Source organism: Quercus suber, unplaced genomic scaffold (genome assembly GCF_002906115.3).
Source record: "Quercus suber isolate HL8 unplaced genomic scaffold, Cork oak 2.0 scaffold_880, whole genome shotgun sequence".
NCBI lineage: Eukaryota > Viridiplantae > Streptophyta > Magnoliopsida > Fagales > Fagaceae > Quercus > Quercus suber.
Window position 1 is genome coordinate 12,648 of NW_027070308.1, and position 57,191 is coordinate 69,838.

A 57,191-nucleotide genomic window follows, 5' to 3' on the forward strand; every position below is an offset into this window, starting at 1 on the left:
TTTTTTTTTTTTTTTTGGATCCGGGGGGTAGGGGGCCATCTAATCTACTTGAATAGGTTAATCTAGCCCGAATTCCTCCTATCATTACCGGAATATCAACTCAAACTTTCATAACTTAAGATTCAGGCTCTCAAAGTCTCAATCAACTCTATGTGCAAGTCCAAGTTGTGGCCTATTAGAAAGTTCAAGTCCTTTATCCCCTTTTATTCCCTCTCCTCAATTGTCAACAAAAAGTACAAAAACATTTCTTTTTCTTTTTTTCTTTTGTTGCTGGTTTGTATAAAAATTAATATTATTTTAATGAGATAGATAGCAAAGAATGGGGTGTAAAGTATGTTGATGGCCTAATTATGTAAAATTTCAAGGTGGAAATACTCTATATTTTCACTCTATTTTCATTTTAGTCTCTATTTTTTTTATTTATTGTTTTTAGTCTCTATTTTGAAAAACGTATCCTGTTTTAGTCCCAATCGTCATTGCAGTAACGGAAATATCTTGCGTGGTAAAGGGATTGCTGTGTTGGCACACTAAATAATGACATAGCCAATAAAATAATAATAAATTTTAATTAAGATTTAAATAAATCCATGTCAGCATTTAAAAATCATATATATACACCTTTTTTTTTTCTTTGAATACTTTGTTATGGTTTTTTTTTTTTTTTTTCTCTCTTTCTTTATAACTCAAGCTTCGAATCTCCATCTCACTCTCCGTCCCTTTCTTAATGACCATGTCTAGAACCGCTTGTTGCGATCTCAACCTCTCTTCCTTTTCTTCTTCTTCTTCTTAGAGTCTGTGTTGCTCTTGCATGCACTCTACCTCACCTGAACCCCACTTCTGAAACTGCCTGCAAAACATAACACTGGACTCGGTACTCTCACTCTCTATCACACAGCTCACAATGGCTAACAAACAAGCTGCTTTTTCGGACTCTCTAACTCGTTCTCAACTCACTGAGTCACTGTTCATTGCCTTGATCTTTACTTCTCTTCCTTTTGTTCTAGCCACCACTGACCCTTCTGACGGTACATTTCGTTTCTCTTTTCTTTTTGTACTTTTTGGTTCATTGTGATCAGTTTGCTTTTAGTTTGGTATTTGTTTATTGTGTTTGATCGGCTTGGTTGTTTTAGTTTTTGAAAGTATTAAATTTGGATTTAGATGTTAGGACTATCTGGGCACTAGATTTTTTTTTTTTTTTTTTTTTTTTTTTTTTTTTTTTTTTTTTTTTTTTTTGTTTTTTTTTTTTTTTTTTGTTTTTTTTTTTTTTTTTGTTTTTTTTTTTTTTTTTTTTTTTTTTTTTTTTTTTTTTTTTTTTTTTTTTAATGTTGGGATATGCACATTTAGTGTGCCAACACAGCAATTCAAAATAAGGACTAAGCGCGATAAAAATAAAAAGTAGAGACTAAAGTGAAAATGGAGTGAAAATAAAAAGATGAAAATAGTATTTTTGCCAAATTTTAATTCAAAAATGAAAATTATGTAACATTGGTAAAGTGACTTTTTTGTGATGCAAATGTTCCCTCTCCCGTCAAATGTGAATGCTCTAATGGAGTCTAAAAGACTTTCACAATCATCTTGCAGGGCACACGGCTAATTAGCTTATAAGCAAAAAATGATAGGAATGATTTAGGAGGGTTTTATTTATGGACAAAATTTTCCTCTAAACTAACTTGGACAATTCATAAAACTAATAAGTCATATGACTCATCAAATAAGTTATGTGACTAAGGGTCCATTTGGATACCGCTTATTTTGTTAAAAATTAAAAATTGAAAATACTTTAACAAAATAATTTTTAAATGTGTAAATAGTGTCATGGGACCCATTTTTAATACATTTTTTTCTAAATAAATTAGTTGTGGATCCCGTAAACAGTGCATGAACAGTACATAAACAGTGCATATATAATATCTCCTGAACAATGTAATCCGCATGCATTTAAAAAAAAAAAAAAACAAGGAAGGAAATGCCAAACGCAAACGTTGACTTTTCATCCGTATCCGAACGCCACCCAAAGTACATACAGTAAAAGGAATTTCGTCCAAAATTGTTTCGAAGAAAAATTCTTCCTTTATTAGCTTTTCTTTGCATGACATAATACTATATTTTTAGTGTTTGTAAAACCTTTTGCCATCATGTACACATAATAAGATGAAATCATTAATTTGTCTATTCAATGCGGCAATATGATCTTTTACTAATAGAGACTGTATTATGAAGTCTCATAAAATCTATATCTTTTTTATATATATATATAATAATTCAATTATATCTACAATTGAAGTCCAATTTTGAGTCATGTGTTTTAAATTATTTATTTTTAAAGAGAGTTTTATTTCTTAATTTTTTAATCAAGTGTGAGACCAAATCATAAATATCTATCTAAGTGTATCCATACATCTGCATGAGACTATAAACTAATTCAAAATAATGCTAAAACTACAATAAAATCCACAATTTGGCCATGTGTTGAGTTATGAGTTGTGGAGTTATGCACCCTTCACTTTTATTCTACTACTCACAACTTGTCATATAGGCAAGTTGCGGTAAATGTTATGGGTTTTGTTGTGATTGTGATACTAACATTATTTTTTTGAACTAGCAATCTAATAATCTACTTGAATTGGTTAATCTAGCACAAATTTTTTCTATCATTCCAGAATTTCAACTCAAACTTTCATAAACAATTAATCTGAAATTTACAAAATTTATCCGATTTTCATCAGTGGTGCGGCTACGGCCATTCATCAATCAACAATCTTCCATGAAAATGATGTAACATAAATTTTTGTTTAGATATTTCATTAGTAAGTAGCATTTCATTGTACCAATCTTATATTTTGTAATAAAATTGTTATTAATTTTCTACGGTAACTACTACACTTATTTTTAAAGAACTCTACCTATGAGTGTTGAATTATTTTAGCAATTTAATTGAAGTATAGAACTTTAGCAATTTATTAATCATAGCAACACTGTGTAGCTAAACTCAAGGGGAGGAAGAAGAATAAAACACCAAAATAGTGCAAATAAAACTTTGTTTTTCTTCGAGAAATGGCGTTGTTTAAAACTGTTTGAGCACTCTGTCTCACACACACCAAATTATTAAAGAAAAGAAATACAAGATTAAAAGCGAGAAAAAACCATTAACGTCCCTTGCACATTCATCTCAGTTCCTTGCACATTTTAATGATTGTAGCCCATTGATCAAGCCCATGAAGTTGGACTGAGATGATCCGCTACTCTCTACAGCCTTCCTAGCTGCATTTCCAAGCTCCTTTGCTCGGTTCTTCATCTCTGCAGCTTCTTCTCCACTTCCCATCAAAAACTTCACTGCCTTCTCTATATCGTCCCTCTTCACTACCTCCTTGGTCTCTTCAGCCCACATACTCCATTCTTTCTTACCCACAGCCACTCCAATTTTCAGTACCTCTGTCACCAATTTCTCAAGGTAAAATTGCTCCGCATATAGAGGCCATGCGATCATTGGCAAGCCAGCAGTCACACCTTCTAGCAATGAATTTGAGCCACAATGAGTCACTTGTCCACCAAAAGCTGGGTGTTCCAAAATCAGTATTTGTGGTGCCCAACCTCTTATTATCAAACCCCTATTGCTTTCTTTCATTCTCTTCTCAAAGTCCCCAAGCCAACCTTCACCTTGATCCCCGTCCTTCTGCCGAACTACCCAGATGAATTGGTGACCAGAAGCTTCAAGACCATGAGCCATTTCAGTAAGCTGAGCTGTTGGGAATTTGCTCGAGCTCCCAAAGCATATATAAAGAACAGAGTTGCATTCTTTGGCATTGAGCCAATTCAACAATTCATGTTCTTCAACAGCCGCCTTGTTACCTCTCTCTACCTTGTCTGCTACATCTTTGTTTACCCACAAAGAAACCGGTCCTACACTCCATGTCCTTATGCCCATGCTATTCTTATGAAGCTCCTCATAAGCACCTTCGAGCTCATAAAAGCTATTCGCTAATATTGATCCATAGCTTCGTCGCTCTGACTCTTTGATTTTATCCATCAATTGAGTGTATCCATTCGGAGTTCTAAGCCATTCTGGAAGTTGCAACCTTGTCATCTCAATCTTGTTTGGCAAACCAGGAAGTAAAAACAGGTCAGTATCAGAATTAACACTCTGATGAGGTTTATACTGTTGGACACAATTCTGGGCACATAATGAAAATTAGCATGTAACATATAATAAAAGCCTTGGGATACCGAGTTTAGCTGCAGAATCCACGGTCCAAGGATAGAACATGTCAGAGACAATGCAGTCCGGTTGCATATCCTGAAATAGTTGCTCGATTATGGTTGGAGCAGTGATAGTCCGTGAAAGAGTTTAGAGGTCATGTCAAGGGAAGTCAACAGTGTTGAAGTTTTCTATTTCTTGAGGGAGGCCAACTAGATCAGAAGGGAATTGAAGGACATCGGTTTTGATTTGGTGACCAGAATTAGCATCGCGGTCAATGGCTTTTTGGAAGAGAAGGGCTTTGGCTGGGGTGGTAATGATAGTAACGTTAACACCATGCATGGCAAATAGCCTGGCAGTGTCTACGATGGGAATCAGGTGACCTGGGGCCAAAAAGAATGGAAGGAAAATGACTTTTAGTTCATTCTCCATAATGTGTTTCTCTGCAGATGAGAAAAAATTGGTTCTCTAGCTAGTGAAGTAGGGATTCTAGGAACAAGTATACCGTTTATGAAATGTAATGTGCAATATCCTTTTAAATCAGGAAAGAGAATCTCATTTCACCTACGCCAGAGAATGTATGCTTGGGAATTCAAAAACAAAAATATTTTGTTGGAACTTGGAATTGGATTCGCTCATATATCAAGGGGTTCAAAGTTATCTGCATGGGATTTCAAAAAAAAAAAAAAAAATGTATTGTTGGAACTTGAAGCCGCTCAATATTTCTAGGAGTTAGCTCCAACTTTAATTTAATTTAATGTATGCTTATAAGGAGATGTGGATCCGAGTAGGAAAATAATACAGAAATGGTACTAAACAAAATTTAACATATCCATTTGTTCTCTCCCTGCCAAACATAAATAATATAACGAAATACATATCTATCAATAAGTATTTTGTTCTTAGATCCATAACTCACTTCTTAGCTATCCTCTTGCAAGCTGCAAGCTGGCAACCCACAACTAGTGAGTAACCCTAGGCTTTACTACAGCATAATGGAAAGTAACACTTAGGGCACTACGGCTGATTTTCAATCAATCCTTAAATGGGCATGGCTAACTCTAAGCCTCAGAAAAATACATCATGTTTTTGATGCACGAGTCTACCCTCGTGTGAGAGAGAGAACTTATATATCCAATAGGTGATATACACTTGTTGATGGTCATTTTTGGAAAAAAAAAATCCAACAGCTTTATGGAGGCACAACCCAACTCTTTTTAGGCTCGGATAACATTTATTTATTTTTGAACTGGATAACATTTATTTTTTTCATTCATGCCAGGCTCAAGCCCATACAATTTAAATGTGGATTTAAAATAAAGTGTGATTTGAACAGTAAATTTGGATTTATTTTGGTTTTTCATGGACTCAAAGCATAGATTTTGTTAGTTAGCTATGGCCACTTTCAAAATCTATAGATCCATGAGAAAAATTACGTGTTATTCATTTTCATGCAAATAAGATCTTGACTAGTTTCCCTATATGATTGTGTGTGAGTTATAGTAATTTTCTCATATCTCAAATCATTATAACATGTAGACATTTATGCAATCTTGTGATGTTTTTCACACACAACACACAATATTCTTTGCTACTCTTGATATATGTGCAGGTACAATGTGATTTGGCCATTACAATGAATACATGGGTTAATGTATACTCACTAAACTGTCTTGAATGGTTTTTGAAATATAAAATTGGTTAGATGTGTTTAGTGTGTGTGTGTGTGTGTGTGTGTGTGTGTGTTGTGTTTTGGATCTAAATGCTTGACATTTTTTTGTTGAGAGATGTTTTGAGAGCTTAAAATGTTGATTGGATCTTTGGTTGAGTAGCATTCTTGATTGCATTAATCTCTATGTTTTTCTCTTCTTTGAAAAACCTTTTTTTTTAGCATCTCGATAACTCTCGACAACAAGACTATCTATCGAGCCTCTTGATCTTCCTTTCTCAACAGCTGTTATCGCAATTTCGATCCATCGAAGTTTTTGAGAATTTGTCTCAATACCTTCTTGACAGCTTCTTTATCCATTGAGAAAGTTTCTGTTTGCTCAATAGATGCTTGATAGTTTCTCGATCCATCGAGGTCACTTTGCTGTGGACACCTCTCGATAGCACCTCAACAGTTCCATCTGTCGAGAATTAGTGCTTGACACCTTTCGATCCATCAAGAATCGTAATTTCTATATAAAGCCTCAACGCAATTTTTTTCTCACTTTCTCCGTTCTCTTTCGATAGTTTCTAACCTTTCACCTCCCCCAAACACTTTTCTCTCTCTCTAAACCTCTTCCCTACTCAATCTTTGGCCTTAAAAGTGTTTTCTTCCTCTAGCATGATCTTCCTTCTCACATTAATCATGCATTTCATTCATTTTTAACCTAACTTTTGGATTTTTGAAAAATTTGGGATTTTTGAAAATTTTGGGGCTTTTCAAAATTGATGAGGTTTTTGCAAAATTTTTGGACTGGGATTTGCTTAAATGATCATGTCAGCTCATGCATTGCATCATATTTGCATTTTAACAATGTTTCATGCATTTTAGATGTGTGTTTTCTCCATTGAAATCATGTGTGCTGGTAGGTTTGGATTGGGCTGAGCCCATGATGTATTTATTAAAAAAAAAAAAAAAAAAAAAACAGGTAAGGGGAACAATGACGTCGTCGTTCCCCTTACTTGAAATCAAAACCCACGCACTCGGCTACCTTAAATCAAATCAATCAATGAAAATCGATGCCGACTGAATCGTGTTCTTGTTGGAACATTTAATAATTACCTTTCCCACCAAAACACTGTCATCGTCATTGTCGATGACTCTCAATTCTAACAATATAATAAATCCTTAAAACCAACTCTCAACTCTCGTATCTCTCATAAGTACAACAACAAACGCAAAACACCACTTATTGCTACCTTTTTCTCTGTGCCTTGTTCTTCTTAATTAGATTGTTCTTTTTGTGGGTTTTGATTTCAATCCCCTAAATGTTTTTTTTTTTTTTTTAATATCATTTTTTTAAATTTTCTTTAAATTCCAAAATTTATTATTAAAAAAAAAAGAGCCAAAACGACGTCGTTTTGGCTCAATTAACAGCAGGACATAACTGGAGTTTAATGGAGTACCAAATTGACAACAATTGAAAAGTAGAGGACTGAAATGAAAAAACTGAAATTTATAGGACTAAAATGAAAAAGACTAAAAGTTAGAGGATCAGTTTTGCATTTTTGCCTAAAAATATTTAGCAATTTTTTGAAACATTATGCCAAACTAAATTATGCTCAGAATGGTGTGCTTCTCAAGGATTCAAAGTTGAGTATACTACTAAATTGATGAATTAATTATTATTTATTTATTAGTAAAGGGCCTTTTTTTGTTCTAAAAGGGGCCACTGGTCACAAATATCACATTATCTTTTTTTCTTCTTCTTCTTCATTTTTTTTTTTTTTTTTTTAGTCTTTAACTTGAGGAAGTAGTTTTCAATAATTTTTGGGAGGGGGTATATAAATTTTTTTAACCAAATTTTCTTATTTTATATTTCTATTTACTATTAAAAATAAATAAAATTTCATGAGGGCATGGCCCTCCTCATTTTCAGGAAGTTCCTTTTCTGTAATTAGGGCTCATTGTGATCTCATACATAATCAAGATTTACCTAGGACATGTTCAATAAGGGACTGGGGAGATGCTTGAACAACAAATTCATATAATCAAATCCGATATGATTCACACAATCATAGGTGTATGACACCATGGTGCCCAGATCCATTTGGGCCTTAAGTTTCGACACAACAACGCGGCCCATGGCCCCAATCTCTTTCTACCCAAAACCCCAGTCTAAACCCACAAAAACTACAGGCCTAAGCTTCATCACTTGATCCTTGCTCGGCGAACTATTACCGAACAATAAAGGAAGAATAACGTCCAAACGCACCATCATTAGCATTCCCGGTAGTGCCCAGGGAAGCACCGCTGCTGTGCATGCCTGCTAGAGTAGGAACCAAGTTCCAAGGCCACTTTTACCACATTCCACTGCCACCTAACCATTCATTTGCAGCTGATGATATTGGACCTCCAGTTGCACTAATTGTGACAGTAATCATGATCCCTCCACTGATTTAGAGCTATAAATATAAGAAGTTAAAGGAGGAGAGAGGGCTGCAAAAAAGGAGAGAAAACACATGGGAAGGGAGAGATAGCTTCATTGAGTCTCTGTGCCGAGAACAACCTAAAGTAGGAAATCCAAAACCTACTTTACAAGTAAGTTGTGAGCCCAAGGGAGGTTTGGCCCAATAGCCTCATTATTGGCGTGCACAATTGGCGCTGTCTGTGGGGATCTCGTACAACGCTATGGTTCTACTGAGGCTCAATCTCGAGAAGATGTCTGATAGAAGTTTAGAAAGCGACACCGCAAGTGGTTCTGTGAGGCATTCTTGGGAATCTTCTTGGCGAGAGAGGAGGCAAAAGAGATGTGAAGATAGGGACTGCGAATAAGAGGAGGACCGTTCCGGCCTCGGGGAGGGGTCATACCAAACACAACGGACAATATCGGGTGCCTCAGGGCATAAACAATTTAATGAGAGAGATGAAGAGCTTGAACAGCTACGCAGGTTGGTGAGAGATCTAGAGTTAGAAGTAGGGGGTAGACACCAGAGAAGGGACCGAGACAACTGAGATAAAAGATCTAGTACAGAGGGAGATCGCCATGGGATGAGGTCCAATCAATCTGGTTCTTGTCAACGTCGAGAATGTTCTCATTCATAGGATCCTGCCGTCGTCGGGACCACTCACGTTCACGAGAGTATGTAGACCGAGGTTCTGATTCCCTCGAAGAGCAGCGACCCCATAATGCCGCCATGGATGCATTGAGTCGTGCCTTACGCAGAGCTATTTGGTCATTGTTCTCAAATAACATTGAACGTGCCCCAATGCCGAGCAGATTTACACGCCCACCATTCAATATCTACAACGAAAAAAGGGACCCAATTGAACACGTCAGCCATTACATCCATATGATGTCTCTGCATTCTCACAATGATGCGTTGGTGTGTAAGGTGTTTCCCTCGAGCCTCGGCCCGATCGCTTTGAGATGATTTAATGGGTTGCGAAAGGGTTCTATCCACACTTTCATTGAGTTGATCCAAGAGTTCATTGTCCAGTTTGTAACTTGTAGCCAGGTGCCACAACCAGTAGATGTTTTACTGTCGATGAAGATGAGGGTTAGGGAGACCCTTCATAGTTACACTAGTCAGTATTGGGAGCTTTATAATGAAATAGGTGGGGGCAATGAGAAAATTACAGCAAGCACCTTAAGGATGGGATTGCCCAAGGATTCTGAACTACGAGAGTCGCTGACAAAGAAGCCTCCCGAGGACATGAGGTAGCTCATGAGGTGTATCGAGGAGTATAGCGCCTGAAGGATGATAGGTTGCAGAGTAAAGGTAAGGTCCCGTTGATAAATCGTCCTCAGTAGAGCGGCTTTCATCCAAGGCCTTGGAAGGATTTAAAGATACAGGAACCACAGTGGCAAGTGGGGGAGGTGAACGTAACATTTAAGGAACCAGTGTACAGGATTATAGACCGAATCAAGAATGAGCCGTACTTCAGGTGGCCGAACAAAATGGGGGGTGATCCCTCTCAGAGAAACCAGAATCTGTACTGCACCTATCACAAGGATAAGGGACATACCACCGAGCAGTGTCAGGTATTGAAAGACCATCTAGGGCAGTTAGTAAAAGCAAGACATTTGAAGGAGTTTGTAGTGAACCCTGGTGACCGGGGCACCGGGCAAGGTGCTCAGCAGAGAGGGAACCTTCCCCCGCCATCGTTGGGAGTGATTGAAGTGATCCATGCCGCCCCAAAGGGTACGGTTGTGACCAAAAGGGGGGTATTGACTGTTGTGCCCGTAAAAGATCCCCCGGACAAAAGACCCCCGGAAAAGAAAGCGAAGCATGCTCGGAAGACCCTTGCTTTTGATGAAGACAACTTAGAATGAACAATTCAATCGCACGATGACACGTTGGTAGTCATAGCCTGGGTAAGCAACTTCCTGGTAAAAAGGGTGATAATAGACTGGGGGAGCGGGGATGACGTGATGTATCCGGACCTATTCAAAGGGCTCAGTTTGAAGAATCAAGACTTGATGAGGTATGATACATTGCTGGTCTCGTTTGATGGAAGGGTGGTGATTCCCGAGGGACAAATTTCTCTTCCCGTAAACATGGGAGGTAAGGAGGTGATGGTAACTGTAAAGTTGTGATTTACAACTATGTTTTATATTGGCTTTATTCCATGACAAAATGTGTTGTAATTACTTTAATTCATTTCCTTGTATTTTGTGGGATTTAATTGTATTAGGTTTAGTATCAAGTTGGTGAAGACTCAAGCTTTATTGAAGATCAGTGGATCTCGCGGGTGTGTCGTTGGAAGCTAACCTGCGAAAGAGTCATGTGAGAAACACATGACTGGAAGTTGAAGAGTCGTGCCAGGCTATCGTTTTCGCGATTGTCTCGCGGGTAAGGCCCTCTCGCGAGACAGTCGCGAAACATTCTGCCTTGAGGTTTTTTAAAAGTGACTTTCTTACCCTTCACCTATACTATATATACTCTCATTACCCATAAATGTATTAGAGGCTATTCAGAGAGAAAAATCCTAAAGAGGTTTTCCAAAACACACACACCCATCTTTTGAGAGAGAGCTACTCATCCTTAATGAGAAATCAATGTAGTCTCTTCTCCATCCCTTTCCCATTATCATAGCTTGAGAGGAGATTTGTACCCAAACACAACACACACATATTTAGAGTGTAAAGAGTGTTTTGGAATTGCTGGGAAGTATTGGAAGAAGCCAAGGATGGCAGATGCAACTTGGAGCTTGTTGCGGGATCCGGAGAACAAAGACAAGACACGGTTCCGAGAAGCCTTGTTGGAGTAGGAGCTTGGAGGGCTTAGGTACATCGGGTAGATTAGGCTTGGAGGGTCTCTTGCTAACCCATGTATCCCAACTGATTGTCTAGTGGATCGATTTCTGCTTTGAGGGCGGCGGAGAGGTTTTTCACTGAGTTCTTCGGTTTCCTCTTCGAAAACACGTCTTGGTGTTTTCTATGTTTGCATCTCTCTTCCCGACTCTTTTATATTCCATTATACTACTGTGTTGCTTAGTTTATGGATTAGAGTAGCTTATTTGCTTATCCGCTCGCATTTACACTATTCCGCACTTTGTATTAAGTTACTGTAAAAACTATCGAGCCGTAACTTTAAATTGGGAGGGTCTAAATTGCTCTTGTGTTTTCAACACATTTTCGAACTTTCAATTGGTATCAGAGCGGGTACACTTGTTGTGGTTTAAATACCTAAGTGTGATCCTTGACCCCTTGTGTTTATTTGCCATGGATTGTGCTTTATACGCCTCTTTATATGATTTAGTTGGTGATAAATGTAACATACCACGTGTTTGTGAAAATGCCTCTATGAGTGATAATTCTCATGATTGTGATGCTATGTTACATGAATCTTTGGGTGTTGTTGATATTCCTAACACCAAACTCTTAAAGAAAAATGCTAAGAAGTTTCAAAAGAGTTTAAGCAAGTTATTTTGTGAAAAGGATGATTTGATTGCTAAGCTCAATGAATCCATCAAATTGGGTAAAAAATATAAGAAACTTACTGAAAATTCTTTTGAAAAGCTAAAAGAGTTTGAGTGTTTAAATATGGACTTGGATGCTAAACTTGTTTTGTCTAACAAACTTGTTGATGATCTTAAATCTGAAAATGAATCTCTTAAGATGCATGCCAAGTGTTTAATTGCTGAACCTATTGTTAAAAAGGATGAAAATATATGTTGCAATCATGTTGTGGTACCCGATTTTGTGCCTAATGTGTGTTTTGCCTCAAAGGACAAATTGGTGTACATTCCTCCAGACAAAAGAAACCAAAAAGTTGAGAGAAAGGCTCTTAAGCCTAAGCCTCTGTTTAGGTCCAATCATAGGGAATTGAGTGGATCTAAGTTTGTTCCCTTGTCACCATTGCGGTGTGATTGGTCATATAAGGCCTCAATGTTCTAAGTTGAAGAAAGAACAAAACCAAGTTGCTAGATCCATTCCCAAAAAGCCTAATGGACCTAAACACATTGTTTGTCACCATTGTGGTGCTTTTGGTCATCTAAGACCTCATTGTTGTAAGTTTCATGCTCTTAAAAGAATTAAAAGAAAAGAGAAACTTGAGCCTTTTGGAAGTTGTGCTTTGCATGATAAACCGGATTTGAGTAATAATAGCATGTTGTTAAAGAAAGTGTTTAATGCTCTTAACTCCTTAATTATGTGTATCTCCGGTTCTTATTCTTCCAACCCTCGTCTCGTTTCTCATGAGACACTCATTCCAAACAATTGTTCCGTTTGGATGAGGAAGGGTTCCTATGGTTGAGCTTTTGCTCTTTTGGTCCTTGATCTAATTTTTTCGATCTTTGTAGGACCTTTCATGCATTGAATATCATATCTTCATGCATTTGTGCATTTTGCATTTATTTGAATGCATTGCTTTTGTTTTGATTTTACTTTTTTTGTCTTTGTTTTGTGTGAGTAAAAAATCCAAAACCACATAAAAAGTGAAAAATTCAAAAAGTTTGATCGTATATGTTTGAGCACATATCTCATGTGAGTTTGGCCTAGTACCTTCGTACTAATGGCGTAGTGCATTTACGAGCTTAGCTTGTTTTGTATGCACCTATTTTTGTGTGGAAGAAATCTTGAAAACTATGTGTGATTGTTGTAAATAGATATTCAAACTTGTCATGAATGATTGGTCAATAGTCTTGTTGGTCTTGATACTTGCATAGACTTGTGTCTATATCTCTTCGCACTTTATTTTTATATTTTTGCAAAAAGAGCTCACCAAATGTAAATCTCCAAATGAAAAGAGATATTGAGCTGCAAAAGCCTGTCGCACACACTAGTATTCGACTAGGAAAAAGGGAAAGCGACTCTTTTAATGTAAATTGTATGGTGCTCAAAAAGCCAAAAGCTAATCCTCAATGCTGAAATATCAAAAATTTCAAGCATTGATCTCAAAATGAGATGTTTTGTCCAAAAATGGATCAATTATTATACTTTATGCAGAAGCCAAATGAAAAGCTTCTAAGTTGTGTATTCAATGTGTGGGAGGTCATATATACTTATTTCTATAATGAAGATAGTCCACTTGATTTCGTATCAGTTGTGTATGACTCAATTGAATTGATCATTGAAGGTTCACTCTAGTCTAAGGACTATTCCACACTTGATCCTCACACACAACACACAAGACTTTTGTTCAATGAATGGCTATTTCATTTGTGTGATTGTACATGTTCAAATGTGATGTGTGTGTACTCAACCATATGTGGTTCATACCAAAAAGAATTTTTGTTCTTTTTGTTTGCTTTTGGAAGTGATTTGTATCACCCATGTTTTTCAAAGTTTTTAAAGTGTTTTTGTGTGAAAAACATGTTTTCTGGGTGTTTTTGTGACCTATTTCATGTATAGGCTCAACTGGGAGTTAAATGGTCCAATTTTAAAACTTTTTCGGCTTTGGACAGAGAGTTTCGCGACTGTTTCGTGAGTAGCTCGCGAGTAAGGCTTACCCGTGAAAATTTCGCGAGTACTTTCGCGAGTCAGCTTCCCGCGAAAATTTCCAGATCAGCTTTTTAAAGGGCTTTTCGTGGGTCTTTTGTTTTAAACTTCTCCCATCTTCTCCCGAACCCCTGTTTTAAGGTTTCAACGTCAAAACCCAACTAAATTCTAGTGTTTCTATTTCATTTTGCTTGATCATGCTTTTATTGCTCCATATGCTTTTCAAGTTTTCTGCATACAATGATATTAGTTTGTTGTTGTGTTTCAGGAGTTACTTGTTCATATGTTTCAAAAGCTCATCACAGCTCCTATGATTCATGATAGGGGGAGTGATATGATAAGGGAAGTATTTTACATTTTGTATGGTTCATATGTACCCATGTTGCTTTTGTAAGCTTTAAGGGTTTGTTTCATTACATTTTGTAGGCTTTTATGGTTTGTACCATGCATATGCAGTACCTTGTTTATGCAGCCTTTATGCTTGTGTACTTGAAGTTTAATGTCGTACATTTTACTTCGGTACATCACTCTTGTGCCCTTATAGGATTTTTCCTAGATGCATATACGTTCTATGCATTGGTTGAGTGATGAACACTCTTGTGCCCTAGTAGGACTTTTCCTAGATGCAAATACTTCGTGTATTTTGCATTGGTTGAGTGTTGGATTTGCAAATGATACTCTTTAAATGAGCTTATCATCTTGCATGTCCGGATGTTCATTCCTTGTGTGAATAAGCATAGTGATCACTTTTGTATAGTGATTGCTCGTTTGATCTTGTCATGGTCTAATGTTTTATTCCATTTTGCTTGATCGCAGTTTACTTTTTGCATTATACTTGTCTTTTTATCACCTGATTTACCTTGAGGGTCTAATGTGTTTTGTGCAAGTGTTTCAGGTTACAGGTATACATGTTCCAAGTTCATCACAGCTTCTAGATTTAGGTGTGAGTGAGTTTTGCCATTGTTCCCAAACTCATGTTTAAGTCTAGAGTCTGTTATAGGGTATTTTGTCACGGAATAGCCAAAAGGGGGGATTGTAAAGTTGTGATTTACAACTATGTTTTATATTGGCTTTATTCCATGACAAAATGTGTTGTAATTACTTTAATTCATTTCCTTGTATTTTGTGGGATTTAATTGTATTGGGTTTAGTATCAAGTTGGTGAAGACTCAAGCTTTATTAAAGATCAGTGGATCTCACAGGTGTGTCGCTGGAAGCTAACCCGCGAAGAGCCATGTAAGAAGCACATGACTGGAAGCTGAAGAGTCGTGCCAAGCTGTCGTTTTCGCGATTGTCTCGCGGGTAAGGCCTTCCTGCGAGATAGTCGCGAAACATTCTGCCTTGAGGTTTTTTAAAAGTGACTTTCTTACCCTTCACCTATACTATATATACCCTTATTACCCATAAATGTATTAGAGGCTATTCAGAGAGAAAAACCCTAGAAAGGTTTTCCAAAACACACACACCCATCTTTTGAGAGAGACCTACTCATCCTTAGTGAGAAATCATTGTAGTCTCTTTTCCATCCCTCTCCCATTATTATAGCTTGAGAGGAGATTTGTACCCAAACACAATCCACACTTATTCAGAGTGTAAAGAGTGTTTTGGAGTTGCTGGGAAGCATTGGAAGAAGCTAAGGATGGCAGATGCAACTTGGAGCTTGTTGTGGGATCCGGAGAACTAAGACAAGACACGGTTCCGAGAAACCTTGTTGGAGTAGGAGCTTGGAGGGCTTAGGTAGATCGGGTAGATTAAGCTTGGAGGGTCTCTTGCTAACCCATGTATCCCAACTGATTGTCTAGTGGATCGATTTCCGCTTTGAGGGCGGCAGAGAGGTTTTTCGCCGAGTTCTTCGGTTTCCTCTTCGAAAACACGTCTTGGTGTTTTCTGTGTTTGCATCTCTCTTCCCTACTCTTTTATATTCCATTATACTACTGTGTTGCTTAGTTTATGGATTAGAGTAGCTTATTTGTTTATTCGCTCGCATTTACACTATTCCGCACTTTGTATTAAGTTAGTGTAAAAACTATCGAGCCATAACTTTAAATTGGGGGGGTCTAAATTGCTCTTGTGTTTTCAACACATTTCCGAGCTTTCAGTAACCTTTATAGTATTCAGTTTGTTGTCCCTTTACACGACGATCCTGGGAAGGCCATGGATTCACGCAATGGGGGCCGTTTTGTCCAACTTGCACATGAAGGTTAAATTTCCTACTGAACAGGGCATTGCCATAGTATAGGGAAGCCAGCAAATGGCTAGGCAATGCCTAGTTGCCGCGATTAGTTGGAAAGGCAAGCAGGCTGAACAGAAGGAAGCCGCCAAGGAGGCATCATTATAGCAATTGCAGGAGCCCTAAGAAGGAATGGGGGCTGGTTGTGCTGAGAAACTGATGAAGGTTAAAATATTGCCGGACACTGACAGGTATTTTTAAATAGGAACGAGCATGGAGAACTAGGATAGGGTAGAAATGTTATTGTTCCTTATGCAAAGCATGGATGTGTTTGCTTGGAGTCCGTACAAGGTGCCCGGGTGGACCCCGAGTTCATTGTCCATAAGCTTAACGTGGACCCATCATTCCCCCCAAAGAAGCAGAGGCTGAGGAGAGTGGCCAAGGAGCATGTTGAGGCAGTGAAGTCAGAAGTTTAAAAGGTGAAGGGGGCAGGTGTGATAAGGGAGATCTTCTTCCCAAGATGGCTAACAAATACCGTGGTAGTAGAGAAGAAGAATGGCAAGTGAAGAGTTTGTGTGGATTTCACAGATTTGAATCGAGCATGCTCAAAGGACCCATTCCCTATACTGAAGATCGACCAGTTGGTAGACGCCACATACGGACACTTGAAAATGAGCTTCTTAGACGACTTTCAGGGATATCATCAGATTGCCCTGGCACCCAAGAACCAAGAAAAGACAGCATTCATTTCCCCGGATACCAACTATCATTATAATGTGATGTCGTTTGGATTAAAAAAAATGTCGGTGCCACGTACCAATGGATGATGACGAGGATGTTCCAGGATAAAATAGGACGCATGGTTGAAGTATACATCGATGACATGATAGTGAAAAGTATACAGGAAGTACAACATGTGGAAGACCTTCGGGGAGTGTTCGAGGTGCTTCGGCAACACAAGTTGCGCCTGAATGCTGAGAAGTGCGCTTTTGGTGTAGGTGCTAGTAAGTTCCTGAGGTATCTGATTACTAATTGGGGAATAGAGGTTAACCCCGACCAAATCAAAGCCATGAACCGTCTCAAGCCGCCGAGCAATCCAAAAGAGGTGCAAGTGCTGACTGGGATGTTAACTGCACTTAACCGATTCATCTCCAAATTTGCTGATTGCTGCCGACCATTCTATCAACTTCTGAAGAAGTGGAAAGGATTTCAGTGGGATGAGGAATGTGACAGAGCCTTTCGAGATTTGAAGGATTATCTGATGCTTGCACCCATATTAGTAGCACCAGAGTCAGAGAAGATTTATTCATGTATCTCTCAGTATCCAATCATGCCATGAGCGCCATACTGCTAAGGGTCCGAGGAATACAACAACCAGTGTATTATATCAGCAAAACCTTGGTAGATGCCGAGACAAGGTACCTACCCTTGGAGAAGCTAGTATTGACCCTAGTGCACGTTATGAGGAAGCTGCCACATTACTTTCAAGCTCATACTATATTTGTCCTGATCGAATATCCTTTGCAATCGCTATTGAAGAGATCAGACTTCATGGGTCGAATAGCGAAATGGGGGACCTGGTTAGGTTCCTTTGACATATGGTACAAACCGCGAAACTTAATGAAGGGCCAGGTCCTTGCTGATTTTGCTATGGAGTTTTCTCCAAAAAATGACGAGAAGAGAGTCTGTCATGTAGAAAATCGCCCATGGAGAGTTTTTATGGATGGTGCTTCGGGTGCCACAAGGGTTGGAGCTGGAATTGTCATAATTAGTCCTGAGGGAATGCAGTTAGAGCATTCTTTCAGATTGGGGTTTAAAGCCTCTAATAATGAAGCCAAGTATAAGGCCTTTCTTGCCAGATTGAGGACCGTTTTAGACATGGGCGCCCGGGGTGTAGAAATTTACTCAGATTCTCGACTGGTTGTTAATCAAGTCCAGGGCAGCTTTAAGGCCCGGGATTCTCGGATGAAACGATACTTGCAGGCGGTAAAGTAAATCATGAACAAGTTCGGCACGGCAAAGGTGGCCCAAGTTGGCCGGGCGCAGAATAGACACGCCGACTCCCTAGCTACGTTGGCATCGTCAATGACAGAGGAGGTGCCTTAGCTAATCAAAGTGGAGCTTATAAGGGAGTCAAGTATTAGTGTGGCAAATAATGCTAGTACAGCCGGGGTTGACATTGCTGTGGTTTCAATAACCGAGCCATGTTGGATGGACCCGATCATTGACTTCTTGGCCGAAGATCGAGTCCCAAGCGACGAAAAAGAGGCTAACAAGATTTGTCAAGTGGCCGCTCAATATTGGTTGTCGGTAGAGCATAAGTTATACCAGAGGTCTTTTGGGGGACCGTACCTTTCATGCTTACACCTCGAGAAAGTAAATGAGCTTTTGGCCGAGTTACATGACAGAGTGTGTGGCAGTCATGTAGGGAGGCGCTCATTAGCTCACCGAGTAATGACTTAGGGATTTTGGTGGCCGCGGATGCAAAAGGATGTCGTCGAGTATGTGCGTAGATGTGAATGATGCTAGAAGCATGCTCCCCTGATCCATCAGCCAGCAGGATAGCTGAATCCTGTCAGCAGCCCCTGGCCATTCGCGCAATGGGGGCTAGATATTCTCGGTCCATTTCCCCGGACAACGAGAAATCACCGGTTCATGTTAATGGCAGTTGATTACTTCACAAAATGGGCAGAAGCCGAGGCTTTAGCTAATATCCGGGATGTAGACGTCATGAAGTTCGTGTGGAAAAACATAGTTACAAGATTTAGGGTGTCGAATTCGCTGATATCGGATAACAGACTACAATTCGATAATAAAGCTTTTCGCACTTTTTATGGTGATCTTGGCATCAAAAACAAATATTCCACTCCAGCGTATCTGCAGAGTAATGTCCAAGCTGAAGCTACCAACAAGACAATCGTCAACGAGTTGAAGAAAAGATTGGACAGTGCAAAAGGTAGATGGGCGAAAGATTACCTAACGTCTTGTAGGCTTACCGAACAACTCCCAGGAGGTCCACAGGGGAGACTCCATTCTCCTTAACGTACAGGGCAGAGGCCATAATACCGGTTAAGGTGAACTTATGCAGTGCACGAGTTGTAGAATTTGATCCCTCCTACAACAAAGAACTAATGGTAGGACTTTTGGATTGGTTGGAAGAGTGTCGAGAAGCGGCCTTTATACGACTGGTGGAATACCAACAAAAACTTGCTTGGTATTACAACCGAGATGTGAGGACTAGGGAATTTAGTGCTGGAGACTTAGTGCTAATGAAAGCCGTGGGAAATATGTGAGATACAAATGCCGAAAAGCTAGCCCAAGCTTAGGAGGGAGCATATAGAGTGATAGCAATCGCTGGCGTGGGAGCATACTATTTGGAAAACCTAGACGAGAGGCCACTTCCCCGGCCATGGAATGTCCATAATCTTAAGAAGTTTTATCACTAACTTGTCGTACGTGGGATTGTATATCCATTGTGTACATTTCATTAGCTAATATGATGGTGATGCTTCTCATTGCAGTTGTATTCAAGTTCATTATTATTCGTTCGGAAATACCGGCCAACAAATATGGAGGAAACTAAAAAGACTAAAGCTTATCTTAAGGATAGAAACTTACTGCCCGGTTTGATTATTATCACCGAGCAGATGGAAACCTTAATGCTAAAAAATATCCTAAGGACAGAAATCTACTGCCAAGTGGAAACCTTAATGCTAATAAATATCCTAAGGACAGAAACCTACTGCCCAGTTCGATTATTATCACTGAGCAGGTGGAAACCTTAATGCTAAAAAATATCCTAAAGACAGAAATCTACTACCCGATTCGATTATTATCACCGAGCAGGTGGAAACCTTAATGCTAATAAATATCCTAAGGACAGAAACTTGCTGCCCAGTTTGATTATTATTACCGAGCAGGTGGAAACCTTAATGCTAATAAATATCCTAAGGAAATAAACTTGCTACCCGGTTCGTTATCTATCACCGAGCAAGTGGAAACATTATGCAAAAAATATCCTAAGGACGGAAACCTGCTACCCAGTTTGATTAATATCATCAAGCAGGTGGAAACCTTATGCAAAAAATATCCTAAGGACAGAAACCTGCTGCCCTGCTTGGTTACTATCAACGAGCAGGTGGAAACCTTAAAATGAAAAGTATTCTAAGGACAAAAGCTAAAAATTTAAATCACCAAGCTAAAAATTGTCTAGGGGCAGGAACCTACATCTTGGTTTTCTATACCGCACATATTGCTGATCATTAGAAAAACATGTATGCGCGAAAAATAGGAAAATATAGCGAGGAAGACAACATGATATTAAGCCTTCATGAAAATGACTAAAGCAAGTTTTTGGCAAATAAACCTTGCTCAATTGAAATCAACGTGCAAAAACGAAACCAATGTCTTGCCACCAAAGCCCAGTGACCATGTAAAAGTTAAACCCGACAAGGAAATAATTGTTCAGTTACCACAACCCGGCGATGTAGGCAAATTAATTGAAAAACGTAATTAAGACATAAATAAAAAGAAAACGGTAGGGATCTTGTTCGGCAATTAAATTTCAGGGTCTGTAGGTTGTATCGGGGTGGCGGACTTGGTCGACTGCTAGCCAGCTATGGGCTGAATTATGTCCTCATTGCGTTGATCGGCAGGACGGTGGACATTGGTGACTTCTGTATCATCCAAATCTACATGAGCGTCTATCTGCTCCTTCAGCTCCCTCAAACTTGCCGTCTCTTCTTCGTCAATGGGCGTTGGGGTATTCTACGCAGCCAGAGCAGAACTTGGGAAGGGTATTTGGTCAGGATCCCTAAGAGGAGAATCTTCGGGAACCCCCATGGCCTACAAGGCAACTAACTAACCGGTTTCGAAACCCAACCTCCTAGCATGATTCACAACCGGCTCCGTAGAATTCTCTGCATCTGCAAACCCTTCATTATGCCATTTTTCTTCACAAGCCTCCAAAGCCACTCTCAGGTCGGCAAGTTCCTCAGCTTGAGTAGTATTCAAACTTTTTGCCTCGGCTAATTTTAGATCCATTTCATTCTGCTTTGCCAAAAGTTCCACAAACCTTTTTTCAGCCAATGCCCTAGCCTTCTCTACGGCAGTAGCTTTCTTCTCGGCAGTATTAGCAGCCTTTATCTTCTCCTTTGATGTCTTAGCGGCCGTCTCACTAGCAGCCTTCTCTCGGTCAGCATCCTTTGAAAGTTCCTTCAAATGCCCATCAAGGATGTGAGCCAGTTGAGCAGCCTAATGAAACCATAGGGATTAGTACAGCAAAATAAAATAAAATATAAATATAAATATAAATAAAAAATATAAATATAAATAAATAATAATAATAATCAGTAAGTAAAAGATTACCGCAATAGTAAACCACTGCAACCTTCTTCCCATAGTCTCCTCCATCCCCTGCTCATAAGCATGCATGTCCTCAGGCAGAAGAAGGTCGTGCGCCAAACTTTGGGCAACACGACCCCCTTCACCTTTCTCCCACACCCGTACACTAGCGTTCGCAGGAAGTGGCTTGTCGTCCAAATGAAACTTGGGTTGCCATGCTTGCATTGCTTGGGAAGAGGACGCTACGCCCACCCCGGCCTAAGTCTGTGGCTCCTATATAACAATACCCCTAGATGGTTAGGGGGGAATCCAGGTTACAACATCTCCCGGACCGGTAGAAGTCTACTCGATAACACGTTGCCTCTTTCGGGTTCGTTCGGTTTAGGGAGGAGGTGGGGGGGGAGGCGTCTGACCTCAGCCCTGTGATGATTGCTGCTGCGCGGTCTGCCTTGCACCGAGCACAAAGCGATCAATGGTCATGGTTTTCCAGGTCACCATGTCTTCACTACGATCAGATTTAGTATCAGAAAGGTTATTAATATCAACGGCTACTTGCTCAGTTACTAGCACGGGAGCCTCGAGATCACCGGACTCTTCGGGTTAGGCAGGTTTCTCTTGGGTGGGAGCCTCTTCCTTAACAGGCGCATGAGCAAGTTCTCGGAGACGTCAGGACACGCCCTCTGCCGATTCATCTTGCAATGGGGCAAGCTCGTCCGAATAAGTATATCGTCGACCTCATTCTCGAGCTTCTCCCACTGTAAATTTCGGTGGAAGAAAATTCATGTGCCAAACATCGATGTAGGATAGAAAGGGGCTGTCTACCAAAAACGCTTGCCTGAAAGGTTGCCAGGTAGAGTAGACCGACTCGACCCTAAGGATTAAATGGGACGCTCGAAACTGCCCGTCCCAGTGAACAAATATCTCAAACCTGAGTACAAAGTTCAGATCCTTAACATGGACTACCCTAATGTCTGGGGTAAACACTTTACTGTCTAAAATATATATATATATATATATATATAAATGAAACACTGCGTCAGTATTCAGGTAAATAAAACAACCATAAGTGGAAAGACAGTCAAATTAAAAGTCAATACGAACCCACTTCACGACATGAGAGGGGCAAGGGATTTCTCCGGCAAACCAATTGCCATGCATCCGAACGAACTCCCTGACTGAATTCCTATTAGAGTCAGGTAGGCATGATATCAGTTGTACCTGCATATCTCTAACCTTTAAATAATAGTTTGTATTCTTATTTCCACACAAACTGTACATGTGGTTTATATCATAATGGTTTAATTGCAAACCGAATGTATGGTTCAACCTACTGACATAACTAACTACCTGATAAAAATTGGGGGGAAGTTGGTCGGGGCACAGCTCGTAGTACCTAAATGTATGGAGTAAGTGAGGGTCCACGGGAAACTTAACCCCACCTTCTAGAATCGCCATTAAGGGAAAGAAAGCAGTTTGTTCCCCTTTGTGGAGGTCAAATTCGTTCTCATGGCAATATGTCACCTCCACATCATCATGAATATCAAACTTCTGCCTAAATATGGCTAAAGACGCCACAGTGTTCAGAAGAAAAGCATAACCCTTCTTAAAGTCTAAAATTGAAGGAAGAAATTTAAAGAAAGAAGTTGAAGTAAAAGGAAGAGGTAGGAAACTTACTTTGGGCTCTAGGGAAGAAAGGGGGGCTGACGAGTAAGCGCACATATGAATGCTCGACAGAGAGAAAATTCAGAGAGTAGAGAGTGAAAAAGTGAAAAGATGATTTGTGACGAGCTATTTATAAAGGCCGAGGGAAGAGCGGCGTCCAATCAACCATAATGTGGCTCAGTTAGCGAGGAAATTTCACAGATGCCAATACCAACTGACACACGCGCCTCGTTGGTTTGTGAACCGTCAGGTAATGATGATGGCTGAACCATACGGTCCGGAACAACACGTCTTTTGAGGGTGCATTAATGGGTTTTTGAAACCGCCCAAGTTTCCGCTTGTTAACCTTCTCAAATGAAAGTGCCTACCGGGTTCCTTGACTCTTCCCGTTAGCCGGGCATGAATCAAAAGGGGGCTAATGTACGGCACCATGGTGCCCAAATTCATTTGGGCCTTAAGTTCTGACACAACAGTGCGACCCATGGCCCCAATCTCTTTCTACCCAAAACCCTAGTCTAAACCCACACGAACTGCAAGCCCAAGTTTCATTACTTGATCCTTGCTCGGTGAACCATTACCGAACAATAAAGGAAGAATAACGTCTAAACACACCATCATTGGCATACTCGGCAGTGCCCAGGGAAGCACTGCTGCCGGGCATGCCTGCTAGAGTAAGAACCAAGTTCCAAGGCCACTTTCACCACATTCCACTCCCACCTAACAATCCACTTGCGGCTAATGATATTGGACCTCCAATTACACTAACTGTGACAGTAATCATGATCCCTCCACTGATTTAGAGCTATAAATATAAGAAGTTAAAGAATGAGAGGGGGCTGGAAAAAATGAGAGAAAACACATGGGAAGGGAGAGATAACTTCATTGAGTCTCTATGTCGAGAACAACCTAAAGTAGGAAATCCAAAACCCACTTTACAAGTAAGTTGTGAGCCCAAGAGAGGTTTGGCCCAATAGCCTCACTATTGGCGCGCACAGTAGGTATCCAAATCTATCATGTAAAAGTTCGATAAAAATTTTATATTATAATTCTAACACTCCCTCTTTTGTAAGGTCCAAAGTACAAAATTTTATAAAACTCTATATTCAAACACATACATAGTTACTTGTAATCATTACATACTCCATAAATAATGTTTCCCCTTCCCACATAATAGTGAACCCTATTGATTAATTTTATGGTGAAATCTACCATTATTTTGATAATATTAAAATTCCACGAGGAAGAGAAAGAGAAAGAGAGAAAGGAAAAAAAAAAAAACAGTGGGAATCAAAATTCTAGACCAATTTTTATAAGGTGAATTTACTTTGTGTCTTTAATTTTTGTTTTTTGTGAATATTAATTTTAACTTTCAAAGCATAAAAAATAACATCAAAAAATTGTAATATAGATAAATAATTATAATAATAATAACAAAAATTCTTTTTTTATTAGATGTGATAAATTTGAACCTAGTATTTGTTCTATGATTTATTAAATTCTTTAAATTTTGGACAAAATTCAATTCCAAACTTGTTTGGAGCTCTCTCTTCCAGTCTAGCCAACTACATGACGATTTATAAAACTATCAATGTGTATTATTAAACAATTCACATGACTCATTTTAAAAAATGACAAAATTTAGGTACAAAATTAGTTATAGCTTGAGATTACAATTTTACTCAATATCATTAACATTACTACATATTTCGAAAATCTAACTATTGAACTGTTCTTTACAATCTTAATATACATGTCAAATTTTGTGCCAATCGTATATTATTTACTATACAATCTATAAGATTATGTTTTATGCATAATTTTAAATTACAAAAACTTGCAATTCAAACAATTTATTAATGACATATCTATTGATCTTTATGGACAAAGTTTAGCTACAAAATTGGTTGTAACCTAAGGCTATAACCTTACTCAATAAAATAAAAATTACTACATATTTTGAAAATCTAACCGTTTAATTGCATATTATTTATGCTTTTAATACATGTGTCAAATTTTGTCAATCAAATATTATTTACTATATGATCTATAAGCTTATATTTTATGCATAATTTTAAACTCCAAAAACTTGCAATTTAAACAATTTATTGATGACATAGCTATTAATTTTTAATTTTCTAGAAATTTTGCAAGCATGGAGGATGTAAGAAGAAGATATAACCTAATGGTAAATTTGTCAAAATTCACCTCTAATAAAAAGATATTAAGTAAGGTTGTAGCCTAAGGGTACAACCAATTTTGTAACTAAATTTTATCCATCTTTAATTTTCTAGGAATTTTTGCAAGTGTAGAGACACAAAATTCTAAAAGGCCTAAAATCACTTAGAATAGTGAAATTTATGCTATCCAACTAGGCCCAAACCAATAGATATTTGTAAAGAGAGTGGGGTAAAGCAAGTTGGGCTTAGCCCGAGGATTCAGACAATGAATGAATGAGCGAAAGCCAAAGATTAAGTATATAAGTGGTTCTTTACAATCTCACTTGAGGACGATATTCTTGCACAAGGATGTACATTCTTCTCTCTCTTTATCTCTCTCACTATTCTTATTCTAATCTCTTTTTCTTGATTTTTCTGAGATCCCTTTCATCTGGAAGTCCCCTTTCTTTATATACTCTCTAGCTAATTGCATCCTAGCCCTCCATCTACAATCCCCTTGACTTTCTTTAGGACACTTGTCACTTTAAACTTCTGTTGAAGGTGGTAGAAGGAAATGCTTAGTTGTGAATTCCACTATTCAGGTCACTTCCTCATTAATGCAGTTGATAAAGCTGCTGCCAGTCATTTAATGTGGAGGTAGTAGGTGAGCTTTCACTGGAAACTTCCTTCACCTACCTTGATTCTCACTGAACACCATCCTCTTCATTCGGCTTTCGAGGAAGTATTTTGTCCCCTCTCCTCCTATCCTTAGGTGGGTCCCCTCCTTGGGCTTAGAATGCTTTTATAATGATAGTCACAACTTGTTGTATCCTTCCTCGGTCCTCAGGTCCTCTCAACAAGCATGGAGGATATAAGAAAAAAATTTAATCCAATGATGGATTTGTCAAAATCCACTTCCTATAAAAAGATATTGAGTAGGGTTGTAACTTAAGGTTACAACTAATTTTGTAGTTAAATTTTTTTCCTTAAAAAAATAATGTGACTAAAAATATAAATAAATGGTCTTTCAAATCGTTACATAATAGGTTGGAGGAAGATAGCTCCAAATTGATTTGGAGCTAAATTCTTTTCCTTTAATTGTTTTAACTGTTATTTTTCAATTTTTAAATATGATTATATTTCTACTAATTTGTAATAAATAAGCAAAAACTTAATGCAAACCCACAAAACAATAAAGAAAGAAATTAATTAAAAACATACATTATGGAATACAAATCACTTATTCCATTTTTGTGTTCCACTTTATACTCTACTTTCGTAATATGGACAAAGTTTACCTCTGAATGAATCTCTTCTAACTCATTGCATGGTTGTTAGGACACATGTAATTCATGTTAGGAACATATGTCAATATTTTATGTAATTGGTTAATCCTTTAACAAAATGCATTTTACTTGTAATTGAGTAGATCTAGGATGAGTTTAGTACTTCAAGAAACATGTTGTTCAAGTCTAGTATTAAAGCCATGAAAATTGGACCAAGAAACAAGTGAAGAAAAGGTGTTCACTAAAGCTGGACAGATAGCTCGACAGCTACTCGACAGATAGCTATCTATCGAGGTTTAATAAGGCTCAACAGATACTATCTATCGAGGTATCTATCGAGAATTACGGAAATTAATTTTTCAGATCTGATATTCGGCCCATGCTTATGTATTTGTGTAGGGTTTCTTTTCTCACAACTCTAGACATATATAAGACTTATTTTAGAGGCCGTCACATAAGTGAATACAAGGAGAACATATACAAAAGGTGACTGATGCCTTATTCTCTTAAAAAAAAGAAGCTATTGCGTCTTTGCGCCTTAGGATTTTGCAACCAAGTGCTTCTTGATTTTCATTGTTGATGAAGTGAAGAACTTTGCAATCAACATCTTCTTCAAGTTGGTGTGTTAGTCACGTACTGGGAGCTGTGCTTCATTGTTTAGTCACGTACTGGGATCCGTGCAAAATGGTGGCGTTCATATATTAAAGAGTTCAGAGGTTCTAAAGCGGTAGAAGGTTTCTGTTATAAGTTCATCTACAGGGATTGTAGAATCTAGGGACAAAGGTTTTCTACTAGATCTGAAACTTCTCTTTACTATAGTAGATTATTTTTTGGGAAGGTTTTCCCCCAGGTTTTTTACTGTAAAACTAGTTTGTTTTATTGGTTTTCCTGGGTCATCATATCTTGTCTTATTTATTTTTTACTTTGCATGATTTTGACATAATATTGATGTTTGTTTGTTTTAACAAGTTTTATTCATAATAAATCTAATTAACAAATTGGGTTTCAAACTTGTGAATTCTATCAACCGGAGTCTAAATTTCCCAACAATGGTGATTTATAAACAAGCCAAATATCTTATTAAAAAAATTATGAGACGAAAATACACCAATAATTCTAGGATCACATTCCACATAACTCTTTTATGTGGCTAATTGTGAGTGGTAGAAAAAAAAATTGATAAGTCCTTATGAAAATGACAGGTAAATTCTCAGAGTCTGCCATATAGGACATTTTTAGAAAAGAATATAATAAAGACTGTGATTTTAGAATAACTCCAAAAAAAAATGTGCTTAGTTAGCATGTTTGATTAGGAGTGTTTGAATCACAATTATCAATTTAGAGTATTTAAACATTGTATTTTGAAAGGGAGGTGCTACATCCACAACATTTTCACAATATTTGTATAATAAATCATAGGTGATTAGTTGTTATTGGTTCAAATTTGAACTTAACACTAAGATTATTTTTTTGCTCCAATAATAACAACCAATAACAAACTGCTACTTAAGATTTGTTGTAAAAATATTGTGAAAATGTTATGGACATATCATTTCTCATTTTGAAAACACATTCTAATCAGTTTTTAGTTTTTGAGTAACAATATTGTAAATATATTTGAAACTCATGAGACCCACATAATTTGACCAAACAATCCATAAATGACAATTGGTAGGACCCTCTTTCTCTTCCTTTCTTATTCTTTGTCTCTCTTTTTAAAAACTCTCATCGATTAATAATTTTACAATTTTACTTTACATACGAAATAAGTCATTATCTTTTTTTATAAAAAAATACATATATGTAACAAACACATTTATGTTTTTTTTTTTACTTTTGAAAATATATTATTAAAAATATAATACCAAACACATTTTTTACATTATGAATACTTTAAAAATGTGTTTTTACAATACTTTTTTAAAGCATAATTTTTACATCATTTAAAAAGATGTTTGCAATCACATGCCAAACTTGGCCCTAATCTTTTTCCAACACATCCACACATATTTTGGCTCAACTAACTACACATATTTTGGCACAACTACCTATAAGAGAGTGTTATCCAACAATTCCAACAACAACAATCACCCCAAAAAAAAAATTATAATTATAATAGGGCAGTTTAGTACTTATCATAAGGTAGGTTACCCTTTAATCCAAAGACAGAGTTTGGCCTTTAGGCTCTTATATTCGATAGCCTTACCCACCCTCCTACTTTGCGTGTCAAATTCGGGTCTTCATTTCTCTCTCCCTCTCTGCAGTACAATTCTCGAACGCAGAAAAAGAAGAAAAAAAAACTAGGGTTAGGGTTTGGATTTAACTCAGTCGAGCTAAATGGAAGAAATCACGGACGGAGTGAACGCCATGAATCTGGGCGGAGATTCCCACAAGAAGAACCGAATCCAAGTCTCCAACACCAAGAAACCCTTGTTCTTCTACGTCAATCTCGCCAAGGTTTATCTCTCTCAAACTACATCTATTCTTTTCGATCTGGGTTTTGGGTATTCTATGCTGGTGCCAAAATTAGTATTTTTTTTAGGGATTAATTGTAATGTTGGTTATGATTTGCCTTTTTTGTAATTGGTCTTCAATTGTGTTCACAGAGGTACATGCAACAGCATAACGAGGTTGAGCTCTCTGCTCTTGGAATGGGTAATGTTTCATTCACCTATCATATCCCAGCTTTTGTGTTAATCAAATCTAATGGCAGTTCTGTGTAATTGTGTGTATGTCATTATAACTCATAAATGTATGTATTCTTATAAATTGCTAAGTGTTGTATATGAGTTGGTAAATGTGGAAACTATTAACTCCTAGTTGTTTGTTTATTTGGGTTTGATCAAGATACAGTTTCCATTTCTTTTACCTAATCTAATTATAGATTACCATGGGGTGGTGTGTAGGGCTGGGATTTAGTTGTCTAAATATGATGTGAATTCTAGTTCTGATTTGTCTGTAGTTGTGGGGTTGGTGTCTCGGTAATTTTGATTGCAAAGCAAAGTGGTATTGTAATTTGTTTACCATGAGTTAGAAAATTTTCTAGCCAAAGAGCCTTGTAGCTCAACTAGTTGGCACCTTCTTGTTTCCAACACAGAGTACATCCAGGGTTCAAATCCCCCCAACCCCAACTATCGAATTATCAAAAATTAGAAAATTTTCTCAGATTCAGTGGAGGTGTTCCTAACTTCTAAGCATTCTCTTTGTGCTATCAGAAGGCCAGAATTTTCCTGCTTTGTTCTTGTAATCTTTTCTTGCTGCTTTTGATTTCTTTAAAATAACCATATATGCGTTCATATACATTTGATATGCCTTTTGTATATTTAAGTATCATTGGGGTCTGGTCCTTTAGGTGAGGCTCTTTTCTTTACAGAGTGGTTCCCTTTATGGCTTAGGAATTCATGGTTAGCTTACTTGATTTGTTATACTCCGTGTCTATTGATAAACAGTAAATAGACCTGATGTGGCTATGCTTGGCTCAGATTAACTGTTATTGTAAGGTTGTGTATTAGTATTGTTGCATCCTCGCATTTAACTGACTAGTCTTAGTATCTGTCCTGATTTCAGCTATTGCCACAGTCGTTACAATAGCAGAAATTTTGAAAAACAATGGATTGGCTGTTGAGAAGAGTAAGATTTTGTCTTCATGTGTATTTGTAATGTTTTGAGCTTACAATTAACTTTGATTCTCATCGAAAATAATATTCACTTTCTGCAGAGATCATGACCTCAACTGTTGATATCAAGGATGACTCAAGGGGGCGACCCATCCAAAAAGCAAAGGTAAAGTTAATGCTATGTGTCATGATTCCAATTGGTATGGCATACTTTGCCCAACATGCATGGAAAGTGGGGTCTTTGTGGAATGAGGTCCTTATGAATTTGTCTTAGCCACAATGAATCATCTTGCTTCTAGTTATTCTATGATACTTCTGCTATGTCTGTTATATTCAAATGGTGATGTAGGTATGGGCATCAAAATTTGGTGAAAGTGAAACATGCACATGTGTGCATGCACACACACACAACATGCAATGTATTCTTTGTATTGAAATGTAGTTATGATGAATTTCCCACCGAATAGTAATTGTAATAGTGAATTCTTTTTTCAATCTCCCTTTGAGAGGTTGATAGCTGATGGGTAACGGTTTATTGTGTTCTCAGATTGAAATATTGCTGGGGAAGACTGAAAACTTTGATGAATTGATGGCAGCTGCTGCAGAGGAAAGGGAAGCTGCAGAGGCTGAAGAGCAAGGTTGAAGGGGTTTGTTTCTAGTGTCTGGTTTGGCTTGTTCTTGTTGTTCTAATACTGGTGAATGCACTTAATTGTCTATTTTATTTTAGGAGATTTGTAGGTATCTAAGATATTGTGATCCTGAGGAGTTTGATAACCTTCCGTGAAAATTTTGTCTAGTGTAGAAACCAAAACTGTCTTGATTCTCTTATCTAAATTTTGGCTTCTATTTTGTCAAGCATATCTAATTTGACACTTTTGTTTAGAATATGCATCATAGTTGAAAGATTATTGTAGAATTGTACTTTACATATTTGGATATTTGATTTGGGGTCAGTTCTTTGCATCTACATTCCCAGCATGGTAATTTCAAGTTACGTATATGTACACCTTTTTTTTTTTGGGGGGTGGAGTTTCCTTTTGATAAGTAAAAATGCTTAATTAAAATAAAATGAAAATAGGGTACACAGTAAGTGTATTAACAAGCCTTTAGAGGGTCAAAAACTATGATGTATGGAAAGTACAACTATTTAGTAAATCAAACAAAGAGCAAGAGGGCTTGATATTTTTTTAACTGTTTCTGTTATATATATATATATATATGTATGTATGTATGTATGTGTGTGTGTGTGTGTGTGTGTGTGTGTGTGTGTGTGATTTGATGTCCATGCAATGTTGAAGTTTTCGGGGAAAAAATAAATGCAATGCGTCTGGTTTGATCAAAACTTATTTCGTGCTTTATGTTTCGACATCCATGGGAACTGGAATCAAATGTCTCGTCTAATTAAAAATTACTGTATTGCAACGTAATCTTTTTATGAGGTTGCTTTGCTGTCTTAATCGACAAATTTACAAATAATGCAATAAAATGCCTCTATTTTGAAATTATTTAGCAAAATGATCAAGTTTTTAAAACTCGATTTTTACAAAATCAAGTTCAGTGTAAAACTCAATATTCTCGAAATTGAAATTGAGTTCTATGTATATTTTTAAATGGAACTGGACGTTAACAATGTTGAGTTTCACTTAAATTTTTCAAAAAATTTAAAATGGCAAAATATGTATAAAACTCGACATTGTTAATGTCGAATTCTACTTGTAACTCAATTTCGAGTTTTAAATCCAGGAATATTTTGCTAAATAATTTCAAAATATTGGTATTTTGTTGCATTGTTTGTAAATTAGATATGATTCTTAATTGACTCATTGGAATTAGATATGATTCTTCATTCATCCCTGAAGAAAAACGGTACCATCAAAACGAGATGGGCATCCCCTTAAAATCATCCATATGTTTTTGAATGCCCTGTTATTTTCCCAAAGGTATAATTTTGTGGTTTCAATTCGATTTCATCTCAATGTGGTGAAAAACAGTCTAACTACTCATTGGTGAGATGTGGGATTTTTTTGCAATTTAACACCAAAATGTTAACAATTTCATGAGTTAGCATCGTCTTAAAACTATTTAGGAAATTAACATCTCGAGTCTTTTAGACTTGAGTTCATTGTAGTAACTCGAGTCTAAAAAACTTGAGTTTTATGTGTTGGTAGTACTAAGGTGGAAAATTATCCACGTGGAACTCCCTAAATAAACAATACAACATCAACGAAAACAACAAAAAAATAAACCCGAGAGATCAGACAAAAACAATAAAGCAACAAACCAAAGAGATCAAACAAAAACAACGAAGCAAGATATCAAAAACAGAAACCACGAAGACTTAGAGAGATCAAAAATAGAAACCACGAAGAAGGCAATCTTAGACCTCCCTAACCCAAGCCCCTCGGCTCAGGCTGAACCCAGGCAACAAAGGCTCCAAGCAGCAGCGGCGAAAGCTCCAATGAAGGTTTTCCTCTGATTCCTTCATTTTCTTCTACTCTACCAGTACATAAAACTTGAGTTTCTAAGACTTAAGTTGTTATAGTGAACTCAAGTCTAAAAGACTCAAGATGTTAATTTGCTAATAAATTTTGAAACGATGCTAACTAATGAATATGTTTGAAACTTAGTGTTATATAGCAAATATGACCATGCGATGTGGGCGAATGGCATTTCCAAGAAGGGACTACTTGTGTGGAGATAATGAGAGAGCGTGTGGAAACGTGGCCGTTGCTCGTATACTAGTAAACTCTTTTTTTTTCTTTTTTTTGAGAAAGTACTAGTAAACTCTTTTGATTTTAGGCTTATAAAACAGAACAATATAGATCGGTACATCCTACGGTCATATAATAGTAAAAATAATAATAATAATAATATCAGCTGGTTTGAGTGTAAAAATGAGTAAAGCTAGATTCACATTAAAAATTCACAACAATTTCACCCCTTGCATATTAGAAGCCACAACAATTTCACCCCCAAATTTGCATTCCACCTTACAAATGGGCCATTAAAAAAATTAATTCCAGATTGTAGTGGGTCCAAATGTGAGTGAGGTGATAGGCAAATCACACGGTGCAATAAAATTGTTGTGAATTTTTGTTGCAACCAAAATTTTATTGTGTAAGAATAAGATAGTTGCAAATTATGTAAAACAGGTTTTTCAATTGAATTCAAACACTTGACTGCATTCATTAATAAGATAAGAATAACGTTATCTTTTCTAAGAATAATTAAATTCAAAACAACCAAGTATTTGAATTCAATTGAGAACCCAATTCTTTCTCAAAAAAAAATAAAATAAAATAAGAACCCAATTTACTGCACCCAAGATAATGTATTTAAGTTTTACCTTGTGTGTGTCTAGTGTCTGCTGTATATAACTTTAATATATAACTACAAAGGTTTATAACCCGTTATTTATAATATATTCTGGTTAAATAATGTATTATAAACCTAATTTAAAACACTAATATTACTATTTTTGTGTGTATTCTAATAAGTATTACTGTCTACTAAAAAAAAAAAAAATTATCTTGTAAACTTATATTTTATTGTGTGGCACATTTTTTACATTTTAGCAACCAAAAAAAAAGAGTAGTCAATTAGTTCTGGTTCAAATGGCAACATGTCATTCAGAAGTAAGTTGGAGGGTGACATTACAAATTCAGGATTGCGTAAGTTACTAATTGGCAATAACCATATGTATATACAAAAGTCTTTTGAGCTTGTCTCAAGAAAACGGATTCTAAAAAATTTAATCAGAAATTTGAAGTCTATTAAATGGCAATAACGACCCCTTGGATGCTTGAATGGACCACTGTTTGAAAAAGCCACTTACATGCCTTTCAGCTCTTCACTGCATGAAAAGCCAGTCTCGTATTGGATTTGTTAAAATAACAAAATTCAACTGGAGCTATTTAGTAGTACTTGCTGCAATCCAAATGAGGTCTTTAAGATTAAGACAATGGAATTTATAGTTCATCCAAGTTGTATCGTTTGGGGCCCTTCTCTGAGTTTCATTTTTCTACCTTGACTTCCTGATCAAATACCAAATCTAAAAAAAACTGTCAACCACGGGCGTGTGGCCACACTTTCCACTTTTTGTAGCCTAGTCAGGGACTCAGGGTGATGAGAAATAGCAACCGTTGCTTGGATTAAAAAATTGTGTAAATTGGTCGTAAATTGAAGTAAGTAGGCTAAACGTCTGATCTGAAACGAATTGGCAATTCTAAAAACACTGATAATGTAAAAAAATTCACTCAAATTATCTTCAATGGAGATTCTTGAGCTACATCCTTGTAATAAAAAGAAATGCAAAATGGATGTAATATGTGACCTGTGAACCAATTTCGCCGACAACAAACCTTAGTTTTCCCTATCTAGAAACTGTTAGAACTCAAACCATCTATTGTTTATTCAAAAAGGTAAAAATAAAGTCTGCCTCTTCTAAGGTTAATCATCTTCTTTCTCAACCAGTATCCTCTTGCATGCCTCATAGCACATGAAAGATATCCCAGCAGCAGGGACCAATTTCACACAACTTGGTCCCAACCCTCTATACAGACCTGGAAGCCCTTCATTTTCAAATATGCTCACGAGAGCATGAAGCATGCTTTGATACTGTCTACCATTGATAACTCCAGCAGCCTGCATATGCTTGCGAGCCACCTCAAGTGGGAAAGTTGCAGTACTGGAGATTGCACCAGCTGCTGATCCAATTAAAAGAGTCATAATACTCCCAATTTCCTCCTTCTTGAAAGCTTTCTTGTAAGCTTTCCGTAATGTATCATAAGCATAATAATTGGTTGCAGCATACGGGATGACACCAATTACACTAGGGGTGAGGCCTCTATACAATTCTGCAGGCCCCTCCTCTTGCACAATTTTTATAAGTGCATCCAACAGATTCTTGTACACTCCTCTCTACAATTAGACACACAAAGAACTATTAAGATATGTTTTGAATTTTAAAATGAATTCATATTGAAGAGGAAGACATTGTAGTAGGTTCCTTAATTCTTTTTAAGGCTTGAGTTACCTGGACAGTTAATCGGGTTTTGAGTAGCTCAAGCGGGTATGTAGCCAAGGTAGAGCTAACTCCAGCAACAGCACCTGCAATTAATGAGGCAGGAATAGGGATTTGGGACTGCATCCCAGGTTCTGGAGTCAAGTGCTGCTTAACTGTTTCAAAAGTGAATAACTGCAGAATGTTCCAATCAGAAATATAACAGTGTTAACATACATGGTGAATTTAACATATCATAATAAAATATTCAAAGTTCTAGTACTATATTGCGATTTCATAATGAGAGCCTCACTCCCTTTGGACCAAGGTAGATTTTAGAAATTAATATAAATAAACAACAACATATTCAAATAGAAGTTGTGAGACATGCAATTGCTGGTATGTGGCAAAAACAATCCTTTGGCACCAAAGGCGTGTCACTTAACATATTTCTGTAAGATTATGTCTACAAGGAGACTTAATGTGATCCACATATAGATTATTCTAATTAGTTATTTATTTTTTACATATTGGATTTATTTTATTATTTAAGAGTAAGAGTGATAGTAAAGGCTCATCTTTTTAGGAGTCTATTTGTGAACAGGTATGTGAAGAACAGTTTCCTGTGTTTCATTCATCAAAGGGTTTTCTAAATGTATAGAGTATGGCTAGAAGCTCTTTCTCGTTATTTGGGTTTGTTCTACCAATTACTTGAACAACAATAGTAGAAGGTCTATTTAAATTTCTTCGCTGTTTTAATTTCTCACAATGTTTTCCCCAGCTAAAGCATGACCACATAAATGGTCTATTAGCACCTCCCTGGGTACTTACCTAGGGGTTGAAGGGGAAGGGAGGGGTTCGGGTAGTGATAGGAAATTCTAACCATGCTAAAAATAAATAAATAAATAATAACAAATTTAATATTACTGAAATCTGTGTTGACGTCATAAAAGCTTTCAGAATCTTTCCACAACACAATCAGAGTTGTTAGATTGCTGAATGTGCTCCAATCAAATATAAACAAAAGGCTAGAAAAAAAAAAAAAAAAGAGAAATAAAAATACTATCAGGACTTGAACCTTGTTTTCAAATTTAATATGATCACAAGACCACAATAAATTTGTACAAAATCTGAATTATTTGATGCAGAGCAGAGATTTCATCATTCAGTTAATTTTTCTAGGGAGAAAATAAATGAATGAATGAAAGGAGTATAAAGGCATATATGGGATATTTTACTCTCTTTCTTTTCAGGGGGACGGGTAGGGGGAACTAAACAGTTATATAGACTGATTCAGAAAATGCAAGCAGGTTTGAAGAATTATCCTGAACTAATGAAAAAAAAAGGGTATGAAAAAAGCCAACCAGATATGTTGGAATTGATCCTGCTAGATAGGATTGGTACTTTGAGGTTAAATAGCACTGCAAACCCAAAGAAGGCTATCACCTTGATTCCAAAAAGGTTACTCTTATCAAACAAGAGGGTTGAGAATTATTGGACCACAAACAATAAATTACCATTCTAAATCCAAAACAAAATGAAACAAGCAACTGAATCTAACAAGAGTTTCAAGCTGAAAATTTAACTACACAAAGTGTCCAGGACAGCCAACACATTACACCCAAAATTCAAGTAAATACTTTATAATAAATCATACATATATCAATACAAACAGGTAATGGTTAAAAAAATTAGCAACCAAAACAACTACCAGAATATAACATTAAAAAATATCACCCTGTGCATTAACATCCAAATATATAACTTTACAAATTATGAACAACACGACTCACCTCAATAGCCTTGCTTGGAGCAACCCGGATCACATTAACAAAATTGCCCCTAAACAAGCCCCTCCATCCATCACTTTCCATAATATTTTGAAACACCTCAGTTGTCGAGTGTCCCAAGCTCCCAATCATCAAATGAGTCCTTATTGTCTCCAGTGGTGCAACCACAGTCCTTGATACCGCACCCGCGACTGCCCCACTGATCAACCTCCTCAGTGATGCATTACCAACCTTAATTTTCAGTTTAAGACCACCCTTTTTTATCTTCTTCACCAGCAATTCCACTCCAACATCCACTGCCTCAAAAGTCATATCCGAAATCTCATTAAACCCAAGCCCGGGTCCGACCATTGGCACAAACATCATGTGTGAAGTGCTATAGAGGGACTTAACCCCAATATCTTTAGCATTCTTAGGATTTGGAGGAATCCCAACCCCCATCCCTGCTTGACCAACACTTGCAAATAAGCCACCAGAACGAAAACTACCCTCTTGAGGACTCCATTGAATATTAATTCCAGAACTCAAAACCACAACATCTTTATTACCCTTTGCAACACTTGGCAGTTCTCTTCTACCCATGAATACCAAACAGAGTTACTATCCTCAGGTATTTTCAAAATACCCAGAAACGCTTTTGCTTATAAAATTACAAAAGTCGGAATTTTGAGAGGGAAAAGAACGGCTCTAAGCAAATGGGTATTCAAAAATCTCAACTTTATAAAGCGGGCATCAAAATAAATGACCAAGAAACGAATATTTGTGAGAATATGAACAAAAAAAAATGGTAGCCGTAGAGAGAAAAGAGAATAAAGGTATTGGAATATTCGATGAATAGAGATTACAAGATGGTTTTGGTGAAGAAAAAAGCCAGAGGCGTATGTGTGTGTTTCTTTACACACTCTCTGTCTCTGCCTCTGCAAAACAAAGTAGAGAAGAGAGGTGGCAAGATCTTTACACAAAGTATGATGCGTTGCTATTTAAAAGCTGTCTTTTGTGAGCAGGAGAAGTCAAGTGTTACTGTGATATACCGACTTCGGAGGCGGAATTCCTACTTGGACTGCTTTTAGATTTTGACCTAAAGTAACGTAAAAGGTTTTTTTTTTTTTTTTTTTTTCATTTAATGTATGTACTCTTCTTATATCACAAACACCAAGTTATTACTAGTAGTAACTGTAATAAGTACTAAGTAGTACCATCAATTTTATATAAACTCAACACTAACATTATTTTTATTATGTATAAATTATAACATGTTAATAATTCTTGAAAAAAAAAATGTATAGTTCAAGTGGGGCCAGAAATCGGGTAGTCTTGGCCCACTCCAAGCCAGGCCCAAATGGCCCACGCCGAGGATGCATGATGGGTCCGAGGATGACCCTGTCCTCGGGCGTCCGAGACCTCAAAAAAACACGATGACCACCCTACCAAAGGACTCCTGGAATATCCGAGGAGGAGAGGGCCCAGTGCCACGCGTTGGCAACAGAAGTACAGAGAAGGGGCAAGCCCTGGGCGAACTGTCACCTCAGCATTAAATACGCCCACCTAACCCTTCTGGTCGCATTAATGGGGATGTAACCCCTTGACAAGGCAACATCGATCAAGGTGAGCCACCTGAGCACGGATATGACCTCTGATGGGACAGACGATCAGAAGGGAGGCCAATAGATGATCAGCACGAGGAGGAAGAGAGGGATATATAAGAGAGGGGAAAAAAGAAAAGGAAAGAAGAAGGGGGAATGAGTTTGGAAAGAAAAAACCTCCTCGGCCATGGTCCGAGGAGCATCCCCCAGTTGTAAATTGTTCTTAGTATCTTTCAATAAAAGAAAAGTAATTTGTGCTTCATGAACGCCGGCGAGCGCCTAAACCTTCAACCCACTCTCTACAAATTCATTGTTCTGGGTTCGTTGGGCCTGGGGGAACCCATATCCTTTGGGCTACAAAAACCGACCCTACAGTTCAATTTAACGTTTTTATTCCCAAAAAAAAAAAAAAAAAAATTTTTTTTTTTTTTTTTTTCATTTAATGTATGTACTCTTCTTATATCACAAACACCAAGTTATTACTAGTAGTAACTGTAATAAGTACTAAGTAGTACCATCAATTTTATATAAACTCAACACTAACATTATTTTTATTATGTATAAATTATAACATGTTAATAATTCTTGAAAAAAAAAATGTATAGTTCAAGTGGGGCCAGAAATCGGGTAGTCTTGGCCCACTCCAAGCCAGGCCCAAATGGCCCACGCCGAGGATGCATGATGGGTCCGAGGATGACCCTGTCCTCGGGCGTCCGAGACCTCAAAAAAACACGATGACCACCCTACCAAAGGACTCCTGGAATATCCGAGGAGGAGAGGGCCCAGTGCCACGCGTTGGCAACAGAAGTACAGAGAAGGGGCAAGCCCTGGGCGAACTGTCACCTCAGCATTAAATACGCCCACCTAACCCTTCTGGTCGCATTAATGGGGATGTAACCCCTTGACAAGGCAACATCGATCAAGGTGAGCCACCTGAGCACGGATATGACCTCTGATGGGACAGACGATCAGAAGGGAGGCCAATAGATGATCAGCACGAGGAGGAAGAGAGGGATATATAAGAGAGGGGAAAAAAGAAAAGGAAAGAAGAAGGGGGAATGAGTTTGGAAAGAAAAAACCTCCTCGGCCATGGTCCGAGGAGCATCCCCCAGTTGTAAATTGTTCTTAGTATCTTTCAATAAAAGAAAAGTAATTTGTGCTTCATGAACGCCGGCGAGCGCCTAAACCTTCAACCCACTCTCTACAAATTCATTGTTCTGGGTTCGTTGGGCCTGGGGGAACCCATATCCTTTGGGCTACAAAAACCGACCCTACAGTTCAATTTAACGTTTTTATTCCCAAAAAAAAAAAAAAAAAACACTAATTGTTTTTGTAATATGAAATATCATTCTCCATCCATTATGAATTAAGACGCATATTTAAAATACTAACTTTACATATTTTTTTACTTTTAATTATTATGTTTTTTTATTATCAAACTAATATATCAATCGACTTTTTGTGTAGGCAAGAATTAAACTTCAATATCTTATTTAACTATAACAGACTTTACCAATAAAGCTAACAAGAACCATAATTTGTCACTTAAAAATAGTATTTTTGTAATTCTTTCAATACTTTCACTTGGGGCATATCACTAAAACTGCTTTACTATGCATCAATCACCACAAATTTATTGTGTTTGTAATTATTTTGATACTTATTTTTTTTTTTTTTTGTGGTCCTTAAATTTGGTTTATGGAAAAAAACAGTAATATCATTATTTTTCTTCAATTATGAACATAATTATAATATTATCAATGACCTTTAGGTCAAATAGTATTTTATGATGTTTACAACGGAGATATTTAGAATTTAAATCTCTCTTAGTCTCTCTCCACTTTAAGATGTATCCAACAAAAATAAAAATATTATTGCACTTTAATATTCAACTTTTCTTTTCCTTGTAAGTAAAGTAAAAAAAGATAAAGTCTTCAAATCAAACCATGGAAACCAAGCTTTGCTCAATGAGGGAGCTCAAATTAAGTTTAAAAGACTAACAATATATTTCACCCTTCTCAGGTTTTGGCAATTCAAAATTTGAAAAAAAGTTGAGATTTACATCTATTTTTGTAATTTGAAATTATCGATAAGTATTCTTGTTTTGAAATTTAAATATTTTAAAATTTTAGGAAAAAAAAAATCTCCCCCCCCAAAACACTAAAAAAACTTCTTTTTTTTCTTTTCTTTGCAAAAAAGAGGGGAAAAAAGTTAAAGCACTGCGTTTGACTTGCCTATCATCAAAGAGCTGAGGAAAAAAAAAAAAACTTTGATGATACTCAAGCTAGAGAAATTTTAATGCAACGTATGCACCTACAATTAGGGGTGTTTACCAAACCGCACAAATCGCAAAAACCACACCAAAACTGCCCACAAAATGGTATAACCGCACCACACCGCAAATAACAATGCACCGCATTGCATGGTGCAATGTGGTTTGCGATTTTATAATAAGAAAACCGCACAAACCACACCACACCGCACTCTCTCTATATATTAATATATTTATTTTTTTAATATTAAATATATTATTAATAGTCTAATAACCCTAGTTTTCAAAAAAAAAAATAGTTTGATAACTCTAGAAAATGTTGACTAGAAAAGCCAGTCCAAAATAAAGAAAAACTAACTCAATAGTTTAAAACTTGACTCAAAACAAAGAGAAAAATTAATTTTGGGCTAGGTAGGAAAAGCCCAAAATTTGAAAAATATACTAGCAGTCCACGGCAAATGAATTTTAATCATTAATTTGCATTTCTTGTTAAGAAAAATTATAGAAACTAAATTTTTAACAAAAAGAGAAATGTTTAGAATATTATTAAATTTTATTACAAGGAAGTACAAAATTGACTACTTATCGAACCATCGAGTCGCATGTATCAAACTTACTCATTCCCATCCATGAATTTGGTGTTGAGTGAGCTATCACACAAAATATCTCAAATAAATGGATAGATTTATAGCATATGATATTATGAACAAACACAGTCTGCTAGATATTAATATATTATAAGTTAAAAAACACATTCAATGTCTATGTTTTGCCTAGCATTCTTGGTATATATTTATCCAATTGTTTTTCGTGTTCGTAAATCGTCAGTGAAAGTCTCAACAAGGCTGCTAGTGAGTGTACCTGTAGGCACTTTTGGCCACAAAGTTCAGATAAATTTGATATTTTTGTCCGACTAACCCCGAAAGGTTACGTGGAATTCATTCCGCAAAATTGGATCTCTAAAATTGTTTTGTGCCACACGTAGAATGGGATAGAGTTCCGTTGGGAGAACTCTAATGCCACCACATGTGGAATATGTGATCCCCTGCTTCCATGGGAAAGTGATGCATGACCGACTGCTTTGAAGAATTATTTTTAGGGCAAATTACAATTTATCCATTGTGGTTTAGCAAAAATTTAAATTCTCTATTTGTAATTTGAAATCCCCTAATGCCTCTGATTTTTTTTTTTATCTTATTTAATATTGTATTTTTATGTTTTTTGTATTTTTGAAAACATAAAAATGAAACAAAATTACATGTTTAACCTTGTTCTTAACAAAAATAAATTACAAAACTCAAACTAAGTTAACCCAAGTAAGTAAAGTGTCAGATTTCAAATCACAAGTAAACAACTTAAGTTTCGGCCAAACCATAAGTGAGTAAGTTATAATTTGCCCTTATTTTTATTTAGATTTTGGAGCTACAAAATGTTACAGCCCTTTTGTAGATATCTAGTATAATGTTAAATAAGCCTACTATTAAGACAGTATGTCTTGTTAACGAGGAAATACCTTGAATAAATATACAAGAGCCATGGCATACGAAAGCTGAAGCATCACTGGAAGATGAGGATTTCCTTTTTTAGATATCAATGATGGCTGTGACTAGCAAATACTGTTACATTGATTATTTGGTGTGACATGAATTCAGGTGGACTCGATGTTTTTCTTCGCCAATCACCATGATACCTTCTGAAAGTTTTGTTCATAGTGTCCCACAGGAATATCTCCCATAATAAAGAGCAAGCAGCACTCAGAGTATATGCTCTCTTTCTTTGGTATCATGGCCTCTAAAGAGTAGAGTTGGATACTAGATGTTTACCCACTGGGGCTGAATTTTAGAGTGAATCTACGTAATTTTAACTCAAAAATTCAAAATCATATCAACAAAGACTGCATCTGTATGCAAAAGAGGGAGACGTCATGACTCAACCAATAGAGCAAATTATGCAACTTTCTGCCTGAAAATAGAATAATCTTATACAAAACAGTTGTTCCCAATAAACAGACTTGTAGTACCTGATCCAAAACTCTACAAGCTTCTTGGAATTGTTACAATCAACTAATTTCATTTTGCCTTTTCTTTCTTGGAAGATCCCTTCTTTGAGAACTTCTTCTGAGGTTTGGTCTTTGGTTTCAACTTGCTTGAGGTTGATGAAGACTTCCCTTTCTGATTCTTTCGTTTCTCTTTCTTCACATTGTACATCGAGATAGCCTAAATTCCAAGCAATACATGTTTTAAGTGATCAGCAAAATTTTATTATACTAACAAAGCTGAAGATTAACCAGTAAAGAAACCCTAACTGAATGGCCTAGTTTACCTTATCAACATTGAGTATCTCATGGGAATTCTTAGAAATTAGACTATTCAGAATTCTCTCAGTCTGACTCCTCTCTTGTGAGCCTATCCCCGTTCCTTCTGCGACGGGTAAGAACTGAAAGGATGTAAAGAATAAATGTTCTGTAGCACTCTATTGCTAAGCACAACTTTTATCAGAGAAGCATCTACATAAATAAGAGTATAAACCTTGCGAAATTTTTTTGGTTGTTGTGCAGGCTTCTCTCCTTGCAACTTCTTGTCAAATTTCCCACCACTGGCTGTTGCAGTTACTGCTATTCCAGCTACTTTCCCTAGATCATGTTTACTGGCTTTCTTAGGTGCAGCCTGAGTGCCTGTTATAGGCAAAGCCGTAGCAGCTAGTTGAACATGACTGCAGGTCCAGTGTTGCAATATAAGACAAATATAATACATGATGCCACTGAAATATTACTAAAGCAAATATATACGTATATTTCTTTGTATGCATACATGTTTGTGTAATATACTGAAAATCTAACAATAAAGCACAAGCTCTCATCACTGCAACAAAGTGAGCATGGACTTCTTGTACAAGTATATAATAAGAAAAGAATGCTCTTCCAAAGACTGGGGATAGCACCCCAAAAATATTCAAATCAACCTTCAAAAGACGAAAGCACAACATACAGGGCTATTTAACTCATATTCAAACCAACTAGTAGCCCCTAAAGCATTGTCAAGCTGATGGTATTTGCCAGGAAAGAAAAGAAAGGCCAGGATTAAACTGAAAAATAACTTGGGAGTACCACCAATTAAGGTTAAAATAGATGTTCAATTGCAATTGCGAGGCCATCAGCAAGGAGAAGACAAGGTATTTAAATTGATATTCAACAAGGCACTGCCAGTTGTCGTCAAAATAGTTGGAGAAAAGGCTTTATGGTGTTCAGATGTGGTGATGTAGGCAATTTGAAATTTCACAATTTATTAATAAAAATCAAAAACAATTGAACCATATCTTACTCATGTACTAACTATCTGAAAAATTCATATTATGTAGAAGAAATCATAACTAAGGTGCCAATCAAATACATTTTATCAACATGGATAACTAACTAGTCTATAAGCCCTATCAACCTTGACAATTGCATAATCATAAGTTCAGTCTTAAATCTTATAAGTGAAACCTTGATTAGCCTCTAATGGGACTCCAGAAGAGGGAAACATAAGCTAGAAGGGATAAATTAAAGACAGTCTATATGATATAGATGTCATCACTTTTTGGAATTGATGAGAGCGACAGTTTCAAAGAATAGAATCTGGTGCCATGAATTAATAAATTTGATATTTATGTGACAATTGGACCAATTAAGAAAACTTCCATGCTTTCAGAACCATAGAAAGGTGATAAGAGGATATACCTTGGCAAATTACCAACTTTTGCTGCTTGTTTCAAGTTCTGCATCCGATTTTTCTCTTGCTTTTCAACTCGATTCTTCTTATCTGATAGTCTTTTAGCAAAAGGATCAAACCCTGGCTCTGCATAAAGGTGATGAGCATAACTCATAATGTCATTTCAATATAGAACATAAGGACATAATATGATATTTTGAAGCTTATAAATTAGCGGATAGAAGTATTTACTTATATTTGAGATCTCTCAATTACCCATGATTTTTCAAAATAGTATAGCTGTTTTTCACTTTAGATTAAAAAAATAGTACAATAGAAGGCGATAATTGCAGCAATTGATTATTTATAAACAATCTAAGGGCTTGTTGAATTACTTACCGTCAGTCATCTTGGCCTCAATGATAGGTATATTTTCCTCATCATTTGCACGATCATATCCATAACGACGCTTCCAAGTACCACTTTGTTCATCAAGAACTAACTTGTCCCTTTTACGGTTCTTTATACCTGCAAGATATCTCAAATTATAATATAACCAAGAACATCTAACCTCAGCCATGAAAACCAGATCTAACAAATAGAGATTTGAGGCTGAAGGGGAAAAAAATTAAAAGGTCTTGAATAAACAAATATGTGATTATCCATAAAGAGTTCATATGATTATAAAGATACTAACCTCTTGCTTTGGCAAACTCTTCCCATTTTGTAGGAGCTTTAGGCTTTGGCAGCTGAAAATGAAACATATTTGAGATAATAAATTGAGTGATTATTCAATATAAACATAATAGTAACTGCAATAGCTTCACACAATATAGTTCTAAAATATGATAAGATGAACAACAGATTCCTATAGGACTATGTGTATTGCTCCTATTGTAATTCTACTATCATGTGTAACATAACACAGATTTCCTTTCTGCTCCATTCATGATAAACTGGCTTATCATACAATTTAGTTCTAACAACACACTAGTACTATGTGTATTGCTCATATTTAGATTCAATGTAACCAAATATGCACGGAATAGTAACAGTTACATGGTAAAGAAGTAGCACATATCTAGAAAGCTAATAGACAGAAATATAAATAGAAGGAAGAACTTACAGGCTTCTCCCTTGGCAATCTTGTTGTTGGTGGAGGCAACTTGATCAGGGGACCATCTACCGATTCAGTTGAAGGTAAATTGAACAAATTATTTGCAATAATTTGAACTAATTCAGTGCCCTTCTCTAGACATTCCTTCACTAACTCCTCCCTATAATTTTGACAAAATCAAGTCAAAAACACATACTCTATGCTCTCCTCAAGCCAAATACATTACCTCTCCCACGGAATGAGGGTCTGAAAAATAAATAAAAAAACCTTTCGAAGAACTCACAAACCCTCAAATGATTGCCAAGAAATCTTCATATTTTACTTATCTCAATGAATACTGTACTCCAAAAGCTTGAGCACATATTTGCATTTTTTTTTTTCAATCAAAATTTAAAAATCTCCCGGAAATTGTTTCAGTCAAAACAAACAGAACCCACTTACTATAATATCAAATTCAAGCATCAAACCCATAAACAATACAAAACAACCCCACAAACACTAACCATAACAAAGAAAGAATGACATTTACACACTAATAGTTGTAAGAATAGCTAAAATAAAAAAGTCAGCTTTGGTAAAATAACAAAAAATTAGAAAATAAAAACAAAGACCCAGAATCAGAAACTTCACATAGATGCTTAATAACCGTATCAATTGAAATAATAACACAACCTTTATATAGCCAAATTGAAATATTTATATATAAAACAATAATAAATAAATTTTAAAAATAAAAAATAAAATAAAATAAAATAAAAACCAGACCTGGAGGAAGGTTTAGAGGGAAAGTGATGGTGAGGATTGAAGCACATGAGATTACCGAGGTCCACCGTGAACTGCGCTTCGTTCTCCATAGCTCTCTTTTGTGTATCACACAGTGTTCAAAGATGAAAGCTTTAATATGAAATTGTAGAAGGTTTGGGTTTGGGACAAATAATATTTAATTTATTTAATCTCAGAGATAAAGAATAGCATTTTCTTTGTTATGGAGAAAAGGGGGCTAGGGATTTTTGCTGAGATCGAAAAATTAGGGTTTAAGGTGATGCAAAACTTCGAAAGTAGCAGCAACAACCCTAGACTAGAATCCAGAATAAAGAAACGGTAAAGTGGATTGGACTGAGCTTAATATTTCACAGATGGGTTTTAATTTTTTGGGCTGAGGCTTGAGTGTAAGGTTTTTAGAATTTAGGCTCTGCCCGGCCCTTCTGGCCTCATGGCACTTCATTTGTAAAAATAATAAAATTTAGGGACAATTATTATAATTTAGTAATTTACCTTACTATAGCTGATATTATAATTTGGACAAATCTGGTTTGTAGCTGATGGCTACAACTCTTACTGAAAAAATTGACATAATTATATATAATATATTTTGAAAATCTAACTGTAAAGACACGATTTGCTCTCAAAGCCTAAAAGAAAGGTCAATGGCCCAAAGAGCCCAAAACAGTGAATTTATAAAGAGTGTGCTAATTGAACTTTCAATGAGTTAGTCTAATGGTCACAATAGGATAGTTATTATGAGAAAGCATAAAATAAACAGTTTTGGGCAAGGAAAATCTTCTCGGCAAAGTCCGAGGAAGGTTGCTCTTATATATTTCTCTTAGACTTATACAAAATTACAGTTTCTCAGTTTACAGTAGTTTTTTCTAGAGAATATCTAATGATCCCCTTGTAATGGAATTTTTCTTCTTTATATTCCCATTTTTTACTTCATCTCAGCCCTCCACATGTAGACCAGATCATTAGCTTAGATATTTGTCCCATCAGCGCCTTCCTGAAATCTTTGTGGGTAGTTGTAAGGCTGAATGTTATTGTTCAGGTATCACCTCCACATTAATGCGACCAGGGGGTTAGCTACAGAGCATTTAATTCGGTGGTAGCAGCTTTTTTCTCAAATATTTCCCAACTCTCTTTTGTCTTATCCATATCTGATGTTTATCCTTGTCAGCATGATTGTCCGTTGTCTCATTCTTGATGAAAGGTTGAACTTATGACCTCTACTCTGTTTAGCCGAGGAGGTGCTTCTCCTCGAACAACATTTCCAGTTCCTCATGACCAAACTATTTGCACGGACCATTGTCTTGTATGCTTCCATAAGTATTACCTGTCTTCAGACTACTTAATGTTCTCGGACACAACCCATGACCCAATACCCATATCTGGGCCCTTTATCCCTATAATAACAGTTGGATTGCACATTTTTTATGTTTTTGACATGCATATCAAATTTTGTGTCGATTAAATGTTATTTATTATTTGCCCTATAAATTTATTTTTTATGCATAATTTTATAGTACAAAAACTTGAAATTTAAATATTTAATTGATGACATAGTTATTGACTTTGATCTTTTGAAAAAATTTCAAGTATAGAGAATATTAAAAAAAAAATGTAATCAGTAGTGTATTTACAAAATTTATATTTATAAAAATTGAGTGGAGTTGTAGTCATTGGCTACAAACTCAAATTTTTTCCTTATAACTTTCACCACATAATTTGGTTAATATCCTAATTTAGTTCACAAATTTTAAATTGTTTTATTTGACTTCTTGAATTTTGGTGTTAAGGTTTCATCTAAAGTAACAATGTTTTCATTTTCTTGATAAACAATTCAGTCAAAATTTAGTTTCACAAATCTTTTTCCAATTATTATATTTTGATTATCTATAATTTGGATTAAAATAGAACCATAAGTGGTACTTTGGAAATATCTAACAATTTAATTTTAATCCAAACCTTCGTCAATCAAATTTAATAACTTAGTTTGATGTGTTTTTTAATCATAGTGAATCATAACAATCCATCATGTGTTAGAAATGTTTGTTGATGCCAATTTTTTGCAAATCTGTACTCAGAGGCCTATGTGGAAGAAAGCACAATGAGAAGCAAGGCCCAAAGACCCACCAAGAAGACCGAAGAGTAAGAAATTTTCAAAGAAAGAAGTGCAAGTGAAAGCAATCTACAGCAAAACACAAATCTGTTGCAGAATACAAATCTACCACAGAATATAGCTTTACCGCAGAATACAGTTCTCTGGCAAAATGGCTTCAGTAGATGAAGATAAATTGGGCCCAATACCCTTTTGATCCAGTCAACTTTATTTGGCCGACAAATTTGCAGCAGAATACAAATCTGCCACATAATACAAATCTGCCGCAGAATACAGTTTTTTGGCAAAATGACTTTATCAGATAAAGATAAATTGGGCCTAAGCCCCTTTTGATCTAGTTAACATTATTTGGTTCACAAAGGCCCAAATCATTTTGTATAAAAAAGATAGGCGTGAAGACTGGTATGAAGAAGCACGATGAAAAGAAACAAGGAATAGTAGGAAGTGTCAGTAGCAGGAAACGTGTGAAGGAAAGAAAAGCTAAGTTAAAGGAAATGACAAACACAATAGGAAACGTGTGAAGAAATAAGACAGAGCCACATAGTAGAAGAAAACAAATCTGCTATGGTAGAAACGATGTCGAAACGACAGAATACAAAAATAGAAAGGCCGGAGCACTACCAACCTGTACCCAGCCAATACAAGAGAGGCGGGCCCACGGTCAAAGGGATTCAAAGGGCATGGTTTGGTGGTGGGGGGAAAAGGGGATCTATATTTGGTTTCTTACCATAACTTCTTTTGGGAATATATACTGCTGGAATGGTATCTTACCCAAAAGAAGTAATAGATGGTTGGAATCATCTGATGCATGTCATGGAGCTAGGTTGTAAGATAGCCCAAAGGTAGAGGTATACAACAAGGACAAACAAAATAAAATTTTGTCGTGAAATGAGTAATGGTGCGGCAAACACGTACTGGAGCAATGACAGTGGTCGGGGCAACCAATGTGTTGGTGGGTAGTCTTAAAAGGATGCCCACAACAAACTAAAAACAGTTTGTAAAGCTCTAGGGATAAAAGGGAGAAATCTCATTGAATTAGCTCACTGTAAAAGGAAGAGCTAGCCATGGATGAAAGGGGACCTAGGGGAAAGGGGAAACCTGCACTTAGAAAGAAAGAGTCACCCAAAGAGGGGGACCCAAGAAAAGAAAAGACCCAAGTGAGAAAAACAACCCACGGCAGGAGAGTAGTAAGAAATGAAGGTTAAAAAAAAAAGAACGAAGAGAAAGAAAAAGAAGAGAGAAAACGTGGCAAGAATAGGGGCATGCATCAATAGACCATCTTTTCCCTCCCTCTTAGCAAATCTACTATTTGAAATCCCCAAAAATAATAGCTAGTACAGCTTTTATGGCAGAAGCCTATGATAAGGTTATTCAAGTTGGAGTTTAAGTTCCTTCTTGGTTTACTTATTCTATGGGCAGATTCAATAATTGATTTTGATTGCAAATATATTTGATTTCTCTCATTATAACTTATATCTGCCGTATTTAGTCATCCTACTGTAGCATGTTTTTATCACGTCTGCCGCATCAGTTGTCCTGCTGTGGTGTCTTTACTTGCTGTACTAGTTATTCTGCTGTAGTACCTTTTTATTATATTTACCGTGTTAATTATTATACAAGCTAAACCTTTCCTGTTGAAGCTTTCTTCTTTATTTGTTATTACGTGTTTTACTGTTGACACAAACTAATCATTATCCTGCCATAAGTATATATATATACACATATATCTTTATTTACAAACATGTGTACATATTTAAGAATATGCTAACTCATTTAAATTAACATTTGTTTGATGGGTATTTTTTTTTTTTTGGTTTTAGATTTATTTATATGCAGGAAGTGGAAAAGTATTTCTGCAATAAAAATGAAGAGTAGTCATTCACACAGCAAAAGGCTCTAAAACACAGCAGACAGCTTTAATGCACAGCAGAAAGTTTTAATGCACAGCAGACAGCTCTATTGCACAGCAGAAGGCTTTACAGCAGGAAACTTTATTGCACAGTAGAAAGCTTTATTGCAAAGCAGACAGCTTCACTACATAGCAGAAAGTTTTACTGCACGGCAGAAAAGTCAAACCTGTGGCAGAAACCGGAAAAAAGTTCCTTCTGCGGCAAAAACGTCAATCCTGGGGCAGAAACTGGCAACGGCAGAAACAGAAAAGTTAATTCTGTAGTAGAAACTGGAGAAAAGTTCCTTCTACGGCATAAATAGAGGATAAGCCCACTTTGCAGCATCTTCCCTTGGACTTGGACTTAACATTTGTGCACAAGCCGGACCAAATTGAGTTGCAGTTGGACTAGTTTCAACTCTCTTACTCAGAATACTTGAGCCTACTACCGTGGGAGGCAGCCCAACCCAACGCATAACGAAAAAGCCCCTACAATGTTATATCAAGTTTTTTAGTCTTAACCTTTTATTTATATTCATATAAGAATGTTACCGATTAGGACTATTAAAGTACATGTTGATAATCATAATAAAATACCAATACCAAACCCTCAAAAAGGCATTGATGTGTTTTTTTTTTTTTTTTTTGGGTAAAGTCAGTGGTAGCTATTTGTTTTTTTGAGGGTTTGATATTGGTATTTCACTATGATTATTAACATGTATTTTTTGAGAATTTGGTATTGGTATTTCATTATAATCATCAACATGTATTTTAAGGGTTCTAATCAGTAACATTCTTATATAAGTATGAATAAAGGTTAAGACTAAAAAACTTGATATAACATTTCTAAACACGATGGATTGTTTACAAACTTATGCTATAATTAAACAATGATCAAGAAAAAATCACTAACTTTTCTCTTTTATACAATAGATGTAATACTTTAATCAGTAAAAAAAAAAAAAAAAAAATGTAATACTTTAATTTTTTTGCCAATATTAAAATTTTTTTTACACAGATCTAGAAGGGTTTAGAGCCACCATTTGTGCTTCACCTTTCACATCACTATTGTCAGGGAATGTAAGCTTTATTTTCTCCGAGAACTATCCTTTCTGCTTCAAGGTTTTGTTATGGAATGAAAATCCCATTTTGGATTCATGGTTTGTTAGTTCCATTTTTTTTTTTGGGTTCATTTTTCTTATTATTTATTTTATTGAGACTCATAAATATTTAATTTTAAAAATAATTCATAAAAGGTTCTACGAAGCCAAACATGTGGAACATAAAAGTCATGTATGGTTTTTATTTTTTATATTGGATATGTTATATTGCATTTTTTTTCTCCCTCTCTCTATTTTTTGGGTAGATTTTACTTATCTAATCATTACAAGTTATGGAGTCATAAATTTTGTTGAAATCCATTCAACATGGCAATGGGTTTTTTAGAATTGCAAATGTTTAATAGGATTGTAAAGACTAGAAGATAGAAAAATTTTCAAGCAAAAAGGTAATAGATTTAATTCTATTACCAATAGTTTACTATCTTAGCAATAAATAAATAAATAAATAAAAACCCAATAGTTTACTATAAATAAAATTTTATTTTCTAAATTCTAAGAAAATTTATACACTACACACTGTATTTGCACAAAAAAACTCTATATATATATATATATATATTACATGTCATAATATTTTTTTTTATCATGTTGCTCACAATTTATTACTATAATTAATTTTTTATTTGATATCTTAGATAAGAATTCTAAAATTATTTAGTAATAACTATTTATGTACTAATAGATTCTCAAATAAATCATATATTATATAAGTTTATGGGCAAAACATGCAATGCACGGGAATTCAACTAGTATTTATAAATTTAAAATTAAATAAAATATTTGTTTTAATTATTTTATTCATCTATCATAATTATGTATTTCAATATGATAACACTTAACGTATTTAATATGGTCCCTTCATCATTGGCTCAATGTATGTATCTATTTTAGAGCATGCAAAAAATATGCATTTTGCTTTCCCAAAGCATTATTTTATTTATTTTACATTTTTACTTAACAATAGGCCATTCATCTTGTGGGGCCCGTGGGCCTGACAGCCTCAGCCCATCGCGTAGTAGGCCCAAGGCCGGCGCCGAGGAAGACTGACCATCCAAGGCTAAGTTAGGGAAAGCCTCTTTTTTGACCCATGCCGAGGACTTCTTCATCCTCGGCATACTAAGGATAATTTTTGGGAAGGGACAAGCCCAGAGCAAGCTGTCACATTCACACTTAATGCATTTACCTAACCCCTCTGGCCGCATTAATGGGGATATAACCCCTTAGCAGGGCAACGTTGATCAGAGTAAACCACTTGAGTACTGATAAGGCCTCTGATGGGACGGACGGCCAGAAGAGAGGCGAATGGATAATCAACAGATGGAAGAAGGAGATAGAAAGATGAAGACTATATAAGAAAAGCAAGTAAAGTAAAAAAAGAGAGGGGAGAAGAAAAGGGGCTCCTCGGCCACGGGCCGAGGAGCATCCCTCCAGTTATAAATAAACTCTAAGTATTTTTTTAATAAAAGAGAGTTCATGCTTGGTGAACGACGGCCAGCGCCTAAACCTTTAACCCACTCTCTACAAATTTATTGTTTGGGCTTGTTGGGCTGAAAACCCATTCATACTCAGGGTCAAATCCAAGTTGAGTCCCTACAATTGGCGCCGTCTGTGGGAAGGATTAGAGTGTTGGTTGGCGCACCAGGCGATTGTTCTAAGTGATCGTTTTATAGTAGGTTGGCGAAGTAAAAAAAAAAAAAAACAGAAGATTTAACAGCGAAAAGAGAGATCTTGATATTATTTCATAAATAGAAACAGTACAAATTACAATCAGAGGCTCAGGCAGGCATGTTTCACAAACAAATTTACAAGCTAATCCTACCAGCTAGTTCTACAATCAGAGGCCCAGGTGGACCCGCCCTAAAAAACTAGCTAGAGGGAAGTGTCAAGCCATGCTTTTATTGGCATAAAGAGAATGGGAGAGCTTGACACTAAAAGCAGGGAAGGGGGAGGGCCAGCTTGTTTCAAGGCCACCAATAACTCCTTTCTTGGAGCGGCGGAGCTGGAACAAAGAGAGGAGCAGATGCAGGGGCTCCGGGACACCTTCCCCCATGATGTTCCCTTGATTCTCTCCAATCCTCACGAGTGTTGGCCGTTGGAGACGGCAACACTCGAGCACCGCCCATGATATGAATTCGCAAGCCTTCTTCGTCGCGGGTGCGCTCCGAGGAGAGACATTAGGTACTTCAACAACATCCCTCTGAGCCACCTTGTATGGCGCCATCGGGGTTACACCTAGATTCTGCCGCACCGGAAGCCCAGTGGGGGCTGCGGCCATAACGGCTCTTGGCACGGATGTCCTCACACCCGCCCAAAGCCGCCTCATATTTGCCAACTCCAGTCACAATTCCGGCGGAGTTGTTAAAAGGGCTTGGGGAGCTGAAAGGATGTGTTTTTTCTGTTTGTGTTGGGAGGTTCATGGATTGTAGAGAAACTATCCCCCCACCTTATATAGGGGATGAGGGTTGGTGAGAATTAATTCATGCAGAATTCGAAAAGAGAATTATCAGCTGGGCTAATAATGAAGCTACCAATTTCCAAGGAGGCCGTAGACCGTTCGACTCGTGTTAATTCACGAGGACATTAATGAAGGCGTGTTTCACGCACCGAAGCGTCAAGCGCGGAACACGAATAGATAAAGGGCGCTTCATAAATGAAAAAGATGGGGGCTCGAGCTGGAGACGAGATCAACACAACGTGTAAAGATCATAATCTGACCCAAGGAGGAATCATCTCCAGTAAAGCGGTCCGAGGACAAACCCTTATTTACAGAAAAATAGAAGTGGTAGACAGAGACAAGGTATTGCATGGTCCTCGGACCCAAGCCTATAGTAAAACTATTCACACCATTATACCTGAGTACTAGACAGAACCAAGGTATTGCATGGTCCTCGGACTCAAACCTATGGAGAAACTAGATACTTACAGAAAAATAGAAGTGGTAGACAGAGCCAAGGTATTGCATGGTCCTCGGACCCAAGCCTATGGTAAAACTATTCACACCATTATACCTGGGTACTAGACAGAACCAAGGTATTGCATGGTCCTCGGACTCAAACCTATGGGGAAACTAGATACTTACAGAAAAACAGAAGTGGTAGACAGAGCCAAGGTATTGCATGGTCCTCGGACCTAAGCCTATGGTAAAACTATTCACACCATTATACCTGGGTACTAGACAGAACCAAGGTATTGCATGGTCCTCGGACTCAAACCTATGGGGAAACTAGATACTTACAGAAAAATAGAAGTGGTAGACAGAGCCAAGGTATTGCATGGTCCTCGGACCCAAGCCTATGGTAAAACTATTCACACCATTATACCTGGGTACTAGACAAAATCAAGGTATTGCATGGTCCTCAGACTCAAACCTTTGGAGAAACTAGATACTTACAGAAAAATAGAAGTGGTAGACAGAGCCAAGGTATTGCATGGTCCTCGGACCCAAGCCTATGGTAAAACTATTCACACCATTATACCTGGGTACTAGACAGAACCAAGGTATTGCATGGTCCTCGGACTCAAACTTATGGAAAACTAGATGCTCACAGAAAAATAGAAGTACTAGACGGAACCAAGGTATTGCATGGTTCTCGGACTCGAACCCATGGAGAAAATAACCATCTGGAGAAAAACCAAAGCTTTACCTAGAATCGAGCTATAATACGGTCTTTAGATTTATATTTGAAGTATAACAGATGATTTCATGAGACTAACTCCAGAATAGAATACCAATATCGAGCAGAATATTATAGTAAAGCAAATAAAAGAAAATATCTGTAGTTGGAAGCAAAGTATTAAGCATTCAGTTCAAACAGAAAGTATACAATTTCCTTACAACACCACCGAGGCAAGAAATAAAATGAAATAAAAGAGAAAATAAACAGACTTGTCCTATGCCATATACCAGTCTCCCCAACTCAGTAGATAAATTAATTCGATAAGCAAATCAAAAGGCTCTAGCCAAGGCCTAAGGGCTTCGTATCGAAGGGTCCGCAGGAGGCCTCACCACGTCTTGGGGTATTTCCTGACCCTCGGTTCTAACTCCCCCGAACGTCCTCTGGGGTTCAACCTCCTCGGATGGTTGGTCAGTTAAAGATATATCCTCGGCGGTCTTATCGTGACTCTCAACCGCTGGTAATGAGGACCCCTCCTCGGGAGCAGCAGGGGTAGTCTCGCGAATTGCAATAGGGTAATATACCCTATCCTCCCTCCTAAGGTCAGATGAGGCATCAACCCCTGCTTGGTTGAGGGCTTCATGCCAAGTCTGAGAACAGTAATGCTTGCACACCGCAGGAACTTGAGCCCGAAGGGTGGCTTCAGTCTTAGCCACCCCATCTGCGAAAGCCTCCTCCTCTGCCTGTTCTACAGAGCGCTCAGCGTCTATTTTTGCAAATACCGCCTCGTCTTTGGCTCTCACAGCCTCGTCCCTGGCATACTCAGCAATACCTTTCTCATGGATTGCCACGGTCAACTTTTCCTTCATATAGGCAATGTCCCCTTTGGTAGTCTGTAGTTGACCCTCAACGTCTTGCAAGCGATTGGTTTGATCCTCAGCTTGCTTCCTAGCCACGGCTAGGTCGGAGGCAGCAGTGTCCCTGGCCTTTGTCATCTCCTCCAGATCCTCGGTCGCCTTTTTTAGGTCGGCCTCAGATTTCTTAAGGGTATTAGCAGCTTCCAAGAACTTATCACGCTCTTGCGCTAAAGCATTGCTCTGGCCATCGACCTCCTCGTCTAACCTGAAAAAAGCTTGGATAGCCTGCCAATAAAAACAAATAACTCAGTAAAGAGGAAGGAAAGTACTAAGCGACAAAATTCAAATAAAGTAAATAGGTGCCAAAGGACCTACCATGCCTAGATATTTCTTAAGATCAAGGACAACCTCTGACCCACTCATATTTCTTAGCTCGACCATGTTAGTGGGAAGAAGAAGAGATTTCTCCAAGGCATCGGCTACGAGAGCCCCCTCGGCTCCTTGAGATTCCCGCATTGATGCGTTATCCATCAGGGGCTGATCATGGAGTATGGCAGCGGGCAGCCAAGCTTGAGCCTCGGACTGCTGGATGGCCTTCTTACCTTTCCATTGACCACCGAGCTTCAGTTGCTTTGGAGGCCTGCGAAATCTACCCTCCTCGGGCGGGGAATGGGATTTGCTCCCATCCATTGGCTCCTTACCCTTGGAAGGTCTCTTCCTTTTCGGGTCATGAGACTCGGTCTGAGGGTCTGATACTGTGGGGACAGAGGATGACCTGGTTTGCACAGTTAAAATCTGGGGCGGAGGTGCTGGGGGCTGGGGCTGCGACTCTCCCGGTGCACCCTTCTTAGAACCGCCTTCGAGCAGGTCAAGAAGGTTGGTTTGGGGCTGTCTTTTTAAACCCATCTCAGCCTGAGTACCAACTCTTAGGGACCGGAGATCGGCTTCGGACAAATGAGGGTCTCCTAGATCACTAGAGGGATCCTCGGACTGATCAGCTAGATTGAACACACTATATTCGTCCTCAGAAGAACTCAGTTTAACCACCTCCCTTGCCTTCTTAGATAGTCCTTCCTCGGCCACCGTTACTTGTTGGGATGAGGAGGGACCTGCTAGCGGAATGCCTTCAAGTATATAAGACCCCTCGGAAAATGCAAAACCGTCCTCCACCACGGTAATCTGCGTAAGCCGAGGATCACGAGCTCTAATTACGTGCTTCGGGACTGGGAATGATTTCTGAGCTGGGTCGCATCCGAGGATTTGATGAGCAGCTTTGACCTGGTTATCAGTTTCGTTCAGGAAAAGGTCCAACCTAAGAACGGTTTCCAAATCCGCTTTGTTAA

The 57,191-nt window shown here is 37.2% G+C and overlaps 4 protein-coding genes across 4 annotated transcripts; 1 reads left to right on the top strand and 3 right to left on the bottom strand.

Annotated features, from left to right (window-relative positions):
• Nucleotides 1-3,008: 3,008 nt before the first annotated feature.
• Nucleotides 3,009-4,697, bottom strand: LOC112008986 (soyasapogenol B glucuronide galactosyltransferase-like). Its single transcript, XM_065768034.1, is given in 3 exon segments — nucleotides 3,009-4,317; nucleotides 4,320-4,360; nucleotides 4,362-4,697. Coding segments are annotated over 3 exon segments (1,455 nt in total). The 5' UTR covers nucleotides 4,628-4,697; the 3' UTR covers nucleotides 3,009-3,169.
• A 23,932-nt stretch (nucleotides 4,698-28,629) lies between these two features.
• LOC112008983 (uncharacterized protein At2g34160) lies at nucleotides 28,630-30,877 on the top strand. Its single transcript, XM_024041342.2, has 5 exons — nucleotides 28,630-28,862; nucleotides 29,012-29,060; nucleotides 29,973-30,035; nucleotides 30,124-30,188; nucleotides 30,570-30,877. Exons 1-5 carry the CDS (start codon nucleotides 28,743-28,745, stop codon nucleotides 30,663-30,665), a joined length of 393 nt encoding a protein of 130 aa, XP_023897110.1. The 5' UTR covers nucleotides 28,630-28,742; the 3' UTR covers nucleotides 30,666-30,877.
• A 3,388-nt stretch (nucleotides 30,878-34,265) lies between these two features.
• Nucleotides 34,266-37,810, bottom strand: LOC112008976 (adenine nucleotide transporter BT1, chloroplastic/mitochondrial). Its single transcript, XM_024041336.2, has 3 exons — nucleotides 36,818-37,810; nucleotides 35,058-35,219; nucleotides 34,266-34,942 (listed from the first exon to the last, which is right to left on the bottom strand). The coding sequence occupies exons 1-3, from the start codon at nucleotides 37,394-37,396 to the stop codon at nucleotides 34,472-34,474; spliced, it is 1,212 nt and encodes a 403-aa protein (XP_023897104.1). The 5' UTR covers nucleotides 37,397-37,810; the 3' UTR covers nucleotides 34,266-34,471.
• Nucleotides 37,811-42,606: 4,796 nt separating this feature from the next.
• Nucleotides 42,607-46,590, bottom strand: LOC112008968 (ribosome biogenesis regulatory protein homolog). Its single transcript, XM_024041323.2, has 8 exons — nucleotides 46,241-46,590; nucleotides 45,485-45,635; nucleotides 45,056-45,107; nucleotides 44,758-44,886; nucleotides 44,388-44,505; nucleotides 43,198-43,381; nucleotides 42,992-43,105; nucleotides 42,607-42,885 (listed from the first exon to the last, which is right to left on the bottom strand). Exons 1-8 carry the CDS (start codon nucleotides 46,327-46,329, stop codon nucleotides 42,739-42,741), a joined length of 984 nt encoding a protein of 327 aa, XP_023897091.1. The 5' UTR covers nucleotides 46,330-46,590; the 3' UTR covers nucleotides 42,607-42,738.
• Nucleotides 46,591-57,191: the final 10,601 nt, after the last annotated feature.

What these genes read in the sequence shown, in the direction of transcription:
- LOC112008983 (XM_024041342.2), top strand. Translation starts at nt 28,743, where the DNA reads ATGGAAGAAATCACGGACGGAGTGAACGCCATGAATCTGGGCGGAGAT. An exon ending in GCTCTCTGCTCTTGGAATGG is followed by an intron (nt 29,061 to 29,972) that starts GTAATGTTTCAT and finishes TCCTGATTTCAG; the next exon opens with CTATTGCCACAGTCGTTACA. An exon ending in GACCCATCCAAAAAGCAAAG is followed by an intron (nt 30,189 to 30,569) that starts GTAAAGTTAATG and finishes TTGTGTTCTCAG; the next exon opens with ATTGAAATATTGCTGGGGAA.
- LOC112008976 (XM_024041336.2), bottom strand. Translation starts at nt 37,396, where the DNA reads ATGGGTAGAAGAGAACTGCCAAGTGTTGCAAAGGGTAATAAAGATGTT. An exon ending in CTCCAAGCAAGGCTATTGAG is followed by an intron (nt 35,220 to 36,817) that starts GTGAGTCGTGTT and finishes AACATTCTGCAG; the next exon opens with TTATTCACTTTTGAAACAGT. An exon ending in AAACCCGATTAACTGTCCAG is followed by an intron (nt 34,943 to 35,057) that starts GTAACTCAAGCC and finishes GTCTAATTGTAG; the next exon opens with AGAGGAGTGTACAAGAATCT.
- LOC112008968 (XM_024041323.2), bottom strand. Translation starts at nt 46,329, where the DNA reads ATGGAGAACGAAGCGCAGTTCACGGTGGACCTCGGTAATCTCATGTGC. An exon ending in CCCTCTAAACCTTCCTCCAG is followed by an intron (nt 45,636 to 46,240) that starts GTCTGGTTTTTA and finishes TCAAAATTATAG; the next exon opens with GGAGGAGTTAGTGAAGGAAT. An exon ending in TGAGGCCAAGATGACTGACG is followed by an intron (nt 44,506 to 44,757) that starts GTAAGTAATTCA and finishes ACCTTTATGCAG; the next exon opens with AGCCAGGGTTTGATCCTTTT.